This window comes from Thunnus albacares, chromosome 18 (assembly GCF_914725855.1).
Source record: "Thunnus albacares chromosome 18, fThuAlb1.1, whole genome shotgun sequence".
Classification (NCBI taxonomy): Eukaryota; Metazoa; Chordata; class Actinopteri; order Scombriformes; family Scombridae; genus Thunnus; species Thunnus albacares.
The window spans coordinates 8,467,736-8,537,329 of record NC_058123.1 but is presented as its reverse complement, the minus strand read 5'-3'; the positions used below and the strand labels follow the sequence as shown (position 1 = coordinate 8,537,329).

Below are 69,594 nucleotides of genomic sequence, written 5' to 3'. Positions count from 1 at the left end.
CAACCCAGCACTCTCACCCTTCCCTGCAGGAGTGAAGGAGAAGGATAACTACACTTTTTTTCAACTGAGTCGACTCCACTGTTTTTTTCCAAACCCAGCAGAGGATCAGCCGCCATGAAACCCATAGACAGAACGAGAAGACGGCCCCGTCATCATCCAAGCCCTGAGCCAGACCCGAAAGACGGACTGAAACACAGAAAGGCAGGGCCTCCCAGACTCACACCTGAATGTCATCCCATTGATTGAAACACCCAACTCCAATTTCCCCTTCAAATGAATTGATAATCCTAGATGCTTTTGCCATGCACCAATATGTCACATTGGATCAATTTCCTCAATAAATGAATGAACAAGTGTAAGGATTTTTGTCTGATTTGTTTAAATGATGTCTCTTTATCTAGTTTTAGGACTTGCATGAAAATCTGACCACGTTTTAGGTCATATTTATGACCCAAAATGTTCCTGTGATGTATGATTTCTGTCTCTGAACCTCTGGCTGTGTATTGTTCATTTCTTGTCGTTGCTTGTTCAATAAAGTTCAAACTATTCTGTTGATTTTACTATGCACTCTCTAGGACTCAGCACTGACCTGAAGAGCAAACTGGTCGGACAACACATCGCGTCACACATCATCCTGAAAGCTGTGAATGGATTCATGAGAAACGACAGCCTGGAGAAGCCCCTGGTGCTTTCTCTGCATGGACCAACAGGCACAGGGAAGAGCTTTGTCAGTAGGCTCATAGCTAAAAACATTTACAAGGAGGGAATGGACAGCAGCTTTGTCCATGTTTTCATATCTACACTTCACTTCCCACATAAAAGTCAAATTGATACCTACAAGGTATGATAATAAAGTACGATTCAAACACAGTGACATAGATCTGTTTGGTCTTCTGTATGCATTAAATATGCTGCTGTTTCTCATCAGACTCAGTTAAAACAGTGGATCAAAGGCAATGTAACCAACTGTGCACGATCCATGTTCGTCTTTGATGAGGTGGACAAGATGCATCCCGGCTTGATTGACAGCATTAAGCCGTACCTGGACTACTACAACAAAGTAGACGGAGTTTCTTATCGGGAAGCCATCTTCATCTTCCTCAGGTGAAAGGATCAACACATTCTCTGACCAATCAATTAATTCATTCAAACCTTTGCAGTTAACATCTTAATTTAAAATGAATACAAGCCTAGTTATTAATAAACTCTTTTTATAAAGTAATTTTGTAACTTTTAATTTCTGATAAATGTTAACAGTGGTAACAATCAGAGGTTAATTCTGATAATAATATATCTGTTTTTAACCTTCTTTCTAGCAATGCGGGAGGGGAGAGCATCACACAGACAGCTTTAGATTTCTGGAAAGAAGGACGAAATCGAGAAGAGATAGAGCTCCAAGACCTGGAAACATCGCTCTCTGAATCAGCGTTTAACAAGAAGGAGGGTGAGTAGACTACTTCTTTTTTGTCTTTGTCATTACGCAAAATAAATTTCACGAAACACCTGGATTTTTTAGTACGTAAAATATCTCTTAATCTCTGCTTGTAGGTGGTTTGGGGCATTCAAGCTTGATTGACCAGAACATGGTGGATTTCTTCATCCCGTTTCTGCCTCTGGAATATCAACACATCGTTCAGTGTGTCATGGCTGAGATGAAAGCCAAAAAACTGGAGCCAGACCAGGATGTGGCAAATGAGGTTGCCAGAGATTTGCATTATTTCCCCAAATTTGAGAGAGTGTTCTCTGTCAGAGGCTGCAAGACCGTAGCGAGTAGGCTGCACTTCTACACAAAGTAATAATTATGCACTGTGTGCACTTATGAAAAGAAAAAAAGACTGTAAGCCAGACAATAAACGGGACGCCACGCTGACATCATAATCAGGATTATTTAAAGGTTTGATTTATTTATTTAATTTATGTATTTTGAAACTGAAACTGGATTCATTGTGCACATATTGTAATTTAATAATATTGGAGATTACAGAATAAATGCTGTTTTCATTTTCACATGATACCAGGTCATTTTATTAGGTTATCATACAAACACCGTTAAAACAAAAACAGTTAGTGATTGAGTGGCTGCAAGCTTGATGAGATCTGATGACATTTAATTAAAACGGGATTAGATCTGATGCAAATATTTCTTACTTCCTGTATGCTGCTGCCTGATCCCTTTCACTTTCAAGTTCTTCATACATTCGTGCTTGTAAATCGAGGCGTAATTCATCTCCAACAAGCCTGTAGTTATAGTTAGTAGTGCTGTATTATTATAATTGTTTAACCGCATAAAAGCTACTGATGATGATTACATGGTTTCGACGATGAAAGCGGCACACATATATTTGCTTTTACACGTTTTATCGACGGTCAGTGTGCTGGTAAATGCATTTGATCCGATCACAACAACAGTGGTCATCGGTGTCGCCGCTTTTTTCTGGGGGACGTTTTACCATCATTTCCATGAAAATTGTGATCCGAGATGGATAGCTTACAATGCAACAGGTGAGCACATGCAGAGTGTAAATGTGAAGACAGGTTGTAATTTTGTTGTAACACAACTCGAGGAACAAACACTTGTTAATTATTTACATTAACCCGACATCTGGACAATGAAAGTGCTGTGGCTTCAGTGTTTTATTCAAAATGTCAAACCGAAACCTAACTGGGGAGGAAGTCTCTGCAGTCTCCCTTCAACAATAAACGACCTTTAGTCACACTTTTTAGATCAGGATTTCAGTCACATGCAGGGTTTTCCACTCAGTTGCCATGAAAGTTGCAAACTGAAATGGATAGCTTTCAGTGCAACAGGTGAGCATGTACAGTGTGTAAATATTAGAACAATTGCCCTGTGTTTGCAGAGTTTTGTTGTGACATAAGTCCACGAGCAAACACTTGTAATTATTTATTATTTAACGTGCCATCTGAACTATGAAAATGCCGTGACTTCAGTGTTTTATTTTTTTAATCGTCAAAACCGAAACTTTTTTTTATTTCTGCATAACTATAACCGAAAACGTGATCAGATTTTCACACAAGCCCTAAAACTAGATAAAGGATACCCAATTAAACAAATGAGACAAAAACATTAAACTTATTCATTTATTTATTATGGGAAATTATCCAATCTTACATATTTGTATGAGGTAAAAGTATGTGAACCCTTGCTTTCACTAACTGGTGTGACCCTCTTTTGTAGCAATAACTTCAACTAAACATTTCCATTAACTGTTGATCAGCCCTTCACATTGGCTTGAAGGAATTTTATCCATTTCCTCCTTATAGAACAGTCTCAACTGTCCACTTTAGGTCCATCCACAGCATGTCTATAGGATTATGGTCAGGACTTTGACTCGGCCATTCCAAAACATTAACTTCCTTCTGCTTCAACCATTCTTTGGTAGAACGACTTGTGTGCTGTGTACTTTCTGTTGAGCTTCAGTTCACGGACGGATACTGTGACATTTTCCTGTAGAATTTGCTGGTACAAGTGAGAATTCATAGTTCCATCAACGATTGCAAGCCATCCATGCCATGTTGGCTTTTTTCTATGTGCTCTCTAGTACTCCAGGCTGATCTGGAAAGCAAAGTGATTGGACAGCATGTTGCATCACCCATCATCCTGAAAGCTGTGAATGGATTCATGAGCATCGACAACCCGAAGAAGTCCCTGGTGCTCTTCCTGCATGGACCGACAGGCACAGGAAAGACCTTCGTCAGTAAGCTCATAGCTGAAAACATTTACAAGGAGGGAATGAACAGCAGATTTGTCCATGTTTTCATATCTACACTTCACTTCCCGCATTCAAGTCAAACTAATACCTACAAGGTATAATAATAAGTACAATTCATACACAGTAACATTGTTCTGTTTGGCCTTCTGTATGAATTAAATATGCTGCTGTTTCTCCTCAGTCTCAGTTAAAACAATGGATCAAAGGCAATATAACCGACTGTGCACAATCCATGTTCATCTTTGATGAGGTGGACAAGATGCATCCCGACTTGATTGACAGCATTAAGCCGTACCTGGACTACTACAACAAAGTGGACGAAGTTTCTTATGGGAAAGCCATCTTCATCTTCCTCAGGTGAAATTATGAACACATTCTCTGACCAATCAATTCATTAATTCATTCAAACCTTTATACAGGAAGGTGCACTGGTCTGGTCTGTTTCTAGCCTTACAAGCAAGAGCGGTTCTAGGGTCAATGGAGATCCAAGGACTGAGCAAAAAGACTACATGCTTTGCTCCAGCATTCTGTTTAAAACACATTGGTTCCTTCTCAGCTGTGATCTGGGCAGTACAAAATGCCACACATGTTCAACAGTAAAAGATTCAGGGCTTTAGTGAAAACATTTGGATCTTAAAGGCGCAGTATATAGGACTAGAATGTACGTTGGCTGCGGAAAAGACGAGAGGCCCTCTCTAGAGCCAGTATTTGGTTTGTCCGTTCTGTGCTACTCTAGAAACATGGTGATGCAACATGGCAGGCTCAGTGAAAGAGGATCCGCTCCCTATATAGATATAAAGGGCTCATCCAAGGTAATGAAAACGGTATTTATACACTAATTAAAACATACTCATGAATATTATATTCCATTTCTGCCAACTCCATCCCGCTTGATGCCACTAAATTCTACACACTGCACTTTTAAGACCTGTAAGTCCAACCCTAGCACCACCTATGTTTACAAGTATGTTGCAATAATATGCAATAAGGGGGGCAATCAGTGCATTCAATTCAACATTTTGCACAGTTAAAATGTATATGTATATTTAAAATGAATACAAGCCTAGTTATTAATAGAAAATACCAGTAACAAACTCTTTTTTACAAAATAATGTTGTATTGTTGTAATTTCTGATAAATGTTAACAGTGGTAACAATCAGAGGCTAATTCTAATATGTTGTCTGTTTTTAACCTTCTCTCCAGCAATGACGGAGCAGAGAGCATCACACAGACAGCTTTAGATTTCTGGAATGCAGGACGAGATCGAAAAGAGATCGAGCTCAAAGACCTGGAAACATCGCTCTCTGTATCAGCATTTAACATCAAGAGTGAGTAGACTACTTCTTTTTGTCTTGGTCAACACAGAAAAATAGATTTGATGAACCACTTAGATTTTTTTTACTACAGAAAATATCTCTTAAAATCTGCCTGTAGGTGGTTTGTGGCGTTCAAGCTTTACTGAGAACCTGGTGGACTTCTTCATCCCATTTCTGCCTCTGGAGTACCAACACGTTGTTCAATGTGCCCGGGCTCAGATGAAAGCCAGAGGACTGGAGCCAGACCAGGATGTGGCAGACGAGGTGGCCGGAGATTTGGACTATTTCCCCAAATTTGAGAGAGTGTTCTCTGTCAGAGGCTGCAAGACTGTAGAGAGTAGATTGCACTTCTACACAAAGTAATAATTATGCACTGTGTGCACTTAAAAAAAGAAAAACACTGTAAGCCAGACAATAGACGGGATGCCACGCTGACATCATAATCAGGATTTTTTAAAGGTTTAGTTTATTTTTATTATATCCAAACTTTTGATTGGTACTGTATATTTATATTTATATACATTTCACTTAAGTTGCAGTGCTCCAGTTATAATTGCCATAATTTCCCATAATATTTACAACCATGAAACCATATTAATCTGTTACCTAATCTAAATCTCTTACCTAGTATAAATGATTTAAGATATTATCATTCTACAGGTAGCTGGTTAACTGGGATGATCCCTCCATTTCAAATGTATGATATAACTTTTGTGTGTTTTTTTAACAGATAATATGTACATTGTGTCTATATTGTGAGAATTTGAGTTACATTTTCTCCTGCATCCTCCCAGGATTAAACTCTCCTGTAAGACTGTCAGAGTAAAGTGTCTCTACAATCCATTGTGCACATATCGTACTTAAATTGTTAATAATGTAAATCACTGTTAGAGAAGATGAATACATGTGTGCTAGTTGGTCGCTGTAGCTTTCAGCTATTACTGATTCTCTTTTTATCTTTAGTTCCCATCCACTAAGAAATGTGTCTTGCTTTTTGTTACTTCATCTGGATGTTTGAGCTTCATTGTGAAAGATGTACGTGCAGAGTTCACCACCAGAAGGCGTTTTTCACAATCATCTGCTGAAGGAAGACAGTTTCTCTGTGCTCAATGAAAATCTCAGTGTAAGGCGTGGACCTACGAGCATGATTTGTGACAACACAACTAGTTTGGAACCATTTAGGTCCAGTTTGAAACTGGACATAACTAACTAATAACTAATGTGGAAACTTGAAGCATTCAGTGCACAAACACTCAGAATGGACTTTTTAGTGAGGTAGGAGATATCGTGCATCCAGCAGTTAAACTTAAGAAGTGAAAAATATTTGCATTTTCATAGATTCTGAATTTTTCAATGAGGGTGAAGCAGCAGATGTCATTTTAAGGATTTTAAATGAGGCAATCAAACTTCTTTTTTTGTGGAAAAAGTCTTCCCAGGGACTCAAGATGGTATTAAGCTTTCTTTGCCTTTGAGAGCAAAATATAACAGTCTGACTGCACCATTTGGGATTGCATCAACTTTTCTTGTATAATCTTTTAGCTGAATGGGAAATTCATAAAGATACATATAGTATATTCATGATATGAAAATCATTATCAAACATATTATTATATTTAAAAAGTGTCTATGTTACTATTATTTTATATGTAATATTCATGTGGTGAAAAATTATGTTTACGTGAAAGAGAAAAGAAATTTAGTGCTTCAGTGGAATCTTGCCTAGGCCTGTATTATAAAATTACATGTTATTGAAAAAGATTTGAAAACCTGGGTACCTTGGTGGGAACACTTTAAAGGATGGATTCACATTTTTCCAAGTCTGTCTTTAAACAACAGTCAAGTTTTCCTCGCTGTAATTATTCCTCCTTTTCATACTGGCTATAAAAAAGATCCTCTTCTAATGTAGGTGAAAGGTTACCTGAAGCTTGTATTAGGCTTCAGCAGTCTGAGTGAGTCATATCAAGTGGATATCTTCCACATTTAGTCTTTTTAGCATCAAATTCCCTCTTTGTGTGTCCTCCGACAATGTTTCCCAGTTGAGCTGCGATGGAAGTAGAGTAACAAAAAGAGGGACTCTGACATTAAAAAGACTGTAGCGTTGAAAGATAGACAAGATAGACTAAAATAAAAAAATGTGAACCCTATCCTTTAAATCCCCTTTGGACTCTGACGTCATGACTGCTCCGCGTTTGAGTATGTGCGCACGACAACGTAAAGTCTTCTGGCGCTAGCTATCTCCGGTGTGTTGACTCAGGAAGCTTCGGCAAACAATTTGATAGACACACACACAAGCACACATTTTTTCCCTTTTAGATACATTTGATGAAGCGGTGACAACTGTCCGGGATGAAACCGAGGACGCGACACGTCCTGCTGCTGTGGCTGCTGCTCTGCTCCGGCTTCACGGAGGCTATCGAGCCCATCAGTACTAGCATAGCGGTCGGTATGGCTGCGGCTCTCACCGGCTTTCTAGCCCGTTACCAGAACATTTTCTACTATTTCCACGAGTGCTGTCGACCCGAGTGGATTTCCTTAAACAGTACAGGTAAACATATTGACCACCACACGTGTAAAACAGCTGGAAGTTAAGTAATATCAGCGGCAGGTTTTAAAGTTTTTAAGTTAGCTACACTCGCACCTAAACTGTCTAAAGATTTATAACGTTAAATATAGTGTTTAGATTTGATTTGTTTTAATCACTTCCTAACTTATTAAACGTTTCTGATGTTGAACACAGCTCGTTTTGTTTGTCGCGTACTCATGACGTACGCGGAAGTTCCCCGTTGTAAAGAAGCTAGTTAGTTAGCCTGCTGCATTAGCGCGGTTTCACCGTGGTATTTTGATTGTTTAACCGCATAAAAAACTACTAATGCCAGGATTTAAGTGGTTTCGATAATGAAAGCGGTACACATATGTTTATTTTTACATGTTTTCTCGACAGCCAATGTGCTGGTAAACGCGTTTGACCCGATCACAACAACAGTAGTTGTCAGTGTCAGCGCGGCTCTCGGGCGGACAATCTACAATTATTTACATGAAAGTTGCGATCCGAAATGGATAGCTTACAATGCAACAGGTGAGAACGTACAGTATGTAAATGTGAGAGTTATTGCCCTGTCTTTGTAGAGTTTTTTTGCAACGCAACTCGAGAAACAAACACTTCCGATTATTAAATGAAATTAACCTGTCATCTGGACAAAGTGACGTGGCTTGAGTGTTTTTATTTAAACCGTCAAAACCAAAATCTAACTGGAAGGGTAAAACATTCTTAAGACTCCGTTCAATAATAAACAGTGTTTGGTCCTCTCAGGTTCCCGTCACACTTTTCTGATCAGGATTTCAGTCACGTGCAGGGTTTTCCACTCGAGTTGCAATGATTGGTCGATTAAACAATTAGCTGCCAACTATTTTGGTAATTAATTAATTATTTTTAGTCATCTTTTTAGAAGACAAAATCTAACATGCAGTCAACATTCAACTTGTTTCCCAAGTTGCACCTGTTTCTGAATCAAAGCAAAGATGGCCGCCCACCTGCTATCCAGATAGGAAACACATACACAGAAAATCTGAAATCTGGGTGCCTACTATATCACCTCGGCTAAACAATTTCTTTGGGGAAATGCTGAGAAAGTTGTTTCAGCCACGTGTTTGCAGACACTAATCCTGTTGACTTTCCACTATGCACTCTCCAGGTCTTCAGGCTGACCTGGAAAGCAAACTGTTCGGACAGCATGTCGCGTCACGCATCATCCTGAAAGCTGTGAATGGATTCATGAGCAACGACAACCCGAAGAAGCCCCTGGTGCTCTCTCTGCACGGATGGACCGGTACGGGGAAGAACTTTGTCAGTTCGCTGATAGCTGAGAACATTTACAAGGAGGGAATGGACAGCAGCTTCGTCCATGTTTTCACGTCCGAACTTCACTTCCCACATCCGAGTCAAATTGAAACTTACAAGGTATGATGACAAACAAGTAGATTTTTATTACTTTTAATTGAAACTCAGTGACTTTGCTCAGTTTTTATATGAATATGATACTGTTTCTCCTCAGACTCAGCTACAGCAGTGGATCAAAGGCAATGTCACCAACTGTGCACGCTCCATGTTCATCTTTGATGAGATGGACAAGATGCAACCCGGCTTGATCGACAGCATTAAGCCGTACCTGGACTACTACGACAAGCTGGATGGAGTTTCTTATCGAAAAGCCATCTTCATCTTCCTCAGGTAAAACACTTTCTCTTAAGTTTAGGAGGAATTAAAATGTTTTAATCATTCATTTGAACCTTTATTTAAACAGCACTGTGAGAAAGCTGTGTGCTTACATGTTTATAAGCTGTGATGTCGGCTTAAGGGATGAAAATGATAAATATGTATTGTAAGTTTTTCATTTGGATCATGGAAATGGATCAATCCAGGAAATAAAATTTTATTACTTGTCTGTTTTATAGCGTTTTGTTAATAGTGATATATTATATTGTAATTCTAGTCTTGACAATGGGTGTGGTATGATAGGCTCTGGTGATTCAAGGGATGATCTGTGGATGTTTTCCACGAGTTTGACAATAGTGGTTCATTCAGTGTAGAAACAATTTGCACCAGTGTGCCGCCTCTATGATAGATTTGGTCATAATACAGAACATATAGAAACAAGGTTGTGTTTTCAGCAGTCATCTGTACATCACAGAGCTAATTCTGCACCATAAAACATATTTAAACCTTCACTTTCACTGTTCATTGGGATTCATGCTGATGTAATAGCAACTAATACCAACACCTTGAAAGGGGCATATCGTGCTTTTTTCGAGTTTCTGTTATTCTTTATAAAGTTATGATGTCAGATATTTATGTTAAACATGTTCAAAGTTCCCAAACGTGAGCTGAACGTGTGTAAAAATGCTCCTTACAAGTCAAAAGCCAGGGCTGAATACCTCATTTGCAAAGTTACCTCTACTTCCTCCTCATGATGACATCAGATTGTTAGCGCAGGCCCACAAAACGACTGTCTGTTCAGTAGCCATTGTTGCTAAAGTTGTTGCTAGGGTTGTTCACGTTGTTCACTCACATATTTTGGCTCAGATTTGGGCTCAAACGTGTACAGATTTATTTTAGAAGTTCCCATTTCGAGTGGAAATGTGCACGATATGTCCCCTTTAAACCAACAACTTAATCTGCTTCCATTACCGGTTTGTCCAAAATTAACGTCTTCTATACAGTATGGTAAGGACACACTCTTAACATGTTACCTGTTTCTACTTCATAGCAACGCTGGAGGGGATAGCATCATACAGACGGCTTTAGATTTCTGGAGAGGAGGACGAGATCGAGAAGAGATCGAGCTGAAAGACCTGGAAACATCGCTCTCTCTGTCCGTGTTCAACAACAAGAAAAGTGAGTGTAACTTTAATTAATTAATAACCTCTTTGTGTTGCTGTTCACTTCATATTATCAGTCGGAAGGTAAATTTAATGAAAAAACCCATATTTCCTTTTTTAAAAAAACTGGATGTATCTCTCAATCTCTTCCTGCAGGTGGCTTTTGGCACACAAGCTTGATTGACAAGAACCTGGTGGACTTCTTCGTCCCGTTCCTGCCTCTGGAGTACCGTCACGTCGTGCAGTGCGCCCTGTCCGGGATGGCGGACAGAGGACTCCCGCCAAACCAGGACGTGGCAGACCAAGTGGCCAGAGATTTAGTCTATTTCCCCAAATCCGAGAGAGTGTTTTCTGTCAAAGGCTGCAAGACGATAGACAGCAAATTGGACTACTACACATAAAAGTCAGCATCTGATGGACGCCAATGTTCAATCACTATGTGCACTTTTTTTTTTTTTTTTTTTTGTAAAAGAAGAAAAACATTCTCAGCCAAATGACTAAAGAGAGGAAGTCGAGGTGACTGAACTCTGTAGAAGTCTCTGCGGAGGTTTCTCTTGAATGTGAAGGATATCAGCAGGTCTTCTCAAATGTTGCATCTCGCTTACAGCGGATGAGAGAGAGAGCGCGGCGCCAGACGGGATGAAAAAATAATAAGATTGGAAATGCTATCCTTTGTAACTGATTAAGGTGCTTGATCTCCGCTTTTATGTCACAATATAAACGAGAGTCTCGAAGACGGGTTTTGTTTCCCAGAGAGACTTTTCACCACAAGACAAGCAGGACAAAGAGGGCGTCTTACTGAAACGACGGCATATCACTGTTGTGCATTTGTTTGTTTGTTTGTTTTTAAAATCTGTATTCCATATTGATGGATTACTGAAGTCAGCAGCCTTAATTTAAGCTCTTTTTTTTTTTTTTTTTTTAAACATCTACTGAGTTATTTTATACACATGTAGAGCTGCAACGATTAATCGATTAGTTGATCAACAGGAAATTAATCGACAACTATTTTGATAATTGAATAATCATTTTAATGATTTTTTTTTTTTAAGGACAAACACCTAGAAATTGCTGATTGCACCATCTTAAATGTGAGGATTTTAAGCTTTTTTTTATGAATTACATGATTATCTTTGGATTTTTGGACTGTTGGCCAGACAAAACACAACATTTGCAGACGTCACATTACATTTTTCACTATTTTCTGACATTTCGCAGACGAAATGATTATCCAATTAATGGAGAAAATAATTGTCAGATTAATCGTTGATGAAAATAATCGTTAGTTGCAGCCCGATACATAACTCCACTCGACATATTGGTTCATGAACAGTCAGAATTGGCCGTTGTGGATAGAAAATTCACACTGTTCAAATGCAGAAAACTCTGTTTATATGTATCATTAAAACCAACATTAGCCAGATATGTTTTTAATACTGTACAGCCACACACTTTAAATACCTGGCCAATATGATACAGTCACATCTGAGAAATATATAACTGTTATGTTTTTGTCCATAGTGGTATATTTTACCATACAGGATACTTTTTTTTTTTATACCATGACTGGAGTCTGTAGCTGCATTTGGACACTGTGCATGAACTCAGGATGGGATCCTTGAAACAAAACATTTTAAATTCTTAAAATTGCACTGTTCAGAATACAAAATTTTAATGATTTTATGTATAACTGTGGTCGATTATTCCATTACTTTATCTCAAAAAGAACTAAAAAATGCTTCAATTCAGCTAAAAGTTGTTGGGTTTGTTTTCCATAACATAAATGTCTTCTGTATTTTGTCTTTACTGAAGAAAAAGTGTGGAAGGAAATGTTCTACTGTCTTGAAAAATCTGAGAAACTTTAACAAAAAAAAAGTCATAAAACGTTTTCTATACAGCTGCTTGCTGTTACCTCCAGGTGAAGGGCTTTCAATGGATTGAGATAGAACATTGTCGGGGAGGATGTAAAGTAAACATGAGTAAAGTTTCTTTCCTGTAAAACACACCTGCCCGAAAAACCAATCACAAATAAAACATCAAATTTTCTTGGTGTCACTGTTTCTGATGTGTCATTTATGAACAACAGGGAGGCAATTTAATGAAGTTATGTCTTAATGAGTGAGTTCTGACATGTTTTGTTTGAGCATCTGGAACTGTAGGTGTTACTGCTCCTTCAGGAACACGAGTTAACATTTTGGATATTTTATGCCTGGATGTTTGTGTCTCATGCTATGTATCAAATCTGATTATTTCCACAAACATTTCTGCTGCCTTTTTAACTCACATCAGCTTTGTCTCACTGCTGTTAACTAAATGTGATGGATGAACATGAGCCTGAACTGGTTGCTTAAAATTTGGACTTAAACAGGAGTTACGTAATAACCAACTAGCTTGCAAAACACTGCTGCACAAAGTGCGACGTGGGAGCCAGGGCTACGATAAAGAGGGGAAAGAAACGATTGTAATATCATGTTAGATGTTGCAGGCAGAACTTGTTGATTGACTGAGGAGGGAAAGTGTGAAGTTACTGAGTAAAGGAGCATGTTTGTAGTAAAACTATTTATACAGTAGGTCTCTGTTCAAATATCGTCATGCTTTTAAATCACCAAACTGTGCAAAAGGTGCATCTTTGTCTTAATTCAAGCTGTATCTGTACTATAATACAGCTTGTAAAGGATGGATGGCAATGCTGTTCCAGTTTTTATTTCATAACTTTTTAGCTATTGTACCTATAAAGCTTTCAGATTGCACCCCAAATAGACTAATAGTCATTAAATGTTAAATGTATTCTAGTTTCTTTTGAGATTTAAGTATCATTCTGTTCATATTTTAGCCCAGAATCCACAAATATTTATGATTGATTTGATTTGATTGATTGATTGGTTGGTTATATTAATGGATTAAACAGACACAAAAAAAGCATGTTAAACTGAAAACACTTATTTTCAACATGATCCCATGATGTTAAAAGACAAAGAGAACATAAAGAAACACAAAGACATTCAAACATTAACAACCCTGAAGTCCAAACAGACATGACCGCAATTTAAGAAAGGACAGGACAGCTAAATTAACAGTGTCATTGCAGATTTCATTATAAATCTGTTAACTTCTTCCCAAAAAATGTCCCTCTTTCATTTCAAAACAGGGGTGTGTAGCAGAAGGCAGCTGTGTAGAAAAAGGAACTTTATACACTCACTTTACATGAACGCACACTGTCCCTGGTGTTATAGTTATGCTGAATGTGGATCATTGTTATCTGAGAACATAAACAATTATGTTCTGTCTACTTCTTTAACTAGAACACGTTCAGCTTTGACTGAAGCCTGTTTCACAAACTCCTTGTTTGCACTTTGGTTCTTGGCCTGAAGAAATCTCAAGCCCGTGGAGGTTTTTCCATCGGCTCCTGATGTCCTGCGAGCAACAAATCTATTGTGAACTGCATCCTGAACGTTTTCTCTCTCAAAACAATAATGCAGTAAACACAATGACACAAGGAGGAAGAGGAAGAAGCTTGTTAGGAAAGACGGGTCAGAGTGAACGGCTGCTTCAAAGGTTGTTCCCTTTCACTCTGTCAAGTACTTTACAAGAACAGATGTACTGTACTCACCGCCCTATGAAGCATCCACCTGTTCTCATAAAAACAGGCTCATTTGTATTTGTCTGAAAGGAATTTGTACTTTTAAAAAGCTGAGTTACGGAAAGCAAATATTTGGGAATAACTGCTCAGCAGAGAAGAAGAACACCAGCAGACATACACAGTGTTTAACAAACAGAATACATCATCTCAACTCTTTCACCTTATTAATGTCATCCAGTCATTTATATTGTACATATGTGCTGTTTCACCTGTATATCGTCATTCCTTGTGTATATTTCTGAAGATTGTTGTGTTGTTATTTTTGTGTAAGTAGATTGAGAGCCACTAAATCGGAGTCCTTGTACGGTAATAAACTTCGCCAATAAAGATTGCTATTGGTAATATATCTAATCTATCAATCGATCTACTTTCAAGTAGAGCTAAGACGATCAGTTGATTAGTTGCCAACCATCAAATTCATTGCCAAGTATTTAGATAATTGATTAATCATTTTGAGTCATTTTTTTAAGAAGAGATTTTTTAAATTCTCTGATTCCAGCTTCTCAAATGTGATTTTTTTTTTTGTCCTCTTTGACAGTGAACTGAATATATTTGAGTTATGGACTGTTGGTCTGGACAAAACAAGACAGTGATCGTCATTTTTCACCATTTTCTGGACCAATCAACTAATTGATTAAACAAGAAAATAATCAACAGATGAATTCGATAACGATAATAACGGTTAGTTGAAGCCTTACTTTCACATGCAATGTTGCCCAAGTATTACATCAGATAATTTACATTGGCTCAGTGTCCCCAAGATGTGTTAAAACTCACTTGTGACAGATTGTTAGATCTCTATTAAAGCTAAGGCATGCTGGTCATTTTTATTCAGTGTGATCACAATCATGGCACACTTGTGTGATCATGTTTGTGTTTACTTCCCGCATGTACTGGTAACAATAACTACTATATTTGGCGATGCAACAAGGGAAGTCTCGAAAGACGTGGTCTTGTTTACTGCAGGGTTACATTAGCGTCTGATGTTTGTCTACACTGTAAACAATGTTTCCTTTTGCTTTGTTAATGGCAGTTTTGTCCTTTTCACCATTTCAGTGTTCATATTTTACGTGCTGGTGTGTGGCTGTAAACACTTAAGCATTTTGTTAAGTGTCCTTTTCCTTCAGTGTCAATCGTGGGTCATGTTTGATGTGTTGGTTGTGTTTTTAGACTCTACAGAGCAGCTTATTCCTGATCACTGAATCCAGGGTTTTACAAAAATTCTTTATGTCTCCATGAACTATTAAGATATTTGGTTGTGTTTTAGTTTTCAGTGTAGAATAGGAACTTTTCTTCCAAACTGCTGCATGAGAAGCCTCCTAACCATCTCTTCATAATACAGAGAACTTTAAGAGCAAAAAAGGAAAAGACAAATATAAACGTATCTGGTGTCACATCAGGTTTATTCATTTCAAATTTGACACAGTTATCACCCCGTTTGTTTCCTTTCCTTTGAGTGTCCTTCCGTTACTAACGTTGTTGCCGAGTGCGGCAATCAGCAATCCTCCAGACAGCACCGTGATTTGAAGCCCATCATCTTGTCTCATCCTCGTGTTCTTTGTTGGAATCAATACTTCCTCGTGTAAAAAAAAAAAAGTTACAGTCTGTATTGTAGTCAAGAGTCTTATACCAGCAGAACTGCATTGATGCAGCCGTCGTTCTCTGGGTTATTTGTCACCTGGGCATATTTACCTGAGGAATAAAAGAAATATTTTAGTTAGAAGATTATCACATAGCATGCTAGGATCTGTATTCATATTCCTTGAACCAGGTTATTGTTTAAGCTTAATGAAAGTTGGGTTTCTTGTTCACACTGATGAATGATTCTGAATTATTCCCAAAAGTAGGGATTAGACACATGACTGTAGTGCATTTAAATACACTGAATATATAGATTTATACAGAATTGATGACTCACCCCAGATGACTTTTCCTCCTTGTGTAACCAAGCCCAGCTCGCTGACGTTGACCTCGACGACTGTTCCTTTTGTGATGACTCCTAGAGACGTGTAGAGTGGCGAGGAAGGGTTCTTCTTCACTCCGAGGATGGGGAGACAGAACGTGGCCTTCAGCTCTGGATGTGTGACGTGAGCCTTCTTAAAACGCAAGCCCTTAAAGTAGAATGAGGAGAAAGAAAACGTGTTATTTAGTTTATTTACTACAGTAAAGCACGTTCACAAGTTCACGTTAATCCTGATGAAAAAGAGGTAAGTTCAAGTGTAAAATCTTACCATGGGTCTGATGAAACGCTCGTATTTTGGAGGTTTACGGGTGAAGCCGTCGCCGACGAAGCAAACTTTGGTGACCATTCTCTTCCAGGCCTTCTTTTGTCTCTTTCCGGTTCTGATGACTTTAAGCACTTCTGTTTCTCCCTGGGCACGAACCTTTGGCAGGGGCACTTCCCACTTTCCCTACAGGAGACATAACCAACAACGTTATTTCCTCACTTCTATATCACTACCGCAAAATAAACAAAAACAGGAAATCTTCAGGCTAAACAACCATGTCAGCTGATACTTACAGCCTTCTCTTTCCTCTTCTGTTTGATCATGTTGGAGAGGACTTTAGCACGAGACTGCCCCTCTCTGTCCAACAGGTAGGCTGGCACTGCTCCCTCTGGGGTCTTGTCATCGTTCTTCTGCTTCGTCTTCCTCTGTTCGTGCATTTTGATGCTGCGAAGATACGAGTCAGAATTTTTGGGTTGTTCGTCAGGCATAGCTAGCAAAAACAAGCATTGTCTTGAGTTTTCCTGCCTCCCTTCATACTCACGTCTTCTTCATCTGGATCTTCTCGGCGTGTCTCTGTTTGTGGTACAGTTTGGCCTTCAAACCGATCATCTTCCTGGCTTTGTGGGACCGCTCGTGTGCCTCACGGCTTTCCTTCTTCCTTTTCTTTTCATGGTGGTCCAGGCGGTAGCCGTGACGCTTGCGGTGCAACTCGATATGCTCGTTCTGGGGCTACAAAGGAAAAAACAAGCAGGCGATTACATTCAACTGGAAGACAAAGTATAATAAATGCACAGATTTGGTTTGGTGCATAAATCTACAGCTTCAATTCCAAAAAACATCAACTCCAACTTCAATTCCAAAGCACAAACCACTAAGAACAGTAGACTACACATTTTTTTCAATATTAAATATGTACAGTTGCATACAGAATATTTGTAGATGTTGTGAAAATTATATTGCGTGACCAATACTTCCTTGATCCAGTGGAGTCACAAGCAGGTTATATGCAAAATTAACAATGCTTTTGTCTCTGAGTTGGACATTTTATAGTTAGTGCAGCGCTTTCTGGTAGATAAACCATCTATATTTTATAAACTCTCAAAAATATCTTTGACATTTCTCTGCTGAAATTCATTTTTTACTTATTTGCCAACATATATACACCGATACAGATATGGCTGCAATAAGCTAATAAAAGCTGATTTATTGGCTAAGCTGCAGTGGGGAGCAATATGACCCAACACTTAACTGCTTAACAACAGAAGTTTGAGAAACTGCCAATAAATCAGACTGTATTTGCAAGTTTTAGCCTATATTTTTAGTGTTTATAAGTGTTAAACCAATCCAATGTGACAAACAGGGCTCCTTCAGTGGCCTTAAAATGTTTCGTACAATTGGGGCTGCTTATTTTCATTAATGATTGATCGGTTAATTAGTTTTTCAATTAATCGATTAGTTGTTTGGTCCATAAAATGTCAGAAAATGGTGAGAAGGGTGAAAAAGCTCGATCATCAAAGACAACCTTGAATGTCTTGTTTTGTCCCGACTAACAGTCCACAACCCAAAAGATATTTATGTTACTGTCATAGAAGACTAAAGAAACCAGAAAATATTCACATTTATATCTAATAAAAGATTAATCAATTATCAAAATAATTGGCGATCAGTTCAATAGTTGGCAACTAATCGATTAATCGCCTAATTGGTGCAGCTCTAAAATTGTATACCTTCCAGTTTGAAACTGTTTGGACAATGAAGCAATTTGAAGACGTCACTTGTGATGGGCATCTTTTCCCCCACAACGTTTTGACAGACTAAACAATTAAATACGATTGATCACATAAACATATCGGCAGATTAATTGATGATTAAAATAATTTCTCATTGCAGCCCTAAATCTATCTATCCATAGTTTATTCGTGTGGAAAATATATTAACAACCGAAATGCATTACGAGTATAAACAATTCAGTCTCCACTCCGGTCTGGTTGACTGTCAAACATGTCAAATGCCAATAACACGAACAAAAACAATTCAGCGACTCCCACATGTCGATCAAGTTGGTTTAAAGTTCCTAATTTCAGTCAAAATTTAGAGACTCATAATTCCTTAATTGTATAACAGGAACATATCAGTCAGATCAACACTAGACTAAATGTAATACATATTCACGCTTTTAATTAAATACTTTGACGATGTTTTCATGACATTTAACTAACTTAGGTTCAGACCCCCGCAGAGGAACACGCCATATGGACAGTAAACAACAAGTTAGCTAAACTTTCACAAAAGTCAAACTTTCACGTTCATACGCCTATTATTTCAATTGCCTCGCTTACAAGGAAGGTCAAATAGTTTCAATATAAACACTTTTTATTCACAACACCAGCGCAGAGCCGCACGTCACGCCGCCACATGTGAGCTGAAGCTAATGCTAGCACAGTATGCTAACAAGTTAAACTGCTCGATAAAAGTCAAATAACAACATTAAAAAGGTTGTATTCTTACCATTTTGGTGTTTCAAGAGTTAAATGTTACAATAAATACGTCGATGGTGGTAACAGTTGGTACAGACGCAGGATATTTGATGTTTTTTTCTTGAGGCTCGGGTCGTTTAGATGTTGTTTTCCCGAGGCCGATACTTAGAGGAAATACGTCATTCTGACGTACAGCGTTTGTCCGTCGGTCTAACATGACCGGCTTCGATTTATGTTGTGTTATGGTTGTAATATTTGGAACATGATAAATACAACATTGAGTTAATTGTAAACTTATTGATTCTATATGGTAAATTTCATATAAATTAATGCAACCACCGTAAGCTTTACAAGACATTTATTTAGCCATTTATTTATATTTTATTACAACGTTTATACTGTTTATGATAGTACACTGAAGGTGCTGTAAACTACACTTGTGTCAATAAAGCTGTTCATTTAAAGAAAAAAAATGAACGGCTTTGGCGCTTTAATGAGAAGCTTACCGCGATTACGGCTCCCATTATAACATTATCTATCAGAATTGAGTAAATAAGTGCTGCTGAACTTTATACATAGGTAACAAACAATTTTACCATCGTAAATGTCGACGGAACCTCTTTTGTGTTTATGCTCGGAACTATAAGCCTCACACGCTTGTTCCTAGGGATGTATTTTGGAGCTGTACCTCGTGAAGGCGTGACTTTTGACAGTGGTGAAAACTGAAGCTGCTTTATAGGACACTATAATGTTCATAAAGGCTTTAAGTTTGAGTTAAATTAAGTCTTGATCTGCTGGTGTCCACGCTTTTCACTCCGACTCGTTTTGCACCACTATGGCTCACCTGAAGCTTTGTCTGATTGTGTGGAACAAGCCTGGAGGACGAGCAGACATTAATATATGCGTGTTGAGCCAGTAGGACACTTAGCAGGATGATTTGGGTAAGATATAATTTGCCAAACTATGTAGTGTCACTGATAAATTATGTTAATATCGTGCTGACTCCAGAACACGTTCACTGTCTTTCACAGGGAAGGTATTTAACTGCTGGGCTGCAGTGCTGCAGATGGAGAGTGAGCTGTCATGTAAAAAGGTCTTACAGCTTTCTTCCAGGTTTGTTGTTTTTATCCAAAAAAATCAAAATAACTTTATACATTTTCCAGTTTTTGTTGACATTGTTAGAGTGAGGTGGTGGTGTCAATAATAAACATAAAGTAGAATTATCACCTTTCTGACAATGTCAACAAAAATTGAAAATGTATAAGCTTTGTAGAAGTAGGATTTATGGCAGAGCTGTTGTGGTGGATTGCACAGGTGTTCCTAATAAAGTGCTTGGTGATTGTAGATCACAGCACATAGCACATACACACACCACAGGCTTTAATTAGTTGATTAATTGATTATTCAAGCAACAGGAAATGTGCTGATTCCCAATATTGGTAATCAATTATTGGATTCAATCATTCATCAAGTATAAATGCTGTATGCTATAAATGATTACAGATATTTGTGGGGTTTTGCCATCATTATAAATCATATTTTGTTGATCAAACAATCTCACCACCTGAGGGTCCATTTAGTAGCTGAGCTCTTGATCATATCACATTATCTTCATCAGCAGATGGCGTTTGCCCTGTTTTGGTGGGAATGTAGAAAAATTTTAATTTTTTTCTGAGTGCTTATCTGAAGAAGATCAAATAAGTGATCATAAGTCTGTTTGCTAATGAAGATCATATGAGATGACTGAAAGCTCCAGAACAGCCATTTAATGGAATTAGTTTTGTCGACTGCTGTTTCCAAGGTCAAAAATGAAATTTGAAACTCAAAAATTAAACTTGAAACTAAATTTGAAATTAAGTTTTAAAACTCCACTTTGGGCTCTTGTAACTAGTACAGTAGTCATTATCTTTGACATTCTAATGACTAAATATTTAATCCTTTAATCAGTAAGATGATGGATAATATAGTCAGTAATAGAAACGTATCAGTGATTCAATCATATCATAATTATTGTGCTCCATGTTCACTTTCACAGATGATGTCAAATCATTGCGGGCTGTGGTCAACCCTGATATATCCAAGTAAGTGATTACATTCTGCAGTAGTGTCTTTCAAATGCTCTGAACATTCATTCTAGGATTCATATTAACTTGCACACTGTATCTGCAGGATCCGAAACATCGGCATCATGGCCCACATCGACGCAGGGAAGACGACAACCACAGAGAGGATGCTTTATTACTCTGGCTATACGAGAGCACTAGGAGGTGTGTACGACGGTGAAGACAAGATGTGGACATTGTTACTTCTTAATTACGCATGGATTACTGGTTCTTTTCTGTCTCTCAGTTTATTTCTGTCACTCTGTCGCTTCCAGATGTGGACGACGGAGATACAGTCACAGACTTTATGGCTCAGGAGAGGGAGCGCGGCATCACCATACAGTCAGCAGCAGTCACCTTTGATTGGAAAAGCCATAGAATAAACCTTATAGACACACCAGGTAGAAATATTCTGACAAAAATGTGAGAATAAAACAACGCAATGGAAAGGAGAAGAAGCAGCTACTCATATACTGTGTGTGTGTGTGTCTGTGTGTGTGTGCGTGCGTGCGTGTGTGGTTACAGGTCATGTTGACTTCACTCTCGAGGTGGAGCGGGCCCTTCGTGTTCTCGACGGGGCTGTCGCGGTGTTTGATGCCTCTGCTGGCGTTGAGGTCAGACCACAGCTTTCAAACTTCTTCTTTCTTCATTTAAAAACGTACTTTGTTATATAATTCGGTGCCCTCTGAACACAGTCGCCTCTGTCGCCTTGGTAACACCAACAGGCTCAGACTCTGACCGTGTGGAGACAAGCCGAGAAGCACCACGTTCCCTGTGTTTGTTTCCTGAATAAGATGGATAAGCCTGCAGCGAAGTGAGTGACTCCAACTCATACAAGTGTTTTATTACTTTTTTTTTTTTTTAAATATTCAACTGAAAACTGTCTTTTTTTTTTTCTCTCAGCTTAAGTTTTTCCATTGAGAGCATAAGACAGAAGTTGAAAGCCAATCCAGTTCTCCTCCAGGTAGGCCTTTAGAAAAAGAACATGAAAAAACTGGTTGACTCTGAAAGGTAACTTTTACACGCCATTGAAGATATTACTTTGTAATGACTGACATTAGAGATGCAGCAGTTAGTCAACTGATCATTTAGTCGATTGACAGATCATTAATAAGCAACTATTTTGACTGTTGAATAGGATTTTTTTTAAGCAAAAATGCAAAAAATTGGTTGTAGCTCCTCGAATCTCATGATTTGAAGTTTGTATGTATCGTACATGATGAACAATCATTTTTCCCTATTTTTTTGACATTTTATAGAGAAAACAATCAAGAAAATAATTGGCAGATTAATCAAAAATAATCATTTGCTGCAGCTCTAACTGAAATTAGTACTGAGGTAGAATTTAAATAGAAAAGAATACAGGTAGATAAAGCTGTGATGATTAGATCACTGATGAATGGTTTATAACAAGTTATTAAAAAAAAGTCTAAATTAATTTTATAGTATAATTTGTAATAATTCAATTGAAAAGCAAACTATACAAAGAAGGTAATAAAAGTGTGTCACCATGTAAAAAACAACCTGTTTCATAGATTCCCGTCGGCAGTGGCAAGAACTTCACCGGTGTGGTCGACTTGTTAACAAACCAGAAGCTGATGTGGAAGCTCAGATCTGCAGGTGATGATGGGCGCGTGTTTGAAATCAAACATCTCGACCAGTCGGATGAACCAGAACTCCTGCAGGAGGTCAGTGAGGCCAGGACAGCTTTAATTGAGCAGGTAAATAACCGGTCATAACATTTCAACAGAGTCAGAAATATTTATACATAGCATGTCTAGTAGTGTTGGGATGTTACAAAGTTTATATTTCTCTTCTCAATCACAGGTTGCTGATCTGGATGATGAGTTTGCTGAACTGTTGCTGACTGATTTTAGTGAGAATTTTGATGCTGTTCCTTCCATCAAAGTAAGTCTCACACACATATATATATATATATATATATATATATATATATATATATATATAAAAAACCTATAAAGTAGCACAGTTGTGAATGCAGACTAAACAGTGTTGAATGCGTCTTCAGCTCCAGGAGGCTGTGCGGCGGCTGACTCTGGCCCGTAAAGGTGTCCCGGTACTCTGTGGGAGCTCTTTGAGAAACAAAGGTGTTCAGCCTCTCTTAGATGCCATCACTGCCTACCTGCCCGCCCCCAACGAGAGGCATCATGACCTGGTGTGAGTGAACTCTTTATAACCTCTTACTGACTCATACCAGAGTTGTTATGACATGGAGTTAAAGGACAAGTCCAACATGATTGAAATTTTAGTCCTGGTTCTGCATTCCAATACTAAACGATTAGTTTTAACACTAGAACCGCCACGGGGTAAAATTGACCTATATATGAAATGCATTTATTTCCACACGGTTTATATCTAAACATTTTATGTTGCTAGGCAACAGCATTCGTTGGAGTGTGTGATCTGACAACTATGTCAAGTCATAACTAAATGATAAAAAGAGCAGGATGTCTGCTCAAAGTGTCTTTGACGGACACGTATAATCACATGTGTTCAACTAAGGATGATTTATCCTACTCACAAAGGTTTATTGTCTGTAAAACTTATTTTTAGTTAATTGATTATTCATTCATTTTTGATTTGCTATGTTACAGTTTATTGTTTATAGGCTATTTAGCCTAATTTGCCTGATCAACCACAGAGATTATCAGTTATTGTATTTGTGCATTTGTGTTTTTGAATATTTACATTATGGCTGTAAAATTCTATAGGTTGGAGTTAGTGATCTTTAATACAACTTTATTAAATTTGGCTGCAGGCTTTTCATCTATTCTGACTGAATTTAAGGTCTGTGGAGTAGTTTCTTTGCCTCGTCACTTGAAATATAAGGGGTATGAATGATCCTGAGTTCTGCAAAACTGATTTACAAATGTCTTCTACTGTGGTGCAAAAAAGTTGCTCACAAATTAATGTTATAAGGATGGAAAATGTATAAAAATGTAATCATATCATGCTGGAATTGTCCTTTAAGTTCATCTACCTCAAGGAACTTTGCTGCACTATTGAAAATATGTTCCTATATATGTTTGATCACTGCTGTCTTACTGTCTGCTTCAACCCTTTAAGCTCTGTTCATCATTCTTCATCCTGCAGACGGTGGTACAAGGACGACTTATGTGCTCTGGCCTTCAAGGTTCTCCATGACAAGCAGCGTGGTCCTCTGGTTTTTCTTAGGATCTACTCTGGTACTCTGAAACCACAGACAGCCGTCCATAACATCAACAGGAACAACACGTATGTTCCCCTGACCTCCAGCAGTATATTCCCATCGTGCTAATCAGTTTTGGTCAGAATCAGTATTATGATATGTCAGAACTTTAATTACTTTTTGGCCATGTTGTCTAGTGAGAGGATGAGCAGGCTGCTGGTGCCGTTTGCTGATCAACATGTAGAAATCCCCTCGATGACAGCGGGAAACATCGCTCTGACTGTTGGACTCAAGCAGGTACTTTACACCATCATACGGCTTATTCCTTATTTGCTATTTTGAAGACTTTCCCTATTGAAAGGTTATTTACGTTGTATGTTTTCCACTTTTAAGACCGTAACAGGGGACACCATTGTGTCATCCAAAGCTTCGGCAGCAGCTGCAGCCCGTCGAGCCCAAAATGACGGCGGGACGGGAAAGAAACGCGGGGAACATGCTAGCGTGGTCCTTTCAGGGGTGGAGGTCCCCGATCCTGTCTTCTTCTGCACCATAGAACCGCCCACCATGGCCAAACAGGCTGGTCAGTGACAGTGATTATAGCTTTGTTACTCATGCGTTAGAGCTTAACTATGCTTCAGCAACCTTGTAGTCACTCACACATGCTATTTTTTCTTCCTGAAAGACCTTGAGAATGCACTGAACTGCCTCCAGAGAGAAGACCCCAGCCTTAAAGTCAGGGTTGACCCCGATTCTGGGCAGGTAATACCATCATTGGATTAGCTGGGACTTTCTTTAGTCAGAGCATATGTCACAATGAGTCAACTAAATGTCTTTCTGCATATCCGCCCTCAGACCATTTTGTGTGGGATGGGAGAGTTGCACATTGAGATCATCCATGATCGGATCAGAAGAGAGTATGGCATTGAGACTCACCTTGGACCACTACAGGTGGCTTATAGGGAGACTATTCTCCATGAGGTCTCTACTACAGGTAAAACAGTCTGCACATTAGGTTATGGGTGAGGGGAGAGATAATTATTGTTAACTCCATACTGTAATTGGATTTTCCTGCTTTACTTATGATGTAGATACGTTGGATCGGACAGTTGGGGACAGAAGACATGTTGTGACAGTGGAGCTGGCCGTCAGACCTCTTAAGGTCTTCTCTACGAGTGGTTCATGTGAATTAGCATTCACAGAGGAAGTTGATGGGCAGTTATCAACAGAAGTGAAAGAGGCAGTAGAGAATGGAGTGCACAGCTCATATCTCCAAGGTAACATTGAAGGAAACTCATTCCTTCTCTTTTGTAAAGTCCCTGAAAACCCAAAGCAAAGTATTTCTCTCCGACATGAAATGACATGGATGACTAAATTAACAACAATCACAATTCAAGTTTCTAAAGTGTTGCTGGAGTTTTGACCTCTTCAAATAATCAAAACTATTCTGGCAGACAATTATGTATAGTAGAAAACAGGTTTTCAGGGTCTAAAACCTATCCCGCCCTTCATGTATTGCCAGATTGTATTATTGAAGAAGTAACAGGGTTCATTTTTATACTTGCTTCCACCTTTAGGTCCGTTGCTAGGCTACCCTGTGCAGGGTGTATCTACACTGATTCAAAGTGTCAACATGGAATCAGGAACATCTCCAGCCATGGTGTCCGCCTGCGTGTCTCGTTGCATGCTGAAGGTAAACCATCATGAGTTCAATGCCTTTACTGGAAACTACAGGGTTATTAAAGGATACAGTATGGCTGGTGATTGTCAGCAAATCTCATGTGCAGAGTCAAACCAACAATGAATTGATTCTATTTATAAATATTGTGCCTGACATATCTTATTCCTCTGTGCCGTAGACCTCTGTTGTTGTCCAAAAACTATTAAAGCTACATCAATAAGCGCCAAAAACCGCTGCACTGGGTGACATGTTCCTTGGCCCTGAAGAGTTTGGTCATCTTTAGAAAGTGCTCCAAGACTGAGATCCCATTTTCAGTCTCCAGAGGAGCAGCAAACGCCACTGCACATTATAAAGAACTTAAAAGTCAAGAGACTGTGATATGTAGCACAACAAGCTAGGGATGCGCTGGAAACTTAACCACCTTCCCGCGCATATTCAATGGCATCTGCCTTACACAGAACTACTCCCCGGAGACTGAAAACGTGATCGCTGTTATTAGTCTTTGGAGCCGTTTCTAAACAAACTAATCTGCCCAAACTCCTATTCACGTTTTTGAACAACGGAGGTCTACGGCAGAGAGGAATAAGATTTATCAAGCTTTGGACAAAACACACACTTATCAGTTGGATCACTTCATCGTTGGTTTGGTTCTGCGTGTGAGATTTGCTGACAATAAGAAAAATAATAGATAAGTCACACTTCTGTTACTGCCTGACACAGGCCCTGAGGCTAGGAGGAGGGCAGGTCCTGGAGCCTGTGATGTCAATGGAGGTGACAGTCGGAGAGGAACACCTCGGCTCTGTGCTGGGGGACTTGGCCCAAAGACGAGGAACGGTCAGAGACATCCAGAGTCGTCATGACAACAAGGTGCTGCTTGCAACTGTGCCGCTGGCTGAGATGATGGTGAGTTGAAGATAACATCTGAACGAAACGTTTTGTCTGCTGTTGCTTTCGGTGTTATGCATCACCCTGAAAATTATCTATTATTCAAAAGGGTTACTCCACCATCCTGCGAACACTGACATCCGGCAACGCCACCTTCTCCCTGGAGCTGGACACCTATGAGGCCATGAACCCACAGGACCAAAACACCCTCCTCAAAAGAATGTCTGGTCTACTGTGATCCCTTGTTCTCAACACTGTGCAACTGTTCAGCAATGGGACTAATGGCCTTCTGAGACAGAGGCATGGCTTTTAGCCAAACAGACTTTTACAGACTATTGATAAGTAATCTGATTAAACTGTAATTTATAGTGTGAATATCTACTGCAGGACACAGATGACAATACAGATAATGTACCATGTTATTGGTTGGATGCAAAATAAATTATTTCATCTGTTTTTTTTGAATATCAAAACACCAGACTTTGATAAAATTTTTACATTTTTTTATTCACAATCACTTATATAAACATTTAAAAAAGAGTGCATTCATTGATTCACGGTTTTTATGGCATTTGATGTCATCGAGAGTTCTGTAGAGTAGATTTAAAAAGGATGATGTGTCTCAGGGCACATGCACAGTACGGTGATATCACTACAAAGGCAGTTCATTTGATATCTGTTTAAAATACAAGCATGGAGTTGATAGTGTATGCGTTTGGTTCCCTTTCTCTGCAGCGGATGACGAGTGTTCTCAGAAACCCTTGTACTCACGGGGACAGTAGCTGGAAAACAAGGGCTCAGCTGGGATCCCACGCCTTAGATAAGAAAAGAAATATGTTATTATGATGTAGATACGTTGGATCTATGCAGACTAGCATTGATGTAGATGCAAATTAATAACTTTAGATACTTACTCGACCATACGACAGCGGTGCATGGACAGTCTGTTGTAGGCGTCACTGATGTCCGTCACATCCTTGGCGCTCCATAGCCGCTCTGCCACAGCACTGGCACGAGGCCTGGGAATGACAGAAGACAAGGAAAAATCCATCATGTGATGTGTCAAGGTTCAAAATACACTAATTTTCTGATAAGAGTTTATATTAGAATCACATGAGTCTTACCAAAGTCTGGGTGTCAGGTTGGTGGCGTCCACATACTCTCCCCACAAACAGGCCTCTCCGCCAATCACAAGCTTCTTCTGTTCTTCAGTTCCTGTTTTAAAAAATGATTATATGATGAGATAAAGAAGAACAAGCAACATCCAGTGTATCTTAACTCCACTGGACTGCAGTGATAAAAAGAAAATGTTTAATTTAACTGAATTGCAATTATACAGTGATTTTTTCTCCCCTCTAATAATGAAATATTTAGATATTTTCCGTTTTTTTCATTCAACAGGCTTACACATATTTGCACAGGAGTGACCGTGATATTTCATATCTATGTCAAGAGTCCAAAAGGAAGGTAATAAAATCTGAGTCAGGCCAACAACACAGCAATAAAACAATGATATGAGTGAGGCAAAGTCCCAAAAAGAAGAAATGAGACAATGTTGGATAACAAATGACCACTAAAAATGAGTCAGCAAAAAAACAAAAAAACAAACCTGTTTTCTCGCAGAGCAAACAAATCAATAATGCAGACACAAACCCTTGAAATCCTGCGGGTCGGCCTTGTAATGTCCCTGCCAGTCCTGGCCGTAGGAGATACGGTTCAGGTACCAGGGAGTGGACAGCAGGGTCTGGTACCCTGATGCTGTAACATTTGCCATCTCATTCTGGTATTGCTGCTGGTTTCCTTTCCAGACGTGGATAAGTGTGTCTGGTTTCAGCTACACAGCACACATACATACATGTCTCAGCAAGATTAAAAAGAAAAACGGGGGAAGACCGAAGTCAAAAATGTCAGAGCAGAAGTTTCTGCCTACTGTGTATATCCCTTATTATTATGTGCTCAACATCATGTCACATGATCTGCACAGTGACTTTCCTAAAGAAATTTGAAACAAACAAACAAACAAACCAAAACAAGGTTCAGTCCGACTAGGTCCAGGTGTATGGAGGACCAACTCTGACGTATTTGCTGTTGGATTTGAACCCAAGACATTCTTGCTGTGTGCAATGTTTTTCCATGTGACATTATTTTGTAATTAATTTATTTCTCATTTGAAATTGAGAATTTAATTGTTTCTTTTTTATTTTCCCCAAATACACCAGGATTGATCCTCCACAGTGGTGAATTACATCAACCCAAGAAAAAAAAAAAAAAAAAAAAACACATCTGAAACCACCAACCACTCTGCCCCATGTTCATTTCTGATGCTGACTCTCTTGCCTTGTCACAACTGTGCACTTTTCAAGCGTAAGCCTGTTGAACAAAATCCTGTATTGTTTTTTTTTGCCTCAACAAATTGTGCAAGATAAAAAGTTTTCCCATACCAAATGATGTGATTTAGAATAAGACATTATTTTTTTATGAAAACTGACCGTCGAAGTTGAGCGGCTCAACCTTGTAGTACTTCTGCCAGTCCTGTGCGTAGCTAATGTAATCTAGGTACCATGGGGCGGAGAGGATGGTGGTGTATCCTGCTGCCGTCACCTTGCGCATCTCCTCATTAGTCTCGCTGCCGATCCACACATGCACTACTGTGTCTGACTTTAGCTGGAATAGTTACAAGCCAAGCTAATGTACTTAGATATAACACGAGTTTGACATTTTGGGAAACATGCTTATTTGCTTTCTTACCGAGAGTTAAATGAGAAGATTGATATCCGTCTCATGTCTGCGGTAAATAAGAAGCTACCGCTACCAGCTGGTTAGCTTAAGTTAGCATACAGACTGGAAAGTACACAATGTGTCTTTCATAGTTTTTGTTTAGATTAAACAAGCAAGACCTAACAAGTTAATGCTAAACCTTTGGAGGTCCTGGTAGGCAAGTTGGACAGAATGAGGCTAGCCGTCTCCCCCCCGTTTCCAGTCTTTGTGCTAAGCTACGCTAAACTAAGCACCTGCTGATGCTACCTTCAAGTTTATAGTGTACAGACAGGAGTGGTATCAATCTTTTCATCTAACTTTCAGCGAGAAAGCAAATAAGCTTATTTTCCAAAATGTCGAACTATTCCTTTAACAGGATAAAAAAAACAAAAATTATTTAAATAAATCTTAAAACAACTGAAACAAAAATCAAAACCATGGCATCATCTTAAAATGTATAGACATGACCTATAAATTGTGATAAAGTACTCACATACTCAAATACTCACATTTTGACATCTTGGTCTAGTTAGCCTATAAAAATCCTTTATTCTTAACTGTAATATGGAAATAACTTCATGAGTTTAGCATTACACGCCATTTCTCCTCAGTTACCTTAACACCATTGTCAAAGACCTCCTGCCAGATCATGTAGCCCTTCTTGGTAGTGGTGACGATATCCAAGAGTCTATCAGATCAGAAAAAAAAAGGTGAAAAAGAAAATCAACTTCCTTCTCTTTTAATTAAGGTATTGAACTTGATGAGTGTAATGTTGAACAAGCAGCACACTTGTATCTAAATGAGCAACACACCTTTGGATATAGAACGATTCCAGTTTGCTGTAGTCTTGTTCAAAGCCGTGCTGTTCCATGAACCTCTGAATGTCTGGGTTGGATTTCCTGAACAAACACAGCAGACAATATTAACTACTGTCTAATCTTTAATACTAAAGGAGAAGATTTTGACATTGTGCACACAGTCTCACCAGCAGGTGAAGTCCACCTCGTCACCTCCCAGATGAACGTAGGCATCAGGGAACACGGCGCTGATCTCCTTGAAGAACTGCTTCATGAAGTCATACGTGGTGTTCAGAATGGGGTTGACGGGTCCGAAGGTGCCAGAAGGCGTGGAGCCAGAGTAACAGGGTGTGAGCAGATCTGCCTGGCCTGAGAGGCAAACAAGTCGAGTAGATGTTCAATTTTCATGCTTTATTATTATTATTATATCAAACATAAAATTGCTGAATGATTCCAAATCTAATTTTAGAAGAATAAAACATTTCTCTCCATCTACATTTTATAAAACTCACCTTTGCCCCAAGACTGTGTGTGTCCTGGAGTGTCGAACTCTGGGATGACCCGAATGCCTCTCAGACGAGCAAACTCAATAACCATCTTCACGTCAGCAGGTGTATACACGTGTGTGTATGGATGGTAAGCTCCCTGTGAACAGTTGAATGAACACGCTCGTCTGATGGACTGTGACAAATACAATGTCCTCTTATGAAAAACTAATTGTCTTTTCTGAGATTTAAAAAAGGGATCATCACATGCTTTTTGTGATTTTTCTGTCATTTATATACTGTTATAATGTCGGATGTCTATGTTAAACATGGTCAAAGTTCCAAAACTTGAGGTGAACCCATGTAAAAATGATCTCTAAAAGGCTGTCGGTGTGTCCACTTGCATATTTCGGACTGGATTTGGGCTGAAATATGTACAGATGTATTTGAGAAGTTTCCATTTTGAGTTCAGAATGAGAAAAAGAAGTAAAATCCTGCCATTACTGTTTGTTTATGTAGCCTCATCTGGGCTCATTGGGAGGGGGCCCTTAAAGAAACAGGCGCTAAAACGGCCTGTTTCAGACAGAGGCTGAACTGAGGGGACGCATAAAGAGCCAGTATAAGATAAATAAGTAGTTTTTTTTCTGTAAATCATGCAAAGATGTTGCAGGAGAGCTGTTATGTCCTCTTTAACACCAATAACCAGTCTTACTCACCTGCTGACTCAGCTGTGGGAACGTTCGGCTCAGATAAGGGAAGGATGGATCATCGACGATGTGCCAGTGGAAAACATTGAACTTGTTCATTGCCATCGTTTCCTGTATGAATGAAGCAAGTAAAAAATATTAAAAAAGGTAAATTAAATTAAAAATGAGAGAACAAAATAAGAAGGTCTTACTAACGTACCAGATTAGCCAAGATGACTTTAATGGGCAAGAAGTGCCGAGAGCTGTCCAGTAAGATGCCTCTATGTGCAAATCTGGGGAAGTCGCTGACTGTGGTTGAATTGATGCTTTTCTGAAAAGACACAAATCAGCTCAGGTTAAAAACCTAGCTTACATACAGATGACCCATTTTAAATCTTAAGCACATGAAAATGTCCTCATTATGATTACAAAGTTAAACACAATCATGTTGCTCTTCACTTACGGCTCCATATTCATCTTCATACACCAACTGGCTGAAAGTTTCCAGACCTAAAAAAAAAAAAAAACATGGAAAATAATTTTGCAATGCAAAATCATGTACAGAGAGATGATGCATCTGGGATGTTTTTATGATGCCATACAATTAAGTTGTCATGATGACCTAATTGATATGTGGGCAAAGTTCCACATAATAAACACACACAGTTACAGGCCATGACAGCGATTTTGCACTGCAGTTCAAAACAAAGTGCAACATCACATCAGACTCATTTCATTCTTTTTTTCCAGCAAAATAAATTTTGAAAGCACATATCGTAACTTTGATAATCATTTAAAACAATATTTTGACATTTTGGTAAATATTCTTATCTATCTTATATCTTTTTTTCAGTTTAACAAACAGGATATCAAATGTTGATTAGAGAGCTTCAGAGGTGCTGGTAGGTAGATTTTGTTACCTTTTGACATAGACAGGCTAGTTGTTTTCCCATTTCCAGTTTTTAATGCTAAGCTAAGCGGAGCTAAACGTCTCCTGGCTGCTTCATATTTACCGTACGGACATGAAAGTGGAATCAGTCTTCTCATCTGACTCTCAGCAAGAAAGTGAATATTTGACAAAATATTTGACAAAATATTGAATTATTCCTTCAAGCCAATTATCAAGTAAAAATTCCAGCTTCTTAATTGTGAGACTATATTCTCTGTTTTATATCATTGTAAATTGAGTATCTTTGGGTTCTACTGGTTGAACAGGAAAAAAAAAGCATTTTAAAAGATATCATCTCGGGCTTCAGATTAATCGTGAAGGTCCTTCCTCCCTTATTTTTCGGATATCTAATAGACCGAATGATAACTGGATTTCTTGAAACATTATCAACAGATTAATTGATAAAGGAAATGATAGCTAGTTGCAGCTCAAATGCAGAGTTTGCTTTGATATTGTGAAATAACATGCAAAAATATCCTACCGTGCAGGGCTCCCCAGACCTTTGGTGCTTTCAGTACAGCATACGGCTGATCCACGGACAGTTCATCTGTGGACACAAACAGTTGTGCACGTATGTCATCACAGCTGAACAGGTGGTTATTATATAGCACAGAATATATAATATATTTAAATATTCTAACTGTTGTTTAAATTGTTGCTCTTTTATTTTCTTTAAAAAAAATGTGTTATGCACTTTGTGTAAAAGGTGCTATATAAAGTGTACACTTATATATAATATAGAATGATACAGTACTTTTACTATTAATCTACCCAATCTACCTCACATGTATTTGTTAGTGATAGAAACAAACAATATTATACACTATAATAATATAAGTCTGCATAACGAGTACTTTCTCTTCTTCTTCTGTACTTTTACTCACGTAACATTTTCAATTCATGACTTTTACTTGTAATTGAGTATTTTTAGACAACAGTGTTTCTGCTTTTACTTAAATAAAGGATCTGAGAGCTTTGTTCACCACTGCAAAAAGCCTTAAATAGCAATAGATGAACATTATAATTAGTCTGCTGCAGATAACAGCATGCATCTTCCACTTCTGCAGAAGTACCAGAGTAATATTGATCAACTCAGAATAGGGAAGTGAAGACACTCACATGACTCGTCAGAAGTCAGACCGGGATAACCGTCACACTCAGCGTCAGGTGATGTGATCCACACCTGCAGCTCTGTCACCTCAGATGGACCTGCTCGCCATCTTTTGCTCGGCCCCTGCCTTTTAGCACCTCCAAACATATACTCATAATACCTGTTGATTGAGACAGGTGACACCTTGTTTATCCTGCCGGTCCCTGAATGCAGCACAGCGCGTTGTTTTCGTATAACAAAGACAGAAAGAGAAACTAAATGAAATCCAGCTCCTTACCTCCTGTAGGCGTCCTGAAGGAGGCCACAGCTCGGGCCAGCGGATGAGGCTTTGGCATCAACTATTTTAAAGGTGATGCTGGTCAACTTGAATGAAACCTCTGAGATCTGCACTTTCTGCGGAAGAGGCCACAGTGAACCGTATTTTGAAGGCTGAGCTGCGAGCTCAGCCTCTTCGTCGATGTCGACGTCGTTGTACTGAAACCCCCGGCAAGCGGAAAAGACCAGCAACAGCGCCGCAAACTTCAGAGAAGCCGTCATGTTGATGGAAGACATCTGTGTCACAAGACCTGGTGAGCAGATAGCAGCATTATAAGGAGTGAGCGGGGTGTCATGTGAAAGTCTTCTTCTTCTTCTTTCGATTAGTCAAACTAGACGCTACAATGGCATTTGCTGCCCTCTACTGTTTGTTATTGTTGGGCCGCCGAATTTCCGTCCCCAGGACATTACATGCATAAATATGCATGAAAAATGATCTGTATAATACATTATATTATCAAGCAAAGTGTCCTGCACTCTCTCCTAATTGCAATTTGAAGACACACCATGTAAAACCTTAATAAAAACTACCTAAAAGACTACCTAAAAAATAGGATTTCAGCCCGTCCCCACTCTCTAACACTACACTTCACTATGAAATATGATCAGAATCCTTCTTATCTTATTATTTTTGTATTATTGTGTTACTTTATATCCAATTCAGACATATTATACATTTTATCATCAGAAAATTCATAATATATTAGTTAAAATACAGATTTTAGTTGTGTCCCCAGGTTTTCACTCAGTCCTGTTACCCTGACATGTCCCCCCGCCCTCTAGAAATTTTGGACATGCCACGAGTCACAAGATCAACAGGAAGTAGCAGCATTTGAGTTTCCTTAAGGCCATGGAAGACCAAAAGTAAGTTCTCTCTCTCTATTTTCTGTATTTTTGATCATATTGTAAGTATGACTGAAAACATAAATCTCAACGTTCAGTCCTGTCACCCACATTTCATGTATTTGCTAATGCTATGCTAAAAACTCAGTCCTGTTACTTTCAGTCCTGTTACTCATATGAAGAATTTGTCATTTAGACAATGTAAAAAATAAATAAAATGGCCTGAGATTCACCGTTACACATTTTGAATAGAACACACGTGTGTTATTACATACAGTGCTGAAACAAGATACAGAATGAAGTTACCACATGCAAATGGCACCGATTAGGGGGGACCGGCCTTGATGTCCCTTTTGACAGTTATTTATATTTTGTCATATTGTCCAATACTGTACAGATATTCCATCAGTTTCTTCATTTTAGTCCAGTTATGTAGGTTAAGTAAAAACTGTTTTCTCCAGCTGCTCCCAGGTCTTTGAACAGCTTCCTCTTTTGAAATGAGTAATTCTTGCACTGGATGAGGATGTGTCTCACTGTCTCTGAGCCTCCACACTCACATTTGCCATCTGGGTTACACCCAAGATGGATTCAGATCCAGCCCACTCCTAAGCCCACAATGCCCAAGCCTCAACCTGGTTATGACAACTGAATCTTTTCTTTTGTAGGCAAAATAGCTTTTTTCCCACTGCACACCCTGCCTTGTGAATTCTGTATGTTTGATAAATCTCCATCAATATATCAAGTCTGGACTTGGATTTGATTTCTCCTCTTTACCCACCAACGTGCCCATAATATTGCCAACATCTCTGCTGTGAATACTGACATCTGATCTGAAATTCTATGTCCATTTTTAATTCTTAATGCAGGAATGCTCCAAATGCATATGGAAGTCACTTCTCTGCAAAGATTTAAAGAGGAAAGCACAGCCATGTACGGCGGCCCTGAGGTGCAACACACAACAACGTTTTTGTTAAAGTAAAGTACATGAATATATTAACCACACACAACAAACAAGACCAGTACTACGCACTGATTAAAATATTTATTTCTCTCCACATTGTAAAATCAGTCGATACATCCATACATTTCCAAAGGTTGCATTTTGCACTGAAAATCAGAACAGAACATATTCTAAATAGAATATAGTACGTAAACACAGAAAAAAACAACTGTGGAGACAAAAAGCATGAATTAAAAAAAAACAACCCCTAAGCGTCATCTCCTGGTCTAGCTGGATCTATCCATGCAGTAACACTTTGTTCACATCACAGGCTATGTCTTCTCTCTCAATACAGCAACAATACAGCATCTTCTTGAATGGCAAATCCATTTTTTCATCTGTACGTGATGCTTTTCAAGGATTCGCCACAGTGTTGATAGAGAGACCCGATGGATATTATTGAAAACTGTGTAGTCACTGAGGATGTTTGTTTGAATTTCTCTGAGGCGTGTCGCATTACAGTATTAGCCAAGACCATGTTTACGATAGCTATCTCTTGTTCCTCTAACAATATGAGGCTTCTTCCCCTTTGATGTTCTCGATGTAGACGAATCAAAATACATGTAAAATGTCACAGGACAATGTACAAGGCATTGTTTCAAACATGGAATGCAGTGAATGGGTACCAAAAAGGACTGATGTAGTACTGATTTTACTGTAGACAGTAGAGAAAAATTGTTTTTTGCCTGTGCTCCTGTTGAAATGTCTGAATTACTGTTGCAACAATATATCTGCTGAGGTTGGGCTGAACTATCTGTCCAGCCTTTCTCACTGTCGACCCATGGTTTACATCACCGTCAACCAATATTGCTCATATCTCATCTGATAAATTTGGTCATCGTCTTCTTTGTTCGAGTTCCCTCCTCCAGGTCTACCTTTTCCTCTCCCTCATCCTCTCCCTACAACCTCTTTCTCTGCAGACTCCGCCTCTCATCCTCACTCCCCCTCTTCCTCTAAGCACCTAAGCATCTATACACCTGTCAGCCGTGTTTGATCAATCGGTTCATAGGTCTGGTATTTTGAAAGGCAGCGCCTTGAAATGGTCATAGGAGTGACTTCGTGTTAGATTTCTGTGTCTAATGTAGATAAGTGTGGTTAGTGTTGTGCAAAACACTGTGTTTTGTAAGAATTGTGAGGCTGAGAATGTGCTTATAGTTGTGCAAGTCTGGACTGGAGTTTTGCTTCTTGAGTGTCAGGTTTCACTAACTGTGTGTTGTTTTTAATTTTAGTGTGTAAGTAATTGTAAAAAAAAAAAAAACAACTGTAAATGAAACATCCTGATTTGATTTAATCAATTGTTAAATCAATGGCATCATAACTGGTTAAAAAAAAATGAAGTGATCAAAAAATACACCGATATAAATAAAAGTATTCACCTTTGGAGAATCCATGATTGAGAATATCAGGGCAAGTTTCGCTGCTGAAAACAAATCCTTTGGGAAAATAGGTTTCCCCAGAATAAAAATCTTGATTAATAGAGCGATTAATCAAAAACAAATTAATTAATCATTAAAGAGAGAATATGTAACTTTTGCTGAACAGTGACCCCAAGTGTCAATTACAGTGAATTTCCATCATTTTTTAGAGTCACGCAGTTCCTTGTTTTTCTTAAAATCATTTAAATGTATATCTGTCACATGTTAAAATATAACAGTAGCACAAGCAAAGAAGAGTCATGAAGTGAGCAAACTAGCTAGTAATGTTAGGTACACAATAGCTAGCTAGCTGGCACCACAGCCAAGTAAGGCCATAGCAGCAAAATCCTGGAGTGTATTGATTTTTTTCTAAGAGGAAGACTGTCTTATTTCTTCTCTCAGGAGTTGCATAATCTTGCTTCAGTGTAAAAGTTAATAGATAAACTGAACCTGACCTACTAATACATCCCCTGCATGCATGACAGCCTTTTGTAGATGCCAAAAGTGACAACACAGACCACAAAAAAAAAGGCTTTGTTCTATAGGGAGGTGCCCAAGCAACATGCCTTTATATTAAGTACAAATGTGTTTCTGGGAGAGTGGTATGTGGTCTATGGTAACAGCTCATGACTGGATAAACCTGACTTACAGAGCTATCAGGAAATGTCATAAATGTTTTATTGTCGGCTGTATGAGTGTGTGTGTGTGAGATAGGAAGAGAGTTATTTTATCACTTTAAAGATCTGTATCTGTGAATTGCAATATACAGATATAAATATCACTTAAGACTTTCTGCAACCATGTGTGAACCACATTTAGACACAAGTCACTGTGAAGAAACAAGAATTTTTAGCCACTTCCTGACTTCACTTCTTGGAAATGTCTCACTGGACGCTGGAACAAGCATCGACAGGCCCGATTTTCAGTTTGTGATATCTGTTAGGATCTGTATCACCCTTCATAACTGACTCATCACCAGATATTGAACATATGAGTCATCTCTACTTGTTGCTTGTGTGCAACTTGAGTCTATCTTAACCTTTACTTTAGTAGAGAAAATGTTTACTTACTAATGACTCCTATTTCATTGCATTTTTGCTATTTGATATCTACAACAATTGACTCATTCTTTACTTTTTCCATGAGATAAAATAAACCAAATCATGAGATGCAGCACCAGTCAAAAGTCACTCTCTTGAAAGAGCAAGCGTGTCCAAACTTGAGACTGCCGCTGCAAATAAAAATAAAAAAACACCAACACTAAAGAAAGAATATTTCTAACTCCAAACAGACACAAATTTGACATAAAGTAGAAATATCTCAGTATAGTAAATAGGAATTAAAGATAAAATAGTGTCATTAGCTGAGTTTTAAGAGCTGCTACATTATTTCATTTTAGCTTTTAGCCAACTTTGAAGAAATGTCTTCTAAAGTACTCTTAATCGAACCAAATACATTATTTCATGTTGCCTTTTGAGATCTGCTCATTATTGTGTCGGTCTGTACAACTCCCTCTGTTTCAGCTATCAAGCAGCAAGTCTGCACTATTATTCCCAAGAATAGTTTGTCCACTAGGTGTCTCTAGTGGCATATATATATATATATGACATATTTGTTGAAATGGTGTTTTTTCTTTGCGACTAAATACGTTTTGAATTGCTTATGAACATGTTTCAGAAGTTGCATTACTTCTGTTTGAGAGACACCAGCCGTAAAACATGGTTAAATGCAATGGATTTGCATATATCTGTGATTGGTGTTGTAAAAATTGTAAACACACATTTTATGTTGCCTATTTCTGCTCATTAATGTGTCAGTCTCCATCAGTTCAAGCTTCTGCACTATTAGTCCCAGGAATATGTTGTCCACTAGGTGTCTCTCCTGTCATATATATGAAACATTTCCTGCCATAATGTATTTTTTTACCCTTTACAACCAAAAACAACCCATAACTCTCTCCCTCTTTATTCACTGTTTAGCATTATTTGTACAGGGTGTATACACAACATTTGTGTGGCATATGATCAGAATGTCAATATGATAATTTGATTAAAAGAAATTTAAGCACCCATGTACTTATTGTTATTATTATTATTTACTTTTAAACTAATTAAAAGAAGACTGAATACAGATCCACATGTGACAAGTATGAAAACAGTGTTGTTAGCACTGCTGCTGCTACTACTACTACTATTACTATTACTACTACTACTAATAATAATAATATAACGACTGTATGTTGTAAAAGAAGAGCGCTGTATTATCCTCAATATGAAACTGCAGTAAAAGTGTTATTCTGTCCTTATAAGAAGCAGTTGATGAGAAAAGAAACCGGATGTGACTATGTAACAGCTTTGTAATCACCACAACATGTACACTACACATAAAAACAAAAACAATAACCTTATAGCCTCAAGGGTCCAATGAGTTTAGTCACAGCCAAACACACCACACCAAGGACCACAGATGTGACTCACACAAGATGCCCAGAAATAAAATTGGACTTCCCGCTACCCCAACCACAAAAACCACAATGCCTTTATAATCCTATAGGATTAACAGAGTGTATGAGGTATTCAGTGGTCAGTTTGCTGTGACTCAGTCAAACTTAATGGTACTTTCTATATGATGTCGTTTTTAAAGTGCTCCAACAGAAGCACGACACAAACAACACCTTTATTTTTCTTTGGGCCCTGCTGGATGCTGGATTTTAATTTAATCTACAATTAGCTTGGACTTGGGTATTGCTTTATAGTCTATGAGAAGTTATTTAACCCAAAAATAGCAACTGAAGTCTAAAACGTTATAATCTATCAAACTCAGCTTCATTATTTCACTGTGATTTGTTGTTAGTGTGATGGAAGGTGTCCAACCTTTAAAATATCATACATTATAAAAGAATACAAATTGAGGAGAATTGGGGGGGTAGTAATAATGATCCCATATACTGACAATAAAACACAATGCGACTGAGGTTTCATGTTAAAAAATCTGCATGACTGCATGTAGTCTCAGATCTCAGATTTCAATCTAGTATGCATCATCAGCTATTACAGTAACATTAGCCAGAGGCAGCTACAGTGTACATTTGCCATAAAGTTAATCACATGATGGAATGTAGACATAACATCTGCACACATGAGCTATGACATGATGCTCATTTTCTGTCCTCTAGAGTCAAGTACGGGTTCAAAATAAGCGCCGGAAACAGTATTTAGATCCTTAAGTAGAAGTAGTAACACTACATTATAAAAGTACTTCATGTAAAAGCAAAAGCATATTAGCAATAGAGTGTATTAAAAGTACAAGTACTCATTATGCAGATTAGTCAGTGTCTGATTGACTTTATTTGATGCATTAACAACCTAAATGTTATAGTTAGTCGAAATGGAGCTGAAAAAAACTACCGCTGGGTAATTGGTGCATCTTTTTTTAATAAACTGCTCATATGCTCTATATGTGATTAAGATTTTACATAAAAAAACATATGCATATTAAAATACAGTGTTTTCTTAAGGATTAAATCTGTTGTTCTAAACCTTCCCCCCTAAACTTCTCAGATGGTTACCTTTATATAATGAGGTAATATTTCACAACAAACTTTGTTTAGCAGAATTTTTTTTTTCATCTTCCCTCATACATTTATCATCTCACGACCTCCCAAATTTATCTTGTGATCCTTTAAAGGGGCCCGACCCCTATGTTGGGAACCACCGAACTAAACTACCAAACTGTAAAGTAGTTAAAAGTAAAACCACCATGACCAGATGTAACAGTAAAATGCTTCTTACACGTTTTTGCATGAGTAACAATCAAACAATGTCATAATATAGTAATAAATAAATAAATCTTTACTTAAAATCTAAATTTTAAGTAAACATTTTGCTGATGATACTGCAGTACAATAATGCAGGTCTGTTACTTGTAACGGTGCATTTTTACATTGTTGTACTGGGACTTTTACTTAAGTAAGGAATCTGATTACTTCCTCCATTACTGCTGAAAAGTAATAGGCTACCTTTAGTCATGTGAATGTAGAGGAGTAGAAGTATAAGTTTAAAATGGACATAGTTGAGTAAAATACAATAAACCTGTCCTTAAATAAAGTGCTTGATTAAATATACTTAGTTACTTTCCACTACTTCTTCCTCACACCACCAGTGCAGTGGTTCCCAAAGGGTGGTCTGAATAGGAATTGTTAAATTTGACTAAAAGTAAAACACACTATAGGAAAATTCATAAAAACACCTAAAACCAAACAATATAAATTAAACGCTGATGTATGTGTGTGTCTGGTGGGAGGGGGGGGGGGTAGGGGGGGACTCCTGCCTTGGGAGACCAACTCCTCCACGTTTTTGCATGCCACCCCCCCTGCCCCCCCCCCCCACAATCCTCCTCCCCCTTCCTGTGTCTCTCTCACTCATTTCATTTCCTGCACGAGGTGACGGTCCTCCCCCTTTCCCACTGTAAACACACCCATTGATTCCAGCGAGAGAGAACTGGGAGCGCAGGAGGAGGACCGTCACACACAGGAGCAGAGCAGCACAGGCAGCAAGCAGAAGCGCAGGAGGAACGCCTCCAAACATCTCGACTCATCCTTTTGCATTAAAGCCAGTCTATTTTGTGATATATGTGTATACATATAACACCCGGAATTTCCAAAGAACACAGTTTAGTGCGTTACCTGAGGAAAAACAGCCTCATTCTGACCGAGTATCCGCCAGCTTTTCGGAAATAACCAAGGAGTTGTCACACAGCCCGAGCGCAAGGCTTGCATCGTGGCTCTTTCAGAAGTGGCATGTTCGAGGGATACTGCGGGCACGATTGAACTCCTGCTTTCACCCAAAGAGGTAAACATGACAATAAATAACATCAGTAGTCTATTACGGCTTATCAATAGATTGTTAGAACAGAACTGCTGCATCCTTTTTCTTATCACCTGATGATGGGAAAACTCCGGGCTGTGGCAGAAAAAGCGCATCAGAAAGCAGCCTGGACAAAAGATTGTTGTTGACATCCATTGCTTATTCCAATATTATGTTATTGCCATTATTTAACCAGAGCTATACTATTTTTTATTATCATGGAATATGCTTCAGAGCAGCTCTTCTCAGTCCCTTTGTGCTCCTCTCAGCGTCTTGTTCCTGCATTCTCATGCATGCTCAAGATGTTTTACATGTATTTGAAGGCGACATCAGGTGTGACAGGCTCTTCTTATTTATAACAGTTGGTAAGAAATATCTTTTTTGTGCTCGGGCTTTAGTTTAAACACAGTTGAGCTTGCTCGCATGTGTGAGGACAGCTGGTTTGAGACTATAAATTTGATTCTGTTAGATTTAGATGAAGATTGATGCAGGCGTGCAGATCAATAGCTGCTGCCGTGTCCTCTTGTTTTGCATCATGTTTCATTTCATTCCCCCCCCCCCCCCCCACAAGTGGCAGATGTATAGAGCTGGCCCACATAAGCCCGGTGTTTACTTTTGAAGTCTCTCCCTCCCATCCCTCTTCCTGAGTCCAGAGATGATTGTGAACACCTGGCAATGATTTTAAACAGACTGCATCCAGCCAGGCCTCAGATAGAGTCCAGAGGCTGCGTGCCTTTTTACTGTGTCCTTTCTGAGTGTGGCATGTATGTGCTTTCCGGTATGAGACTGTGGATCTGTTTTCTGTGAGTGGATGAGGATGACAACTCTCACAGACGTCCAGCCAACCACACACACACACACACATACACACATACACACACACACTGGCATCTCTCCTGCCTCTCAGGGCATGTTGTATTATATTGTATTGATACTGTGACTGTTACAGAAAATAGTATGTGAGATTGATCAGAGACCAAGTATAAGTCATAATGTTATGAGCACGGATTGTTGATAATTATAAATAACAGTGGTTGGTTTTATAGCTGTGACTAAAGATTATTTATTAGCAATTTAATTGCCACTTTTTTATTAATCAATTAATTGTTTAGTCTATAAAATGTAAAAAAGTCCCCGTCACAACTTCCCAGAACCTTCGGTGGCATCTTCAAATCGCTTGTTTTGTCCGACCAGCAGTTGAAAATTGAAGGTAGTTTAGTTTATTATGATATGTGAGAAAGAAAAGCAATAAATCTTCACATTTCAGAAGCTCGAGCAGAGTATGTGTTGCCTTTTTTCACTATTTTTGCATTTGAAACACTATCAAAATAAATAGTTTTTCTGTCAACCGATCAAGGGACTAATTGTTCCAGCTCCAGTTGCTTTATGCCGAAATAAGAGACTTGTCTTCAGTAAGATTTCATTCCAGCACCATGAAGAATATGCAAATAATCTTCATGGTGCTACATAAACAGTCATGTATTAAACTAACATCTCTCTTGACTATAACATCTAACTATCTTGACCACTAAGCACCAGTTGAAGACAAAATAACAAGGAATACTTGAGTTTATTAACTGTCATAAGAAAACACATGATAAAGTTAAAAAGAAAACAGCCACACAGTCATGAAAGAGGGTTTTTCAACTCCTGCTACTGCATTTCCACATACATGATATATGAATTATACACAAAATTATCAGTTGATGATGCTTTTTTTCCCTTTTGAAATAGTTGCATTTTAAAAATAAATCCTAATCACTTGTTAACTAAGGTGAGCTGGTCAACATGTTGAAGCTATTACATTTCCTCTGGCCAGATTATAGAGTTGTAGTGAAGTTTGTTGTTCTCAGTTAGAGCAGAAATAAAAAATTACCCTCGCTTGCAACCAGTTAGTTGTGCCAAAGTTGTCAACATTACCCTGATTGAGCCCAAATTTTCCTTGATTGTCTACAAAATAACATCAATGTAATGTAAAACATTTAAGCCGGACACATTTCCTGGGTGATATCTACGATGCAGATGGGTTACGCTCCTCTTAGGACGTTAAGATCCGCTTCAACCTGCCAGGCACATCCTTCTTTTTTTATTTATAGCTTTGGGCAGCGCTCAAGGTGCACGGTGTACCATGGCAGCACCTGTTGTCCATACACCCACTTCATGAGCTGACCGTTACAAAAAGAGGATCTAGGGGTATGATGGCCACCTTGTACCGGTATTAGACAGAATATGGAGAGGGGATGTCCCTGGATTGGAGCATGACTTTGATCGGGGCTAATATTAATCTGACCTCTCGGAATCCCGACCATCAGCAGACTCATTATAATTCTGTGCACAGGACTTACCCTTACTCCCCGTAAACTTTATCTCATGAGAGGTTTCGATAATGCCTTGTGCACCTTGTGCTCGTTAAAACCCCCTGGCACATTTCTTCACATGACACGTTGCCCAATGCTGGCAGGGTGTTGCCTCCGGGGTGTTGCCTCAAAACTGACGGCACTTATTTCAGAGACAGAATACTGGCGACCGTACCAGTTTTTGATTCTGAATGACATTTCTTTGCTTCGTGTCTCTAAATGTCAGAAGCGTATAGAGCTTTCAGGTCTAACAGCCGCTGTAAAAAGGATTGCAGTAGGTTGGAAGCCCCCCACACACTTTGACCTGCAGACAATTGGTTCTAACTTCTCTTGATGTTATTTACATGGAGCTATGGACAGCTCACATAAATGGGGCTAAAGAAGTGAATTTGAATATGTGGCTTTCAGCAGCTGAAGCATTGAAAGGTCTGTTGTGATTCTTGTATCTGTCACGATCTTTTGCTGTCTGCTGTGTATTTGATCCATGTTCACTGTGGTTATCCTTGATCATCCAATGAGTCATCCATGAGTCCTTGGGGAGTTTTTTGGGGGGGAGGTAGACAGGGCTGGGGGTAGCTCTGCTGTAGGGTAGTATGTTTCACTGTCACTCCAACTGAGATGTTACAGTATGTTCAGTGGCTGTACATCATTTGTGTTTATACTCTTGTTAAGAATTTTTTTAAAAATTGATTAAAAAACAAAAAAACATTTAAGCCAGACAGTTGTCAGTAATTTCACAGTAACTTGTTACACACATGACCCACCAGATTTAAATAATAATGTGATTTGAATGGTTATATGGTTTGCAGTAATTGGATTTCCCCAATAATCTGTGTTTACATGTGTTGGATTAATATGAAGATTTAGAGGAATGTGCATCTTTTACAGCCTTGTCTAAATTCTCCTTGTGATCATGGAGAACTGAAATACATGAACAGATTCATCCATGTTCTCTGAAACCATCCCAAGTTCTTATAAGATTCTGTAGGTTCAGCATAAAGTAACAATTACAAATGTATAAACACTGGGTTTTCAGAGCCTGCGGGCCTATTTGGTAATTCAGGCTTTATCCTTTTAATATGCAAATTGAATAAGTATCAGGTTTACTGCTCCTCTCTTTGTTCAGCCTTGATGCATTCACTGTATGTATGAGTGCATTTCAACCATTGGAAGACTTGTTTGTTGTTAGGTAAAATGCAAAACTTGGATTATACATGCAAATTACCCTCAGTAGTTGTATGGGGCAGTGTGTAATTTAAAGGACCAGTGTGTAAGATTTAGTGGCATCTAGAGGAATTGATTTTGCAGAAATGGAATATTCAAGTATGTTTTAAGTAGTGTATAATCCCATGAAAATAAGAATTGTTGTGTTGACGTTACCTTAGAATGAGCCCTTTATATCTACATAGGGAGCAGGTCCTCTTCCACAGAGGCTGCCATCTTGCACCATCATGTTCCTACAGTAGCCCAGAAAGGACAAACCAAACACTGGCTCTAGAGAGGGTCTTTCGCATTTTTTGTGAGTTTCGTGGCCACCATAGGATCTCCTACATGCTTGGAAGGGGAGGGGGAGGGGTATTCATTTGGTTGCAATCTACAACCAAATCTTACACACTGGTCCTTTAATGGCAGGTGATAGGAGAATATAAACTATAATCATCATAGTTTTAGCTTTGAATACTTTATCAAAGGGATATTTAGTCATGCCCCAAGCTCTTATTTGGACCAAATAATATTGGTATTTCTGAGAGCAAGACCGTGTCATGCTTTGTCATTATCAAGATGAGATAATATCTCTTTGAATCAATTCAGGGAGAAAACTTTGCATGTTAGAACACCATCACTGAAACAACAGATTGTTTAGTGAAAGGGCTACAACAGTGATATTTACCTCTTATCATGGTTTCAGGTAACTTCCAGTAGTGATCCAGAATTGTTTTTATTTGAGTAAATCCTTGAGCAGAAAATGACCATCATTTGAAATAATCATTGATAATCAGTTGATTTCATATCATGTTCCAGCAAAGTCACACAATACCTTTACTGGACTAATTGAAGTTTATCTGCGTGCCAGAGACTGTGCCTTGGATCTAGATGCCTGAAAGTTATGTTTATCAAAGGACGTGCTAATTATCAGCATATGAAAACCTCTCCAATTTAGTGCCAGATTTTTAGTGCCACTTACAACTTCCAATTAGAAAACATGAGCTGCAGTGTAAGTACTGAGTGTGTGGGAGGTGACAGGCAGGTGAGAGAGCAGGCTCAGATATTCTCATTATAGCCGAGGCAGATGTCAGAAGATGACGGGTTGCTGTTTTGTCATCACTGGAAGGCAAAAAATCCTGTGGAACCAAGGTCGCAGTTGGTTTTCTATTTCATCAAGTTGTGATAAATAATATTCTAAGTTTGTGCCGGTCTATTAGGGTTTAAACCCCAAAGAGGTGGCATAAAATGGTCTTAAATGACAATATTGTTTTCCGCAATTATTTCTTGAACAATATATTGTCCAACAAAAGGGGCTATTGTGACAGGCCTAGTTCAAGCTTGAACTAGGCCTTATCTGATTGAGCAGGTGATGCAATGAAAGGGAAATGTTAAAGGAGGACACCACCTGTGTTCCTTTCCAGGTTTTTCAAATGGAAACACCCAATCAGTCATTAGCAAAAAGCAGTGACGTGGGATGCAGCCAGAGCGCTTGCTCATGGGAAAAAGCTTTTAGAAAGCCTTGGAAAATGGCATTTTGATGCTTAAACCTATGTACTTTGACCAAAATTTGAATTTTCAGATTTGAATACATATGGAACAGTAATGTGAAGCTACAGAATGATATAAAACCTCAAAAACTTAAAAAATAATGTACCTGCCCTTTAAACTGTCCTCTTTGATAACTGAGTTATACAGGAATCATTTATGGCACCTGTGAACTTTTGATCTCACCATAAAATATATCAAACACTGACCGCCTGTAGGTTTGTAAAACATTTTCTCACTGACAGACAAAAAATGGCAGCTGTGGTCAGTTTGACTTCAGTTAGTTACAGTCCATTACAATCGTTACAAGCTTTCCTGGCATAAAAAAAGTCATAAAACAGTAATAGTCACTTCAAAATTGAAATATAGACAATGTCTGTGTTGGGCTCTGTGGGAAATAGGTTATGTAGCTGTGTTTGCATCATACTGACTGAGCATATGGATGGACAGAGGAGGTGTAGATTATCCTGCAGGAGTGTTTTGAGAAGTTTTTATGGATGTCTCATATTTATTTATTTTGTCTTAAAAACTTTTGTCATTGTTGGAATCAATTGTACCTAATATAATTCAAGCTGAACACAGGTGCAGCTGTTCGCTGTCAATGAGGAAACTATAAACATGCTACAGCCACCTCAGGTCTGCTTTGGGTGGAGTAGTAATTTGACTTATGGTGTACTCTTAACATTAAGCAATCTTCTATCACTCATTGAATTGTTTGGATACTGAGAAACCATGCAGCTGGTTAAGAGTTTAAAATGGCTGCACATCTGGTCAAAGACTCTGTCAGATGTGGATTTACAAGGTCAGACAGGGACTCAGAATCACTGGAAATAGAGTGCAGGAGGCACTTGACATCTCCAGAAATTGGGTGGAATGAAAGTGAGCTTTGAGTGAGGACAGGACAAGGACAGTGAGGATGGGAGCTGTGACTTTCTGGAGGGGAGGGGAGTAAATTCTGTGCATTTCTCAGAGGCTTAAAAGAGTCCTGCTGTCTCTTTCTTTCCTCTTTTCTTAAACAGCACTGCAAAGGGACTTGTAAATCATGGTATCTCTAATAGAGGGGGATTAGTTCTTCTTCTTCTCAACTGAAAGTGGAAAAGCCTTCTGCTCTCTGCAGAAGACAATTGTCATCTAGTTGACCTTTATAACTCTCAGACTTGTGCTATTTTGCAACTTGCAATCATTGGATCTCTTGCTAAATGTCTTGCTATCTCTTGGGGAGGATTGCAATACTCTCTCCAAAAAATGTGGATCGTTCATCATATTATGGCTGAACAATGTAATATTTCAGCGCTGACATGCTTGTGCAATAGTCATGGCTGAGGACGCAATTTAGTAAGGCAAATTAGACCCAATTTAATACTTGACAGAAAAGTAAAACCACAGAAAAGCACGGTCTATTTTGAAAAATAACATCATTTAGCCTGATTTACAGTAATTACATACCACTTTTGCCTACATGCTAACAATTGTCTCTTATTTATGTGTGTTTTATATGTATTTATCTTGTATCTAACTGAAAAATTAGTGGACGTAGTTAAAAAATATTGATAGAAAATTGCTACATATACAAGGCATTAGAAAACAAATTTAAAAATATGTTGAGTAAAACACCCTCTCTATTTAGAACTACAGAAACTAAAAGGTGCATACATCATCTGAAAAAATGAGTACAAGAGAGTTGTGCACAAGAGAGTGAAAAAAATTTAATCTTTCAGGTCTTCTGATGTTTTTTGGTCTTTTTTTATATCCTTCGGATATGAACATATTTGTGGAAAGTCCCAAAGACATGATGTTGACAGTGAAAATGTCCAGGCTTATTAGTGACAGAAAGACGACTTGAAAGATGGAAAGATCAGTGGTAGAAGAGGGGTGTAAATATTCAGTGAGTGGAGGAGAGACTTACTGATAGTAGATGTTTTTTTTGAAAACTCTAATGGTCTATTGTAGTATCCAAACAGGTGCAAATAAATGTGAGTCAATTTTATTTTGACGGGACTGTTTTCTTGTTGTCCGCATCCGACTGGTACATCAGAGTTATCCCTTCATTAAATTTAGAAAATATTTGAAAATGTTTGGATGATGTTAAGTAGGAATGGGACTGTTGGACTATCTTTAATTTTAGACATAGCCTCTTCAGATGCCTGTCTCAGCTTTATGATGGTAACAACCTAAAGTTAAAAACATTATAATGATTGTTAATCTCTTTATAGACTGAAATAGACCAAGGATTGTGTCTTTAGAGCATAAAAAAGTGACAGAAGATGTAAACCATCCATATTTTTATGGTTGCATAGTAAAAAAAACAAAAATCTACATCCAACATTGTGTTGTATTGTACTCATATTGGCCATTTCTTCAACAAAACACTGTAGCACTGTTTACAATGGACCTTAAACATGAAATGCATCAAAGTTTTAAAGCATGTTTTCTTGTCTTTTCCAGGATTCAATGAAAATGTCCGTGTGTGTCCATGAGAACCGGAAATCCAGAGCCAGCACTGGCTCTATGAACATCTACCTGTTCCACAAGTCCTCATATGCCGACAGTGTCCTCATGCACCTCAACTCACTGCGGCAGCAAAGGCTTTTCACAGATGTCCTGCTTCATGCCGGCAGCCGCTCGTTCCCCTGCCATCGTGCCGTGCTGGCTGCCTGCAGCCGCTACTTCGAGGCCATGTTCAGCGGAGGGCTGAGGGAGAGCCAGGCCAGTGAGGTCGACTTCCGTGACTCCATCCACCCGGAGGTTTTAGAGCTCCTGCTGGATTATGCGTACTCCTCACGTGTGGTCATCAATGAGGAGAACGCAGAGTCACTACTGGAGGCTGGGGACATGCTGGAGTTTCAGGACATCCGGGATGCCTGTGCTGAATTCCTGGAGAGAAACCTTCACCCGACTAACTGTCTTGGCATGCTGTTGCTGTCTGATGCCCACCAGTGCACCAAGCTGTCAGAGCTCTCTTGGGGCATGTGCCTCAGCAACTTCCCTGCTATTTGCAAGACAGAGGACTTCCTCCAACTGCCCAAAGATATGGTAGTGCAGCTTTTGTCACACGAGGAGCTGGAGACAGAAGATGAGAGACTGGTTTATGAAGCTGCCCTGAACTGGATCAACTATGACCTGGAAAGGAGGCACTGCCACCTTCCAGAGCTCCTGAGAACAGTTCGTCTTGCCCTGCTGCCTGCCATCTTTCTAATGGAGAATGTCTCAACAGAAGAGCTGATCAATGCCCAGGCCAAGAGCAAGGAGCTGGTGGATGAGGCTATCCGCTGTAAGCTGAAGATCCTGCAGAATGATGGCGTGGTTAACAGCCCATGTGCTCGACCAAGAAAAACCAGCCATGCTCTCTTTCTCCTGGGAGGGCAGACTTTCATGTGTGACAAGTTGTACCTGGTGGACCAGAAGGCCAAAGAGATCATCCCGAAGGCAGACATTCCCAGCCCAAGGAAGGAGTTCAGCGCCTGTGCCATCGGCTGTAAGGTATATATCACAGGTGGGAGAGGCTCAGAGAATGGTGTATCCAAAGATGTATGGGTCTATGACACCGTCCATGAGGAATGGTCCAAAGCGGCGCCCATGCTGATTGCCAGGTTTGGTCATGGCTCTGCAGAGCTGAAACACTGCCTGTACGTGGTAGGAGGTCACACTGCAGCAACTGGCTGCCTCCCTGCTTCTCCATCCGTATCGCTGAAACAGGTGGAGCAGTTTGACCCAGTGGCCAACAAGTGGACCATGGTGGCTCCTCTGAGAGAGGGTGTGAGCAATGCAGCAGTGGTCAGTGTCAAGCTCAAGCTCTTTGCCTTTGGTGGAACCAGCGTCACCCACGACAAGCTGCCCAAGGTGCAGTGCTACGATCCGCAGGAGAACCGATGGACTGTACCTGCGTCCTGCCCGCAGCCATGGCGCTACACAGCCGCTGCTGTGCTGGGAAACCAGATCTTTGTCATGGGCGGGGATACAGAGTTCTCAGCGTGCTCGGCTTATAAGTTCAGCAGCGAGAACTACCAATGGACTAAAGTAGGCGATGTGACGGCCAAGCGGATGAGCTGCCAGGCAGTGGCATCGGGGAACAAACTGTATGTTGTGGGAGGTTACTTTGGCACACAGCGATGTAAAACTCTGGACTGCTACGACCCCACACTGGATGCCTGGAACAGCATCACTACTGTGCCATACTCGCTCATTCCCACTGCTTTCGTCAGCACCTGGAAACATCTGCCTGCTTGAACCCCGAACCCCCCACCCACCCTCATTTCATGAGGTATGTTGAACTTCTTGTGTCTTTATCTGTGTGAAGAGTTTGACGGTTGCACCTTTTTCTTTTACTTTAACCATTTATAAATGCACAGTTGCTTTTTTGATGTATTTTCTCATGTGTTATTGTGTTTGGGAATGAATTAGAGCCAAACTAATACAGGATTTTTGAATCAGGAATAATAAAAAACATAATATATTGGCTGATATTTCATTTTACATAAAAAAAATCACTTTTGACAGTGAATCAGCACATATTTAAGCACATTTGGAACAGAAAAGTTCACATTTAGTTAAATCATTATATATGATAACTATAAATTAATGCACAAACTCTTAAAGGACAGGTTCGCAATTTTTCAAGTCTGTCTTAAAACAATAGTCAGGTGCCCAAATAAACACTGAAATGTTAAAAAAAAATATTCTGAAATTGATTTGATTCAATTGAATTAAGAAAAATAAGGGTTTAAAATATGGAAAAATGCAACCTGTAAAACATTTACTGCAGTTTATATTTGCAATACTGATATACAATCTGTGATAAGCCAATATTGGCCTATTGACATATTGTTCAGGCTTTATTTTCATTTGCTGGTTCTCTTCAATTTTCAGAATAAGAAAGATACTGATACGATAGGAAGAGTCTTCTTAGCTGAAAAGAGGAGAAAGATCTAGAGGAGGGAGGGTGGACAATGTGGGGGGATTGATGGGGGCTTGTGTGTGTTAGTTAAGTGAGTTATGTGGCTGTGGGGATGGGCTGAAGGACAGAGAGGGTAATTGAAAGAGAATAGGATACTTTTATTGCTCCTGTGGGGGAAATCTCTCTAAGAGGGAAAAGGGGGTCTGCCAATTAGACAAGTCACACACCAGCAGGCTACAACACCCTGGCGAGGCTAATCCCCTCTCAGTCGCCTTCCTTTGATGAGGTTATGGTCTTTACGCTGGGTGAGAGAGAGGCAGCCGGCGACTCACGCAGTGTCGGAAACCATTCATCATCAGTTACAAGTAGAGATGACTGAGAGAAGTGGCAGGAGGGGAAGTGAGGAGGGAGACTTGCAGAGTTAGAAAGTGTCAGCCCCCCCACCCCTCACCTCTGCTCAGTGAGACACACATCATCCTTGATAGCAGTGGTCTCGCTCTGAAAATTTACTGTTGAACTCGACAGTCTCTTCTGCCTCCGTCTATGTCTTCCTGGCCTCATTCTAACCCTGCTCTCCTGAGCTGATGATAAACAGGCCAGACGTATGTGGAGCATGGGTAGTCAGCTGGCAAACCTGATCTTTCTGCACGCTGCAGGCTGCATGGTCAGATCACATCACACAAACCCTACACCCTACACTGATGACCCCCACACATACCCATGGAGGCAGTCTTTTTCGTGTTTTTTTTTGTATGGTTGAAATGGCTGCCAACCCTCAGCTTTTGAGAAAGCAAGGGAGAGAAGTGTCTCTCCAGCTGTCCAACACCGCACAGTCTCCCATTTGATAATGCCAGGAAGCAGCTCAGAGTAGCCTCACTGCTGCGATACTGTGATGTTCCTCCTCTCTACAGGATGAAATATTTTTGAAGACTTATTATTCCCTTTCTTTTCAGTGACTCATCTCTGAAAAGGAGACACTAGACTGAAGGTTTGACTATCTGTAAGCCAGTGCAACACTGTGCTCAGTGAAGGATATAATCCCGCCACTAATTTAATACAGAATTTGTTTTTTGTGGGCCTGCCTGTCATGGCAACTGACAGTCTACTCCCTGAACACAGTGAAAAGACGAAATGTGGAAGAATGGAAAAGAGGGCTGACTGTTTAGGAATGAAAGAGGAAGGAAGTATGTAAGACCTCACAGAAGGAGATTGTAGCTGTGAGAGAAAAAAGTTTTCCCTCAGTTTTTCCCAGGGGAACAATATTAACTTGTCTGAGAATCCTTCTTTTTAGATTTCTCTTCCTTGCAGAGCTTTTAATAGGGACGAATGGTACCGACAGAATCATTAATAGTGTATTACAGTACTATAGCCATATTTTCAGGATTTTAGATGTTTACAAGATATTAAGACACAAAAAAAGTATAAGAAACTATCATTAGCAGTGTGCATGGATTAAGGATGACCAACCAAATAAATTAATTTAACTTCATTTAGCTAGAGCAGTCTAATGAATTTAACTAAAATACAGCTGTAAGACCAAGGAAAAGGTCACTTGTAAGATACTGTATCATGTCTCATACCACCACTGATATATTACCGGAAATTGCCAAATATTTGCCAAAAAAGTCCAAGGATGAGAACTAAATGAACAAATATAGCATCCCTGCAAATGAGTTAGCGTCTACATACACTTTGGACCAAAGTAATCTGATCAGCTTCATCTGGCTTCCAGTTCCCATTACAGTGTGGCCATTTAAATGGTTTCCAGTTAAAAGAATGAATGATGTATGGGACGTGCACAGTGTATAGGGAATAGTTAGACATTGTGAAAAATATGCTTATTTTCTTGCTGAGAGTTAGATGATAAGATCAATATGACTATTATGACTGTATGCTGAAGCTACAGCCAACAGTTAGTTAGCTTAGCTTAGCTTAGACCCCAGGAAGCTACTGCTCCCAGCCAAGAAATAGTCCAGTCAATAACTTCCTGAAAAACCAGAACTTGTCATTTTGGTTTTTGTACGGATTAAACAGATAAGATTTAACATGTTAGCTAGTGAACTGTCACCACCTGATTCAAGTCTTTGTGCTAAGCTAAGCTAACAATCTCCTGGCTTTAGCTACATATTTAGCATACAATCATGAGAGCTGTATCAATCTTCTAAACTAACTCTCTGCAAGAGAGTGAATAAGTGTATTTTCCAAAATGTTAAATTATTCCTTATTTTCATCATATTGCAATATACAAGTGTGACAGTGTGTAGTTTAAATGCACCAGTGGCAGTGACATTGAGTTAATCTCTAAGAATTAGATGAAATGTGAGCCCACACCAGTGTTCAAACCTCTTTGATTAATAAATTAATCCTTTTTTTTTTCTAAATACTAACATGAACCAAACTGGAATCCAGTGCTTAGCTAGTTTTCTAGATTTCAAGTAAAATTTACCGAGAGATGATCATTGAAGCCTCCTAGGCAAATCCAGGCCTCATCAGCAACAAGACATTTCTCTAAAATGTCAGCTGGATAGAAAGCGGTTCAGCTATTCACTCATCACATGTACATCCTCCGGCAACAACACCAAGGGAAAGGCCGACCTCCAACCAGAGATAGCTGAGGATGTCTAAAATGGATATTGCTTTGCACATTAGACACATAGAGGGCTGCCAAGCCTGTAACCATCTGCGGTATATAGATAAGCACATATTAAGTAAAAGCTTTAAAAATGGAAAGGTCAAAGAAATGAAATTCTGAGAGTAAAACGCACTCAGATGTGAAAAGTGTAGTAGGCTTAGGGGGAGATACAAAGCTGGACGAAGGCCAGACTGCACTGAAGAAATAGAGTAGGTGGATTTACAAAATCTATTAGTCTAGCAGAAGATACAGGGTGGACACATCAGCAATACCTGCACAATATAAATCAATATAATAGCTCTGTGGTAAAATACTACCTTTGTAAAGCCTGTAGTCTTACATTTTTGTTCAGACTGTGCGAGAGAAGTGTTGATTCACTTCTATGGTGATTATTGAGGATGCGATTTGTGTCGGTGTTGTATTAGCTCACAGGAAGTGAATAAAATGCAGTTCAATACAGCATCACTACAAACAAATCATGATAGAGTTGAGACAACAACACTGATAGAGTCACAGAGCTATAGCATTACATTTTATTTCCTCCAACCTTTGAACATCCCCCTCTCTTTAAAGATAGATAAACATTGCAGAGATTAAAATTTCAAGGAGATTGATCCAGGGGCTTTATTCTTGAGCCTTGTTTTCCTAGATGTGTCTTACTCTCTGCTTTTAAACTTCTTTTGTGCTCAGAGTAATTAAAGAGTCACCTTTAAACTGCTGAACGCTGTTTGCTTTCAGGCGTACATCTTATTAGCCTGTTTAACGAGTTATTCTTTTCTCTTCCTCAGATTTCCCTGTTTTGCATCATCTACTTGACTCCAACTGTGAAGAAGCCCACATCCTCTAAAAGAGACACTGAGCAGTGATGTACAGACACCCGCATTCATTTTGATGTTGCAAAGATGTCGAAACAGAAGCACGTACAGATGGACATTTTACTGGAATGATGTCATGTCTCGTCCCTGAGAAGGAAGTTGAGACAAACAGTAGCTCGCACAAACAAACCAAACAAACTGCTGCTTGATATATGAGGCACACACTCCGACCTTGTGTACATTTAGCGTATCAGGCTTGTGCTTTCATGCTGCCATATGAGGACTGCAAACATCACACAACCTGCATTTTTCCCATTTAGTCATGACAGGCTTGTGAGGATCTGTATTGATGTTTTTTTTCGCTGAGTAAAAAGAAGAAGAAGAAAAAAAAAAAAGCTCTATTCATGGAGACTGCAATGTATAGCATGATCGTTGTTCTATTTATATTGGGGTGGGGGGGGATGCAATGATTGGTGTGCTAAAGAACAGAAGGCAACTCAGTTTAACTGAATACAGCTGATGTATAAATGGCACAATGAAGGAGCAAATCACCCCCTTTTATCCTCTAATAAGCTTTTTTGTTTGACCCCTTGGATCTTTTTGTTCTTCTTTCAAATGTGTTTCTAACAGCTCTGACACTGAAACAAAACCTTTTGAGTGTTCCTCTTATGAAGGCTTTGGCAGTTTGCTGTCACTGCAAGCCATGAGGTGTTGATGACCAGCACCAGCTGAGGTTGAGGAGGATGGGAGGACATCTTGTGCATGGCCGGGGTGTCGAGGTCCCTCTGGGGTCACGACCTTGTTTTCTGTTTTTCAGCTTTGCATTAACGCCCGCTGAGCGCAGGTTAACTAACACTGCACACAGGGGCTTTATTCAGTGTTTGGATTCAGCGCTTCAGAAAGGACACATTCAGCTGTACACTAAATGCTGTAAAAGACCGACTGTGCTTCTGTTGTTCTGATAAAAAAGCAGCGGCTCGCTTGCTGAGTCATAGCTGAACCTTTTTTAGAGCATGTCCACTCATAGTGATTCAGTAAAACTGGCATGAACTCTTCTCTGTGGTCACAGAAATCTTGTCACCTTAACATAAACTGAGAATTAATCAGTTTCTTTTTAAACTTGCTGCAATGTACTTCCTTAGTCTTAATTTATATGACAATGATTACTCTGTTATGTTACTATCTTTAATCCTATTTATTTCTTCTCTGCCTGCATTCGTATGTGAATGTATGTTTGGGGTATGTCATGCATGGCCAGGTGTTGTATTTTCATTTGATCTCAGCAGGGCTGCATTTTGCACAGTTCAGTCTTAATGAGGAGGAACTTGTTCTTTTAAACGAGACAGAGGTGCACCTCTCCTGGGGTTTTCAGTTATGTCAGAGTGTGGTTGGAAGAGGAAGAATGGCTCAGATTACTGATGAAGTGTGAATCAGTTTAGGCCACAGGGTCACTGCCCAAATAAGACTGAATGAAGTTGAAAGAAAGAAGTACTCATTCTACTTCTAATAGATTCTCTTTAAGCTCCAAACTGGGTCCAAACCTGCCTTAAATCAGCACCTCAGACCCAAACTGTACCAACAAAACAATAAACCATAAAACAGATAAGGCTGCTAGTAGGAACGCTGCAGTATGTGACCCAGTAACGATCAGGGACATCACAGAGTATAACCCTGACATGGTTAAGAATGCGACGGTCTCTGCAGCTGTCCTTGGGACAGCTGGAGGACTGTCACGTGTGCTAACTTGGCTCCTCGGGGTGTTAACCCGCAGTCTTCACCATTAGGTCGAGAAAGAGTTGAACCCAGTAAGCTGTGCATTGATAAGGGCAGACACCGCAGTGCTTTTCACCATAGTGTCAATGATGCACATATTAAAAAAAAGAAAAAGAAGAAAAAACATTGCAAGTTCCTAAAGACCAAAAAAGAGAGAATGTCTTAAACACTTGCATATGAAATACTTGGTAACTCTAATCAGTGTTTCTGTCTGTATGTCTGTCTATACCTGAACATTGACTTTTTACAGTTGAATATTAATGCAATCATTGAATTTCAATGTAAGGTAATGTTATGGTGGAGTGTGTGTATATATTTTTTAAAACGTCCTTCCTTGCAAATTCATGGATCAAATCAAATCAATTGGTAAACAGCCCTATAAATTCCTGCTCAGCTCCTTAAACCACCCCAAAAAAATCAAAGTTTAGGACTTTTTTATGGAGACCCTTGTGGCTCCATAATGTCGATCTCCTCCAACCACTGAATACAGAGCCCCACCAATCACATAAGAGTATTTTTTTCCCCCATAGAACACAAGTTTTCCCAGCAACAGCGAGTAATGAATGCCCCTTCAATTTGTACCTAATTGCTGAGTGGCATTTCCCATGTCTGCTCTCGCCCTCCTCTTATCCTCTGTTTTATCTGAAAATCCAGCTGGCTCAGATTGGAGCACAGCATCTTGCTTCACATGACGATGTAAATTAGACAGAAAACACTGTCAGCGTGCATCAGTTTCATTTTTTTTTTTTTTTTTTTTGTCATGTAAGAGTTTAATTTCTATTTTTATGGCATTATTTTGTACATGTGATTTTTTCACAATGTGAAATTCATGGCTAATAAACATAAGAGTTTTTTCCTCTTGACTGTAAAGCATCGTCTCTTTGTCTTAAGTTTTCGCATCACTGCTTAATCCAGTTGTGGAGATAATTTGTCTGTCTACATGCATTAATGTGCTAGTGCAAATTTAGAAGGGGAAAGTGGCTTCAGCACAGCGTAGAGTGCTTTCTCATTACAGCATGTTTCACATATTTAGGCAGCTTTGGAGTGAATACAGCAGCCAAAGTGTCCTGAGGTATTTAAGGCAGTATATCATGCGTACAGCTTTTGTTCTGTGGAGGAGGGACTGAAATCATCTTATCTATGCCTCTGGCTTCTAAGCTCCCTGCACAAGAACAGGCAAAACACAGCCAGATACTTTCCCTTTCTCTGTCAAGTCACCTTGGCAACGGCAACCTTTATCTGCAAAGTGTGGGGGCTGGAGAAGAACATGAAATCTTAAAAAGCACCTCTCTCTCTCCTCCCTCCCTCCCTCCCTCCCTCCCTGGCCTGCCTCCCCTCTCACTTCCTACGCCCCCTCACACTTTTCATCAGTGAAATGCGTCGCAAAGCCAGTTGTGGAGCCCTCCTGCGTTTGATGTTCCCTTGTTTCTAACAAGTCGAACATCCCATTAGTGAGTGACTGCAGAGCGCGCTGCCATTCGCTGCTGCATTCCTCCAGCTCTGAGGAGTCCGGTTCTGCTCACTGTTTACATTCTTCACCCTGACACGACTCCTGCTCGGTGACATGAGGTTGAGAAACACCAGTTTTACTGGATCTTGACCCTCATGCGTTCACAAACAAAATACACCCATGCACCGGGGGAAGGGGGAGCCTGGGAAATAAACAAGCAATCTGTTGACTGTCACACTATGTGCTGAGATGTTGTAATACGCTGTTAGAAATCTTATCTCATTATTTCAAGATAACTCTTTCACAAGATTATTTTTTCTCAAGCTCTCCCTGACTGAGAACCAGCAGGGAGAAAAAAAGGGTCGACATTTAAGGTGAAATGTGGGAGCTCTGTGTGCGGGAGGCCCCTCAGTGCCCCTGTGTGATCCAACAATCCCCCCATTAATCAAGACAGGAAGTTGAATTTCCTGTCCGCCAGGAAGTAGGTTTTATCCCCTGCTCCCCCAGAACATAGCGCTGATGGCTCAACCCTTCAACACTGTGAATCCTTTGGGTGCCGTTAGCTTATGCAGAGCTTGGCTAAAGAGACTAGAGTCTAGTATTTTGTGTGGGCAGTCTGTATGTGTGGCCAAGTGTGATAAAAACAATGTACCTACAAGTCACTGTCGCCTGGCAACACAGGCATTAGCCACGAGTCAGTCAGCCATGCGTGCACGCACACACATACACAAAGAGAGAGATGTTATCCAATAATATTTTAAAATGCATACTAGTTGCACATATTCTTACACTACACTGAGTCAGTGACAACAGAAGTCTAGTAAGGGCTGTTTAACATGTCTTGATAGAAATGGTAATCCAAGCATTATTTTGAATTACAAAATATGAAAATACTCTATTGTTTTGAGGTGATATCCCACACAATTATAAATGTTTTCAAAACTTAACACAAAACTGTATTGAAGGATAAGGCTGGAGCTATGTTTTTCTTATTGTCAACAAATCCCACAAGAAGACCAAAACCAACAATGTGTTAGTCTGTCTCTCAATACTTTATGACCTCCCCATCCTCCCTGTTGCATTCAGCCACAGTTCCTACTGAGAATGTAAATCTTTAAAAACAAACACATGCTTTCACGTTAAAAAAGGGCTCAGTAATTTCCTAAAAAAGCTGGGCGCTCTAATTTTTTAGCAAAAGTTACTTAAACAAGAGTAAATAATGCATTTGCCGGGAACTAGTTTTAGTGGCGGATTAATACACACATAATTATATTAATACATAGCATTCATTAAATACTGCACTATCAAGTTAAGGTTAAAAGCTGATGAATCCATAGTTAGTTACTTGGCTACTTGTGCTGATTGTGCAGACCTACTGATGACAACATTATGTTTTAGATAAATAAACTGTCTTGAGCTACAAACAAGATCATACAGATCCAAAATCCAACCCTTTCTCTGAGGATTTTAGAGGATTTCATCAGCTGCGTGGAGGTGCAGGTAGGTGGATAAAAAGCTGGAAACGCCTGGTGAGCTTCTGTGTTTTCACAGCAACACAAAAAATATATTCATACCAGGGTGGATCTGGTTTAAACCATTCCAGACACACACACACACACACATACACACACAGAGCGATCATGTCAGGGATGTTTTCAAAATGAGAGAGCCGTCTTCTGGGTTGTGCTCGCTCTGACCTCTGAGTTACATCAGCTTTCAAGCAGGCAGCTGAAGACCAATCCGCCTCAGGCAAGGGGACTGTGTCAGGGGCCAGTGTGTCGCTGTCAGATGTCTTGAAATTTAACTTAAGATCTTTCAAAACTTTCAGAGCTGAAATTTTTGGTCAGTTGTTTACATGACCTCCTATCTCATAACAGCGGCACCTTTTCTTCCTTAAGTTCTCTACTTATAAGTATGTAATATAATAGCAATATTAAACTGTTTGGTTATTATAAATGTATTTGAATGTTTTACCTACTTGTAAGAAAGTTTACTGTCCTTTCAAAAGCCGTACAGCTGACCCTGTTTATCTGGGCCACAAGGCAGACTGAGGATGTAACATGAGGACAAAAATGCGTCTGCTGGACTGCTGAAGACAAGGCTGAGATCACATTAGATTTCCAAACCCCTCACTTATTGGAGCTTCCTTTACTCTGCAGAACAATACAGAGAGATGTTGGACTGCAGATGTGTTTACTGAGACTTTTTGTCTCCAGTAGGCCACATTTCTGTTTTATCTCTCACTGTTTTTTCATTGTTTTTTTTTCCCTGATCCATTTTGTCCATGATTAACACATCTTCATTAGTCCTGTGTTTATCCTCAGCAGCATACCTCCTTCCTCCAGCGTCATCATGCAGGAGCTGAATGAAAATGGATGAGAGGTAATTAAGTCTGCGGAGGTCTGCTCAGATGCACAATGGCTCCTCTCTTCTTCCTCCTTTCATTTTAGCCTGAGCCTTTTGTCTCTCGCTTGTGTCATTACTTTAACCTCCTGCCTGTATAATCCCGCTGACCCCTGTCCTTAAAATGTGTTGCTATCTCAGGAAAGATACCCTGCTGATTGGGTTGCTTTTCAGCCACAAGGTAATTTAGTGCTTGAACATCACCTGAAGTGATTTTCAATCAGATGAGGACATTTAGCAGAAAAGTGCTGTAATTAATCGAACGCTGGGGAGCAACAAATACGTGACTGACCTTGACTGCCTGCCTCTTGACTGCTTTGGGAAGACTTTTAAATGCAACAAACTTAAACTCAACTTAACAGTTTGACATTTTAGGAAATACACTCATTAGCTTTTTCGCCTCGAGGTAGATGATAAGACTGAAACCACTAAATGTGTTAATTAGTGAGCTGTTATGTGGATTTTGTAACCTTTGGACAGAGCCGGGGTAGCTGTTTCCCGTCTTTGTGCTGAGCTAAGCTAACCGCCTGCTGATGATACCCATACCATACAGAAATGAGACTGGTATTTTATCTTCCTCTGGGCAAAAGCAGCCATGTCTCCTGGAAATGAGGTTTTTATACAACTATTGAAACAGTGAGTTTTGAGGGAAACATAATGAGAACAATGAGAAGAACTCACACACTGTCTCACCGATGGAATATTTATTAAATCACGTTCAGGTGTGCAGGGATTTTTAAAAAAAATCAACATAATGAGGAATTGCTAAATAACATATCTGGCTAGTTACAAAATGTTGATACTGAACATATCAGTAAAATGGTCACTAACAATAAATGTTTAAATGTTTTAAATGCACTCGCAACACTTGGTTAAGGTTTGGGAGACATTATGGTGTTGGTTTAATACAAAAAACATCAACAGTGACTTGAAGCAAAAGACACAAAGTGCTTACTGTATTGACATTTAATCAAAACAGCGACCTACAAAAGTGCTTTTGTTGCCTAATCTTAACCACACACCAAGCGGCATCTAGCATGGTTTGAAGTACGGAAGTACCATAAAGTGCAAAGTCACTGACCTTCAATTGACTCCCATTAAAAAAGTCAACTTCTCTCTAGAAATTCTAAGTCAGTAATTTTTCAAAAAGGCCTTATGGTCTCAATTGCTAAATCCAGGCCCTCTAATAAGTGTGTCATTTTGGAAATTATTGCTCTGTCAATAATATTTGAAGACTTGATAATGATACCTGCCCTGTTAGCACAATTTAGCTGAAATAGCAAACGTTAGCGGTAGTGTGCACCACTCAGTGTTCCCAGTAAGCTAGTCTTATATGGAAGGTCCTGGCTCCAAACAGAAAAAATGGTGTCGTAGCAACTCTGAGCTTCAAAGCAGCTCCAATGCACACCAACGAGGTGATATCACACCTCGCTACGTCCACCTTTATATACCTTGTATGCCACACACAGGACTCAAGATGCAAGCCTCAGTTTCCAGTGTTAAAATCTTGCACTTTGTATGCCCTCATCCAACAACCTCCCTTTGATGTCTATGCAGTATATACAAATGTAATTTCTAGCAAGAAAGTGTACGGTATATATACTTCCCACTTCCCAGAATGTCTAATTATTCCTTTCATACTTGAGGGTGATGCATAACAAAACTCAAATGATATGTTTCTTTAGTTGTTTGTGATGACATACAGATACAACAGGAAAGAACCGGGAAGGAGAAAACACGACAGAGATGGTGCCACCATTCTTTCGCTTATCAGAGTCTGAGAGCTGAAGACCCTTATCTCTGGAAAGAAGAATCGGGATCCATCTTAATCCTCCTCAGCTGGAACCCAGACACATCATGCTGCTTCAAAGCCGAAGACTGTACGTGACACAAACACAATTTAGATGACATGAACGGAGGAGACAGAAACCCCTAAAATAGAGTTTATTTGTTTTAGAAAGGGTGGGACTGAGAGAAGTTATGCTTGGTCAAGAGCAGAGATAAGAAGACTGATGTGTGATGTTAAACAGCTGGCTCAATAACTGTATGTTGCAACTGCTCTGAAAACTTGCTCTCTTTTTTTTCTGACAGATGCAGATTCATGAGCCTTTCTGCTGCCTGAATCAAAACACACCTTCATCCTTTTGATATGCTACAGGTTTATCAGCCTTTTTCGTGTTGATAAGATGTATTTGGGGGTCATTAGTACATACTTATTAACCGCTTAGGGATGCTTTTAAGGCCACTTAGCTTACCTCAGCGATCTCAGGCTTATCTCATCGCTGAAAACCACAGAAAGATGAAACGCCGCACGGCTTCATAAGGTAGATGTAATAACAGTTTGGGCTGAGTCACTGCAAGCGGTGTGCTCATAACATTGTTTATGTAATCTTTGAAATGGGGTTGTTGGGTCTTTTAATCAGCGTGGCTCAAAGGCATTTGCCCTGCAATTTCTGCTGTTATATGGATTTTCACTCGGGTGTGGTTTGAGGTTGGGTAAGGAAAAGGGGGAGGTAGAGGAGGGCTTGGCGGTTTAGGTGGGTTGATGGGGTAAACTCACATCACTTTAAAGCTGCATAGTTCGGGTAAGGTCTGCTGAACAGTAAACATCATTCTCTCTTGACGTGAATGGGAAGCCAAAACAATCAATTAACTTCAGCCTTCTAATTAAGGAAGGGAATTCACAAGCAAGGTGGCGGGCGTAAGTGTACACTGCTATCTTCTTTCATTCCTGCTCAGCTGCCCTTTTCAAACAGACAACAGAGGGAACTAGTGTGATAGTATGTCAGTGTTGACCTATATCATTCTGACAAGACATATATGCTTTAAGAAATCCTTCAAAAAAAACGTGTGCTGACCCTTAATTTTCCTAATGAACGTAAAGACTAGACTCACAGGAAGCAATGAGAATCTTTCAGGAGAGAGAGAGAGAGAGAGAGAGAGAGAAGAGATCTAAACTCTTTATTACCCATCATGCTTGGCAGACTGACCCTCCCTGATCCCCTGAAACTACCTGTCAGATAAAGGTCAGCTCTGCTTTCACTCTGACAGGCATGTCTGTGCAAACAACTCCAGGCTAAGACCTTAATCTGCAAACCAAAACAACAGCACTGAGAAAAAAAAAAAAAAAAGAAATCAAGAAAATTATATAAAAAAACTGAAAGAATGGAAAGCCCATGTTTACTGAGGCATGCTCACAATGAGGCTGATAAATGAATGTGTGCTGATGTAAGGCAGCCTAGCCGCAGCTAATGAATGAGCGTGAAAGGGTGTGCAGAACTCCAATTTCTTAGGCATTTTTATAAGCACTTGAAGTCAGACTGCGGTTTGACGTTGCATTTCTCACTCTCTTTCATCAATTAGGAGAGCCTCCTTAATTAAACGTCGGGTTTACAGATGGAGCAGAGGTGATGTTGGGACAGAGCTGGGTGGGTGGGTGGGGGGGGATCAGGAAGCCCACTGAGTTTGTAATTAGCAAAGTAATGCAGGACGTCTGACAGCTGGCCAGGATTTTGACTGTTTTATCCTTTGCCTGCCTTCCCCTGTGGCAGGTTGTTATCTGTGCCTTAGAGAGATTTCCCTGACTTCCACTGACCCCCTGATGGGTGCTTCGAAGCTATATCTCAGGCCCTGACAGTGGGGGACCCCTAAACTTTTAGTATTAATCACACAAAAGGATTCCTTGCTTGACTCAGGCATGCAGTCCCCATTGGGCTCTCAGCAAGCATGAGCGAAGATGAAAGCCTGCCTCTTTTTCCTGCTCCGAATGTGCTGTGCACACGCCAACTCTACTGATGAGTGTCCGCTTTTGTTCTACACCGGACCACACACACACACACACACATATACACATGCATAAACACAGCAAACCACACATGAGCTTGAACACACTTCCAAACACCCACAGAGACACTCAGTTAGCCACAGTCAGTCAGACACCCAGTCCCCAATGTGCTGGGAAAACTTTTCAAAACACCCAAAGCTCTGTATCAGAAATGATGAAAAGTGGCTGGCATTTCAAAGGAGCTTTATCACACGGATTTGCCGATGGCTTCAGCGACCACATCAAACGTTGTTTGGTATCCTTGTTACAGATGTTTCCCCCCCTCTAACATTTTGCTTCATATGGACATTGTAAAAGAGATGGAACCAGGGATTATATATTTGTGCTCTCATCACTGTTGAAAACAGGATCTACACGGAAAAGTCATCTTTTCAGAAGTCACTCATAGTGGTAGGACATAACAGAAATTCAGTGTCTTTGATGTGTTTCCAAATCTGACTTTTCAGCATGGATACTGAGCATATCCTAAAATGCATCCATTTTAATGAATCACACTGGTAGAGCAGATGTGTATCCCAACAAAGCAGACCCACATATGGAATACATTTGGGGAAATTATTGGTTAAGCACTGTAAGCTACTCTTTGCAAGCATCCTGCGTACAGTCTGGAAGGACAACAATGCAAGAAAAAGCCCACAACAAGGAAAACAAAGTGAAATGCACAATCCCCACCAGTTAAGAAAGTCTTGCTGAAAATTTAAATCAGGAAATAAAATCCGAAGAGAAATCTCAGTCCAGTCAGTATCTTTGAATTACACAGGATTTTAATGGCTGCAGTTCAGTGTGTAGTGCACCAGTCAAAAGTTTGGACACACCTTCCCATTCACTTGAATGAGACAATGTGTCCAAACTTTTGACTGATACTGCATATGTGCCATCATTATTGGGAGCTTTGGCCAGCCAGCAAAGGCAGAACAAACGGCACAGCACTGTGTCATGTATAGCCTTTAAGGTACAGTCAGTGGCAAAGGTATTAGCTAAATAACTGTTTGGGAGCAGAGCAGATAAAAACACAAGCCCTCAAGTGACTGGATTAGCTACAGTCCACTTTTTGTCAGGGCAGTAATTATAATTGGCCTATGCCAGCTACTTCTCAATCCTCAGACCTTGTCATCTTAATCTCTACTAATCCTCCTTTGTGTTTGCAGAAATTAGTTTGTGAAGTGGGCTCAATCTAGGTCAATCCTTCGGGCACTTTGGAAGGAGTCTGACGGGGTTTGTTTATGTATGTGTGTGTGTGTGTGTGTGTGTGTGCAAGTCCCCCGTGACAGATTTGATGGGAGGTTGTATGAAGAGAGGACGGAGCAGGGGTGCAGTGGTGGGCACTGAGTTGGGCAAACACCTATTATCACCATTTTAATTGGAGATTAGTGGGAGGATTTAGCTGCAGAGTCTGCAGGGAGGCAGACAGCAGTGGGTGCTGGCAGAACTCTGTGGTCATGACTTTGTGTGTGTACCCTATATAAGCCTGCAAATCTGTTTATGCTCAATGTAGAGAAAAAAATCTGAAAAGGGTCTATTTGGGGGAATGCTGAGAAGATACTTATTTTCTTCTTTCTCCATCGCCCTCTTTTTTCTCCTTGTGAAATATAAAAAAACTGAGAGAGGATAGAAGGAAATGACAGGCAATTTCAATTATATTGCAAATTGACTGCCTTTTGACAAAGTCACCAGCAATATTCTTTCAGCGGATTCCAGCGGCGGTGACGGAAATAGGTCGGATCATGAGCAGGAAAATAACACTGGATGAAAAATGGCCAGAAGAGAGAGGTGTGGAACATTTGTGACAATATTGTGAGTCGGGAAGGGGGGGGGGGGGATGCAATACCTGATGATGACAGAGCTGTCCACCTGCCCAGTGATGGAGGTTAAGGGTTTAGTTGTGAAACTGTGTCAGAGAAAGAAGAAGCAGTCCAGCACATAAACCTTCAAAAAAACCACTTCATTGTTGTCTTTTGATTGTCTTAAACAAATGAGATATACAGTTTTAAAGTGAGATTTAGAGGTTTGTAATATTTGGCTAGCTGTTTCCATCAAAGCTAAGCTAATTGGCTGATGATGTGAACTTCATATTTACCATACAGATGTGAGAGTGGTATCGATGTTCTCAACAAACACTCAGAAAGTTTTTTTTTTGCAAATTGTCAAACTATTCCTTTAAAGTGAGCTATCTTATGAATTATGCATGTCAAGTTAAAATTTGTATATATATAAATTTGTATATATATATATATATATATATATATATATATGAAAGATTAAAGCAAGTGAACAGTTGACAGTCCTGCCTATCAGAGACCAAGCACACTCAGGCTGAATCAGCAGCCTTAGTGCAGGTGCTAATTGATAAGATTTTTTTTTTTTAATTTTTTGTTATCTCATAAGCACAGCACCTTCAGGTGTTACCTTGTGACTACTGTCATATGGCTCCAAGGTGAAAAGTGGACTCTGTTTAATCTCGCGTGTTTAAATTGCTGGAAAGTGCACTGCCATAAACATGCAGGGATATAACCTTGGTCAGAGTATGTTTGAGTGTGATAACGCACAAGGCCCTCAGTGCTAATGACTAATAGGCAGGAGAGCTGAGGAGGATTTAGCATGATATACTGTAGCTTAGGATAGTTAATGTGCTTGAAAGAATGTCTTTTTATCTTGCTTATTTCCCTCTTTTCCCACAACTGTCTCTTCTCAACAGCTCTTTCCACCTCCCTGCCTCTCATTTCTCACTGTCCTCCCAACCATCTATTCCTCAACTCTGGTAATTGCTTTCCTGATGTTTGATAAATTTAAGCCTGTTGAGGAGATTGCAGGAAGGTCATGGAATAAGTTCCCCTTCCTATTCAAGAGGCAACTGTTGGAGGCAGATTTTAAACCCTGCTCTAAATTTGTATTATTCAAAGGAATAGCTTATTCATTTTCTTGCAAAGATTTAGATGAGAAGATGAAAACCACTCTCATATTGGCACGTTAAACATGAAGCTAAAGCCAGCAGATGATTAGCTTAGCTTAGCAAAAAAACTGCAAAGAGGTGGAAATAGCTAGCCTGTCTTTGTCCAAAGGTAACAAAGTCAGCCTATCAACACCTCCCAAGCTCACTAATTAACAATATCTTGTTTTTAAAATCTGAAGAAAAGGCAAATTGTATGTTTTTGGGTGTAACATTACTGTGAAGTTGCCAGGCAACCAGCAGAAATGGCCAAGAAATAGTCTGGCATATAACACCCTGCAAAACTACAATTTCCCTTGTGACTGTACAGATATTAGTGGTATCAATCTTCCCATCTAACCCGAATTTCCCCAAAATGTTGAACCATTTCTACAATTTAAATGTTCCATGTTCCCCATGATGGGTCTCACATGACATTGCTCGCTCACATGAATTCCCTCTGGTATAAAAAAGGATATTATCTTCACAGCCTCAGGTGCTAGTTGAACAGGGAGTCAGGGGACTTTGGGAAAGTCTAAATAATCCTATTGTATTTTTTTTAGATGCATGGCTCCAGAATGAAGCAATCCCCTGTATAACACCTTCCCCTGCAGTTCTCATCCTACCCAAAAGCTTCACACCCATTAATCCTCCGCAGTTAGAAACTAGAGCATCTTTTATCAAACTGTGAAGGCATGGGAGGCTGCAGAATTTGTGAAGGGAAAATCTCCTTAGTGGTTTCTAAATGTGTTAGTTTGCATTTTTGCATTGCAAATCATCTCGCAGACAATTTGTGGTTTGTTTTACATTTCATCTTGCCTCACCCCTCTATACATTTTGTTCAAAATGTATAGTTTAAACATGTCATTCACTATGAATCATTACTCTATCCATCGCAAACTCTGACACTGTCTCTCCGTCTGTCTTTCAGCCATTTACAGCCCAGGAGACACTGACCCGCTCTTCAACTTTCAACTCTTCTCGACTCTTGTGTGTGAGAGCAGCAGCAGCAGCAGCCGCAGCAGCAGCAGAAATTCTCCATCTATCAGATCACATGTAGGGAGTACACGCAACCCCACTCCTCTCTCATGACTAATCAGCTGGAACAGTTTTTATTCCCTAAACCCTGCACAACACCCTCTCCCACAGGCTGCGAACTATTGACTTTACCTCACAATGTGCCCGCCATCTGGAACTGACCGAACCAAATACGTATCACGTTTGGATAAGAACAGAATCTAACAACTTTAAAGTACGTCACCGCTCCAGACTAAACAAAACATATTTTACACTTAAACTTGTCTCTGTTTTCTGTCATTCTAAGATGGATATCTTTGGGGAACAAAATGAGCAGTTTGATGATTTAGCTTGGGACTAGAGGAAAATTGTGCTGATCTGTTTTTTTTTTTATTATTTTCTGTCATTTCACAGACTAAACAATTGATTGACAAAACACAAACAAAAAAAAACACTCAAGATCCACTCACAGTACTGGCTTTGTTTTTTTTTTTTCAACTGCCTGCATCAGCAGATGGAGAACAATCAGTTGTCATGGAGACAACTCTCCATGTTTTGCTGACTCTATCCGGTGATTAAGACTGTGAGATGTGGTTTTAAGCTCCAGAAAAAGCTAGTACGTGGACACTGAGTAACTAATCTAAAGAAGTGAAGTGAAAATCCTCACTCAACATTCACTTACTAGCTTTTTTCTGTGGCTTAAAACCACATCTCATGGTCTTCATCAGATAGAGTTTGCTCAGTCAGCTCTTGAAAAAAGCTAGTACTGTAAGTGGACCTAGTTTTATGAGCGGTTTTTGTGTTTGTGATTGTGTGTGTGTGTGTATGTGTGTGTGTGTGTGTGTGTTTGTGTGTGTGTGTCAAATTACAAATTTCCAAGGTCAAGAACGAATATTCATGCTGAAA

At 39.5% G+C, this 69,594-nt stretch overlaps 7 protein-coding genes across 13 annotated transcripts in view; 5 read left to right on the top strand and 2 right to left on the bottom strand.

Annotated features, from left to right (window-relative positions):
• LOC122969089 (torsin-1A-like) overlaps positions 1-1,878 on the top strand; it is a 4,013-nt gene extending 2,135 nt beyond the window's left edge. Inside the window, exons 2-5 of the mRNA XM_044334674.1 lie at positions 576-841; positions 929-1,104; positions 1,317-1,444; positions 1,549-1,878. Of these exons, the coding sequence (XP_044190609.1) occupies positions 576-841; positions 929-1,104; positions 1,317-1,444; positions 1,549-1,796 (818 nt within the window). The 3' untranslated portion in view covers positions 1,797-1,878. The remainder of the gene's footprint in view (positions 1-575; positions 842-928; positions 1,105-1,316; positions 1,445-1,548) is intronic.
• A 270-nt stretch (positions 1,879-2,148) lies between these two features.
• Positions 2,149-5,889, top strand: LOC122969088 (torsin-1A-like). 4 transcript variants are annotated; one of them, XM_044334672.1, is made up of 5 exons: positions 2,149-2,502; positions 3,561-3,826; positions 3,913-4,088; positions 4,936-5,060; positions 5,140-5,212. In XM_044334672.1, the coding sequence occupies exons 1-5, from the start codon at positions 2,310-2,312 to the stop codon at positions 5,151-5,153; spliced, it is 774 nt and encodes a 257-aa protein (XP_044190607.1). In that variant the 5' UTR covers positions 2,149-2,309; the 3' UTR covers positions 5,154-5,212. The 4 variants fall into 4 exon arrangements, with proteins under 4 accessions (XP_044190607.1, XP_044190608.1, XP_044190604.1 ...); XM_044334673.1 differs by having other exon boundaries at positions 2,151-2,502; positions 3,561-3,716; positions 5,167-5,889; XM_044334669.1 differs by having other exon boundaries at positions 2,152-2,502; positions 5,167-5,889.
• A 1,326-nt stretch (positions 5,890-7,215) lies between these two features.
• On the top strand, positions 7,216-10,888 carry tor1 (torsin family 1). Of its 2 annotated transcripts, none has more exons than XM_044334317.1 (5): positions 7,216-7,593; positions 8,741-9,006; positions 9,101-9,276; positions 10,313-10,440; positions 10,581-10,888. In XM_044334317.1, the coding sequence occupies exons 1-5, from the start codon at positions 7,395-7,397 to the stop codon at positions 10,823-10,825; spliced, it is 1,014 nt and encodes a 337-aa protein (XP_044190252.1). In that variant the 5' UTR covers positions 7,216-7,394; the 3' UTR covers positions 10,826-10,888. The 2 variants fall into 2 exon arrangements, with proteins under 2 accessions (XP_044190252.1, XP_044190253.1); XM_044334318.1 differs by lacking the exon at positions 7,216-7,593 and adding an exon at positions 7,807-8,124.
• A 4,560-nt stretch (positions 10,889-15,448) lies between these two features.
• On the bottom strand, positions 15,449-18,960 carry nsa2 (NSA2 ribosome biogenesis homolog (S. cerevisiae)). The gene is made up of 6 exons (XM_044333268.1): positions 18,801-18,960; positions 16,834-17,021; positions 16,586-16,736; positions 16,296-16,475; positions 15,983-16,175; positions 15,449-15,756 (listed from the first exon to the last, which is right to left on the bottom strand). The coding sequence occupies exons 1-6, from the start codon at positions 18,801-18,803 to the stop codon at positions 15,689-15,691; spliced, it is 783 nt and encodes a 260-aa protein (XP_044189203.1). The 5' UTR covers positions 18,804-18,960; the 3' UTR covers positions 15,449-15,688.
• A 296-nt stretch (positions 18,961-19,256) lies between these two features.
• Positions 19,257-27,083, top strand: gfm2 (GTP dependent ribosome recycling factor mitochondrial 2). The gene is made up of 20 exons (XM_044333264.1): positions 19,257-19,710; positions 19,801-19,882; positions 20,805-20,850; positions 20,939-21,036; positions 21,147-21,272; positions 21,397-21,485; positions 21,597-21,685; positions 21,775-21,835; positions 22,407-22,592; positions 22,699-22,779; positions 22,901-23,049; positions 23,986-24,126; positions 24,238-24,337; positions 24,434-24,620; positions 24,723-24,799; positions 24,893-25,031; positions 25,129-25,314; positions 25,615-25,730; positions 26,439-26,621; positions 26,713-27,083. The coding sequence occupies exons 1-20, from the start codon at positions 19,702-19,704 to the stop codon at positions 26,839-26,841; spliced, it is 2,274 nt and encodes a 757-aa protein (XP_044189199.1). The 5' UTR covers positions 19,257-19,701; the 3' UTR covers positions 26,842-27,083.
• Positions 27,084-27,089: 6 nt separating this feature from the next.
• Positions 27,090-34,021, bottom strand: hexb (hexosaminidase B (beta polypeptide)). Of its 2 annotated transcripts, none has more exons than XM_044333267.1 (14): positions 33,666-34,021; positions 33,397-33,548; positions 32,759-32,824; positions 31,792-31,838; positions 31,549-31,659; positions 31,359-31,460; positions 30,670-30,802; positions 30,346-30,526; positions 30,173-30,259; positions 29,976-30,048; positions 29,093-29,267; positions 27,728-27,818; positions 27,518-27,622; positions 27,090-27,418 (listed from the first exon to the last, which is right to left on the bottom strand). In XM_044333267.1, exons 1-14 carry the CDS (start codon positions 33,938-33,940, stop codon positions 27,355-27,357), a joined length of 1,662 nt encoding a protein of 553 aa, XP_044189202.1. In that variant the 5' UTR covers positions 33,941-34,021; the 3' UTR covers positions 27,090-27,354. The 2 variants fall into 2 exon arrangements, with proteins under 2 accessions (XP_044189202.1, XP_044189201.1); XM_044333266.1 differs by lacking the exon at positions 29,093-29,267 and adding an exon at positions 28,257-28,437.
• Positions 34,022-34,495: 474 nt separating this feature from the next.
• Positions 34,496-57,918, top strand: enc1 (ectodermal-neural cortex 1). 2 transcript variants are annotated; one of them, XM_044334173.1, is made up of 3 exons: positions 34,496-34,567; positions 49,380-51,195; positions 55,249-57,918. In XM_044334173.1, the coding sequence occupies exon 2, from the start codon at positions 49,386-49,388 to the stop codon at positions 51,159-51,161; it is 1,776 nt and encodes a 591-aa protein (XP_044190108.1). In that variant the 5' UTR covers positions 34,496-34,567; positions 49,380-49,385; the 3' UTR covers positions 51,162-51,195; positions 55,249-57,918. The 2 variants fall into 2 exon arrangements, with proteins under 2 accessions (XP_044190108.1, XP_044190107.1); XM_044334172.1 differs by lacking the exon at positions 34,496-34,567 and adding an exon at positions 41,478-41,811.
• Positions 57,919-69,594: the final 11,676 nt, after the last annotated feature.

What these genes read in the sequence shown, in the direction of transcription:
- tor1 (XM_044334317.1), top strand. Translation starts at nt 7,395, where the DNA reads ATGAAACCGAGGACGCGACACGTCCTGCTGCTGTGGCTGCTGCTCTGC. An exon ending in GTCAAATTGAAACTTACAAG is followed by an intron (nt 9,007 to 9,100) that starts GTATGATGACAA and finishes GTTTCTCCTCAG; the next exon opens with ACTCAGCTACAGCAGTGGAT. An exon ending in CGTGTTCAACAACAAGAAAA is followed by an intron (nt 10,441 to 10,580) that starts GTGAGTGTAACT and finishes CTCTTCCTGCAG; the next exon opens with GTGGCTTTTGGCACACAAGC.
- hexb (XM_044333266.1), bottom strand. Translation starts at nt 33,940, where the DNA reads ATGTCTTCCATCAACATGACGGCTTCTCTGAAGTTTGCGGCGCTGTTG. An exon ending in TCTGACTTCTGACGAGTCAT is followed by an intron (nt 32,825 to 33,396) that starts GTGAGTGTCTTC and finishes TTGTGTCCACAG; the next exon opens with ATGAACTGTCCGTGGATCAG. An exon ending in CACCGCTGTCGTATGGTCGA is followed by an intron (nt 27,419 to 27,517) that starts GTAAGTATCTAA and finishes TTCTTATCTAAG; the next exon opens with GCGTGGGATCCCAGCTGAGC.
- enc1 (XM_044334173.1), top strand. Translation starts at nt 49,386, where the DNA reads ATGAAAATGTCCGTGTGTGTCCATGAGAACCGGAAATCCAGAGCCAGC.
- nsa2 (XM_044333268.1), bottom strand. An exon ending in AGCGTTTCATCAGACCCATG is followed by an intron (nt 16,176 to 16,295) that starts GTAAGATTTTAC and finishes TTCTACTTTAAG; the next exon opens with GGCTTGCGTTTTAAGAAGGC. An exon ending in AGGAGGAAAAGTCATCTGGG is followed by an intron (nt 15,757 to 15,982) that starts GTGAGTCATCAA and finishes TTTATTCCTCAG; the next exon opens with GTAAATATGCCCAGGTGACA.
- gfm2 (XM_044333264.1), top strand. An exon ending in CTATACGAGAGCACTAGGAG is followed by an intron (nt 21,037 to 21,146) that starts GTGTGTACGACG and finishes TGTCGCTTCCAG; the next exon opens with ATGTGGACGACGGAGATACA. An exon ending in TGTCTCGTTGCATGCTGAAG is followed by an intron (nt 25,731 to 26,438) that starts GTAAACCATCAT and finishes TGCCTGACACAG; the next exon opens with GCCCTGAGGCTAGGAGGAGG.
- LOC122969088 (XM_044334669.1), top strand. Translation starts at nt 2,310, where the DNA reads ATGGTTTCGACGATGAAAGCGGCACACATATATTTGCTTTTACACGTT. An exon ending in GATAGCTTACAATGCAACAG is followed by an intron (nt 2,503 to 3,560) that starts GTGAGCACATGC and finishes TGTGCTCTCTAG; the next exon opens with TACTCCAGGCTGATCTGGAA. An exon ending in GCCATCTTCATCTTCCTCAG is followed by an intron (nt 4,089 to 4,935) that starts GTGAAATTATGA and finishes CCTTCTCTCCAG; the next exon opens with CAATGACGGAGCAGAGAGCA.